Raw genomic sequence first — 72089 nt, forward strand, 5'->3', positions numbered from 1 at the left:
CTTAATTAACTTAACTTTGTGAAGTATAAAGATTTTGTGATTAGTCAAACATTGTAAGATAGTGAATGAGTTAGGTCAAGAGGAATTAAAAATCTTAATCATGTTGAGAAATGAGAGCATAGATCTCACATGAGAAAATGTGAACCTTGCATATAAGTTTATAAGAATTTAAGTTACTCATTCCATTATCAATTGATTTTGGATGTGAACTTTAAATTACTTTATCATTCATGTACACGCATAGATACCTAAAAAATTAATATTTCAACCTCATACTTCAATTTTCCACATTAAACTTCCGATTATGCCTTTTTTAACCTTCTTCTCTTCTTCCACCTCTAAACCACCCACCAGGGGCGGCCCTGAGGTAGGGCAAGTGGTGCGGTCGCACTAGGCCTCCAATTTCGAGAGGCCTCAGATCTCAGAATATGTGTATATAACATATACAAACAATTATATGATTCGTGAAGTAGTCCAGTTGGCTAAGTCACTGTCCATTTTTCACCCATGACCTGTATTCGATCTGTAGTAATCTCTCTTTTATTTATGTTTTTTTCATTTTTTTGCTTTTCTTTTTTACATTCTCATGTCTTTTCATTTCTTTTTCGGCTCATTTTCCTATCTATTATGTTCTTTTATCTATGTTTTTTTCATTTATTTGCTTTTCCTTTTTACATTATCATGTCTTTTCATTTCTTTTTCTGCTCATTTTCCTATCTATTATGTTCAATCTTGATTATTACAGAATCATATTATTTTTCATTCTTATATATTATTTTTATTTGCCTTGTTATATTAATTTGACCAAGTTTTTATAATATATTTTTTTATGTTGGAATTAGTAAGGCCTCAATTAGATTTTTGCTCCAGGCCTCCATAACTTCAGGACCGGCCCTGCCACCCACCACCATATTGTGCAGCAGAGCCAGGCCCAGCCACCGCTAGTGGCGTTATCCACATTATGATGTTACCAACATCACTCTGACATTAATTGCTTTATTCATGCAAACAAGAGAAACTGGGTTGTACGTAATCAGGTAAATAGCAAATCTTGATTCCTAATTCTTGATTGGACAAACACATGCACATTGCCTGTATGAGTTTAAAGTCTGTACGTGACTGTTCCTAATATTCTCAAGATCTCAACTGAGGTCGATTCCAATGGGTGGTTTACCGGTGGTTATAGTGGATTCAATTTCCAAAAGTTTAGATACTGAAACCATTGCGTATGCATGCCCCCTCATAACAATCTTAGAATGTGAAGCCATTTCATAGCAGGTCGAAAGAGGTCTGCATGCACGGTATAACTGCAATTTTTTATTTTTTTTCTTCAATTTTATTGAATGATAAAGTTGGAATTAGAATATTTTAAAAATCATTGGAGGTCTACGTACTAATTTAGGAGATATGGATAGAATTTTCTTAATTAAAAAAAATCTAATTATAAGTGTCTATATAGAGACGTATACGTGCAAGCAATTAAAAACTCGCTACAAGATTCTATGTATAGGATTGAAAATCTCAATTACAGACATATACAGGGGCGTAGCCAAGACAAGGGCTACTTGGGCTACAGCCCAAGGGAAAATTTGGCCCAAAATCGATCAAGTATGGGTATAGCCCAATAAAAAAAAAAATATATATATACTTCTGCGTCGATTCTCAGCTCTCCCCTTTCTCCGGTTTCTCCCCCGTGGGCTGTGTTGCTTCCCCCTTCCAGCCTTCCAGAGTTCCAGAGTTCCAGGTCGATTTGCTAGTTCCGGCAGTCCGCCAAGCCACCTCCACCGCTCCACGCCTGAGCCACCTCCTCCGCCACCGAGCCACCTGCCCACGGCCCACCTCCACGGATCCACTGCGCTTCTGCGGCAGTCGCAGTGCGACTCCTTCAAGGCTTCAATCTGAGATGATGTAGGTCGACTCTCAGTCTCAGCTCTCCCCTTCTCCGGTTCTCCCCCGTGGGCTGTGGCGCAGTGGCGCTGTCCCCGTTTGCTTCCCCCTTCCAGCCTTCAAGAGTTCCAGATCCCAGGTATTGGATTTTTGTTGATTGATTATCATTGCTGATGGGTTGTTGATGATGGGTAATGGGTTGATAATTGGGATTTGGGAATGTTTTGGATTTTTGTTTGATTGATCAGGCTGTGATTGATTGTGTGGGATATTCCCAGATGATGTAGGTCGACTCTCAGGAGTCTCAGCTCTCCCCTTCTTCGGTTCTCCCCCGTGGGCTGTGGTGCAGTGGCGCTGTCCCCATTTGCTTCCCCCTTCCAGCCTTTAAGAGTTCCAAATCCCAGGTATTGGATTTTTGTTGATTGATTATCATTGCTGATGGGTTGTTGTTGATAATTGGGAGTTGAGAATGTTTTGGATTTTTGGTTGATTGATTGTCATTGCTGTAGTGGGAATGGGTTGTTATGTTGTTGAATGTTTGATAATTGATTGTCATTGCTGATGGGTAATGGGTTGTTGATGATGGGTTGATAATTGGTGGGTTGTTGATGATGGGTTGATAATTGGGAATGGATCTCTGTATCGGGTTGTTGCTGATGGGTAATGCATTGTGTTAATTGTTATATTGAAATGTATGTATATATATTATAGGTATTGAATAAAATGACGGATTGCCGAAAACCCAAGCGGTACAAAAATATTCTTTCATGGTTTACAAGTGACACTCCATCAAGTGGTACTGGGAATGAAATTGGGAGTGGGAGTGGGAGTAGAAATGCGACTGAGAATTCTGTGAATGATGTTCCTATAAACACTGCTCCACCTAGTCCACTAGAAGAGTGTCGTGATGAAAGAATTGAGATAGAAGAAAATGTTGATGTTAGTTCTCTTGAGCGTGATCCAGGAATACGACTTCCAATATGCAAGTATCATTTGAATGAGCGTGACAATATTCGAAGAGCTTATGTGGTCTTAGGACCATATCAACCTCAGTTAAGCAAGTATCCACCTTCTTTTGATGGAGGTCAAGGTCGAAAATTTAATGCCAAATGGTTCAAAGATTGGCCTTGGCTTGAGTATTCCGAAGAGTTGGACAAAGCATATTGCTTCCCGTGTTTCCTCTTTGATAGTTATCCATCCCACCATCCAGCATTCACTGAGTGTGGGTTTCAAGGTTGGAAGAATGTTATGTCCAAACAGTCTGGCATTCTTGGTCACGTGGGAGGATTAAATTCCCCACATAATGCTGCCATGCATAAGTGGGAGACACTAAGAAACCCATCTAAGCATATTGAGAGAGTGATTAGCACACAATCATCACAAGAAGTAGCAAATAACCGACTTCGACTTATTACTATTATAGAGAGTGTAAGGTTGTTAGCCCACCAAGGATGTGCTTTTAGAGGGCATGATGAATCCATTGATTCATCCAATAGTGGAAATTTCAATGCAGTAAGGAAGTCTTTTGGAAGAATGAATATAGAAGTTCAAAAAGTCTTAGAAAATGCTCCTGGAAATGCTAAGTATATTTCTCCAGAGATTCAAAGACAAATTGCCAATATTCTTGCCAACAAAGTTAGAACCAAGATTCGTGAGGAAGTGGGAGATGCCAAATTTTGTATCCTAGTTGATGAAGCGGTTGATGCATCTAATAGGGAGCAAATGGCTATCATTCTTCGATTTGTTGATTGTTATGGGTTTATTAGAGAACGGTTTTTCAAAGTTATTAGTGTTGTAGACACTTGTTCTCAAACTCTGAAAAATGAAATATCCAAAGTGCTTGCTCAATATGATCTTCAGGTAGAAAACATGCGTGGCCAAGGATATGATGGTGCTAGCAACATGCGGGGTGAATTTAATGGTTTACAAGCTTTGTTTCGTGAAGAGTGTCCATCTGCATATTATGTGCATTGCTTTGCTCATCGCTTACAATTGACTTTAAATGCTGCAGCTAAAGGAGTGCATGATATTTGGGAATTTTTCTCTACTCTAAACTTCATTGTAAATTTTGTTGATTCTTCTGCAAAACGACATTCAGCACTAAAAGTTATCAGAGAAGAAGAAATTGCAGAGTTAGTGGCTGCTGGTACACTTGGTACAGGAACAGGGGCTAATCAGGCTTGCACTTTGCAACGAGCAGGGGCTACTCGTTGGGGTTCACATCTTCGATCTATATCAAGTTTGATTAAATTATTTGGAGCCACCCGAACAACTCTTGCAGAATTAGTTGCAAACGGACCAAATAAAGTACAAGGAGAAGCAAAGAGTGTAGGTAAGGCTATGGAGCGTTTTGATTTTGTGTTTTGCTTGCTTTTGATGCATGATGTCATGAGGATTACTGACTTTCTTTGTCAGTCATTGCAAAAAAAAGCCATAGACATTTTGAATGCTCTAAACTTTCTTTCAATAACAAAATCAAAACTCCAAGATATGAGGGAAGATGGTTGGGATAATTTGATTATGAGGGTTGCATCATTTTGTTGTGAGTATGATATTATTATGCCGGATATGTCTTCTCCTTACAAGAAAAGTATAAGGGCTTCTGAACAAAATATTACAAATGAGCATTATTATCGGGTCAATATACTTAATGCTGTAATAGATTTTCAGTTGGCAGAGTTGGATAGTAGATTTCAAGATAATTCGTTGGAGCTTCTTGTTCTCAGTGCTACATTTGATCCTCGTGATAATTTTGTTTCATTCAAATCTGAAGATGTTTGCAATCTTGCTTTGAAGTTTTATTCTCAAGATTTTACATCATCTGATATGTATGCTCTAGACATGGAGTGTGGGTATTTTCTAACAGATATTCAAAGGGATGCAAGATTTTCCAACACAAATTCTGTGTCTGATTTGTGTCGGTGGTTAGTTGAATCAAGAAAGTCTGCATTCTTTCCTATGATTTACAGGTTGATTTGCCTTGTTCTGACTCTGCCAGTTTCTACAGCAACAACAGAGAGAGCATTTTCATCTATGAACATCATAAAAAACAGACTTCGAAATAAGATGGAAGATGACTTTCTTGATGATTTGATGGTTCTCTACATTGAAAAAGACTTTGCTGATAGTATTGATAATGATTCAGTGATTACTGAATTTGAAGTTAGTGGGCCTCGGAGGGTACGATTCAGATAGATTTATGTTTGTAATTTTTAATTTACGGGGTTTTGGTTTTATGTCCCCCCCATTGTATGTTTTAAATAATAAAGGCGTGAGGATGAGCCTCCCACTGGGTTCCAAACCTCAAAAAAAAAAAAGAGTTATTCGCAAAATTTTTGTATGTATAAAATTAGCCCAACCCTTCTGTCATTCCTGGCTACGCCCCTGGACATATACACACATACAATTGAAAACTCTAACTTCAAATATCTAGCTGTACGTGGAATTGAAAATCTTAATCACGAATTATACACACCTTAACCATAAAAGTTTCCATGCATGGAATTAAAAACGTTATTAACCAGATTGCTAGATTATAAGATGTCGACGAAGTGCATCCTCCTTTTCGCATGTAGGGCGGTTGGGAATCTTCATTGATCAAGGAACTACCGACAAACTATCGGTGTGATACTGTGACCTAACCATTGAATTAGTACGTTAAGATTAGACTTGTGTATTCTCAAATCAGATGGACAAATTAAAAAGAGCAGTAGAGAAGAAGAATATTTCTGGTCCAACTGAAAGTCCATGTTATACCACAATCAAATGCACGATCAAAATCAATTAAGATACAAGAATAATCCACGATTACCTAACAGAATGCGATCGCCGAATGCAGAACGTTCCGACTTTTGTCAAAATTAATCTGCCCAAAACGAGGTTGCTTGGAAGTGTCATTTAAAAAAAAAGTAAACAAAATTATTGGGTCATTTAAAAATGTTAATAAACAGAACTAATGAGTTATTAAAAACAAAGAAGAAAAGCTAACAATCGGTTGTTTAACATGGGAAGAAAATAAAAATTAATTTAGTCATTTAATAGGTTATTTTAAACAAATTGTAAAAATTCTATATTTACTATTCATATGGCTAAGGATTTTACAGTCATGCTTATTCCCCATATAAACAAGCGCCTTTAGCTTAGGACAAGACTATCTGGACAAAAATTTTGAACCCGCCACTGATCATTGGTCGTATAATTCACACAATGAACTAATGCTCTAACTTCAAAGCTGCATGTAATACTCAAAAATACTATAAAGATTAATTGCAATATGTTATACAAAGTTATTTCTACCCAAAAGAAATCAAAGATGAAGATTAAGTAATATCCGGACGTACACGTTTCAAGAAAATATTGTACAGCTAGCTAGCACTAGGTACTGTTTCGATTTCTTTGACCACTGCCGGAAAACGAGTTATTATGAATGTACTTGTTCTAGAATCAAAAGTAATGACCATTTCCACATTTATCTACTAGAAAAAAAGAAATGAATTCCATCACCAACACAAGAAAAAGTAAATATAAAATCCATAATGGAATATAAAGCAGCTAAGGCTAGCCGACTGAGAAATTCCCGGGCTAGGTACGTAGCATTCCTACTGAGAAATTCGATTTGCATTTACAAAGTACAAACCCTGAACTGAATTATTTTATTAATTTTCAAACCAAAACAAAACAACATATCACAAGCTCACTACTATATAAAGGCGGCGATCTCAGATACACTCACAGCAAATCGCAGCAGCAAGCGATTTCCAGATAGACCAATTATTCTAAGACCAAAACACGAACAAGCCAAGTAGAGAATCAAATCGACATGAAGAAGTGCCCAACTCTACCCCATCTCATTGTTTCATGCCTCTTCATATCCACTTTTCTCTTCTCCCTGACCCACGCCGGCGGCGGCAAATGGGAGCTGCTTCTGAAAAGCGTCGGCATTTCCGCCATGCATATGCAGCTTCTCCACAACGACCGCGTCGTCATGTTCGACCGCACCAACTTCGGAAAATCCAACCTCTCCCTCCCCGACGGCGTCTGCCGCAACAACCCCAACGACACGGCGCTTAAAGTCGACTGCACGGCTCACTCGGCAGAGTACGACGTGGCGTCTAACAAAATTCGTCCCCTGTTCGTGTACTCGGACACGTGGTGCTCCTCGGGATCAGTAAACCCCAGCGGAAGTCTGGTCCAGACGGGAGGTTTCAACGACGGAGAGAGAAGGGTTAGGGTTTTTGATCCGTGTCCTACTTGTGACTGGAAAGAGATCGAGTTCGGGTTAGTCAACCGGAGATGGTACGCCACCAATCATATTCTGCCAGATGGAAAGCAGATAATCATCGGCGGACGGCGGCAGTTCAACTACGAGTTTTACCCCAAAAGTGAAGGCACAATGAACGCTCACAGTTTGCCTTTTCTTGTCGAGACAAGTGACGGCAATGCCATAGAGAACAATCTCTACCCCTTTGTTTTTCTCAACGTTGACGGCAATCTTTTCATCTTCGCCAACAATAGAGCTATATTATTCGATTATGTTGCCGGTAAAATCGTGAAGACGTACCCAACAATACCCGGTGGAGACCCGAGGTCGTATCCGAGCACCGGTTCAGCGGTGATGTTACCTCTCATGAGTTCAAAAGGTCAAGCTGTGGCAGCTGAGGTTTTAGTCTGCGGTGGAGCTCCCAAAGGCTCTTATGTTAGTGCCCAAGGGGGAACCTTCGTGGAAGCATTGAAGACATGCGCTCGGATCAAAATAACCGACCCGAACCCGCAGTGGCTTGTGGAAGACATGCCTCTAGCTAGAGTCATGGGTGACATGACGTTGCTTCCCAACGGTGACGTTTTAATTATCAACGGTGCCGGACTAGGTGCCGCAGGGTGGGAGATCGGGCGGAACCCTGTACTCAACCCGGTTGTTTACAAGCCCGACAATGCGGTGGGGTCACGCTTCGAGCAACAAAACCCTAGTACCATACCACGCATGTACCACTCCACTGCAGTACTGCTACGTGATGGAAGGGTACTTGTTGGAGGCAGTAATCCTCATAATCGTTACGAGTTCTCAAACGTGCTCTTCCCAACTGAACTTGCCTTAGAAGCATTCTCTCCTAATTACTTGGACTCGCAATTCGCAAGTATACGTCCGAGCATCTTATCACCTCGATCACAAGCTAAGGTTGGTTATGGAAAGAAGCTAGCCATTCAATTTTCGATAACGGGGAAAATGGCACTCAACTCGGTGTCTGTTACTATGGTGTCACCTTCATTTACTACGCATTCGTTCTCGATGAACCATAGGCTAGTGGTTCTTGCTTCCGAAAATGTTAGAGCACTGGGGAACTTGAAGTTTGAAGTTCAGGTTACGACTCCGGCTTCCGGTAATCTTGCACCTTCCGGATATTATCTTGTATATGTGATTCATCAGCAGATTCCAAGTGCGGGCATTTGGGTCAAAATTCAGTAATATAGGTATAGGTACAGTTGCTTTCTCAATTTTCGTTTTTGCATCTTTTACATAAATTATTCTTACAGTATTTAGAAGTTGTAATTTACTGTAAACGGGATATGATGAGTAGTCAATATCGCATTACGCCTGGTTATGACAATTGGGCATCCCCATTTTAACCATCTGATGATCCCTACTTTTCAAATAAAAAAAATAAAAAAGTTGTAATTTACTGTATCATGGAAATTGTATACATCACGTGAAGTTGAATAAACTGAATGAAGTCAGTAGGATTAATTCGTTTCCTTCACACTTATCAATAATTTCATGATCGATTTAGATCAAACCTATGTATACACGTCCTAATAACTTGAATGATTACGTGAGGTTTTTACATAATGCATGCGAGTTTTACGAATATCGATTAATACTTTCGATTTTGGCAAGAGCGAAACACACATCAAATTCAAATTTGATTTGGAAAATTCATAATATGAGTATCGAAAATATAAACTAAAAAGCTTACACTCGTAGAACATGTAAGCATAGTAAAAAGAACTACAATATAAGAGGTTGCTACTTTTTTTCTTTTCTTTTTTTTTGGTCGGAACAAAACTTTAATTAAACGCTAGAATTTGTTACATCCATAGCTAAGGCCAGAGCGACCCCATCAGGGGATTATCAAGCCAGCCACATTCCCTATTACAATCAACTGCAAGAGTAGCTAGTAGATGAGCTACTACATTATTTCTACGAGGGATATAAGAGAATCGTACCCCTTCAAACTCAGATGCCAATCACAAAATCAGTATTAGTTATTGTTGTTAGTTTACCTATGCTTCTCTTTTACCATCAATAGTAACTGGTGTTGTCGTTGTTACGTAAGCTTAAAGACGATCAATCAAAATCCTTGACATAAGATTTGTATTCTTTGACCTCATTAATTATAGAACTTAAAAAAGAAAATCTCATGTCCAAGGAAGCTTCGAGGATGGCGATATATATTTTCATTTTGACCAGGTTCATGCATTTTACTTTTACTTTTCGGTAATTCCTTTTTTTTTTCTTTTTCTCATTGAATATTTCATTAGTCATGAATAAGTGGCTCACTGTCAAAACAATGTATTATATTTGTTAGATATTTTTGCCATCTTAGTATATTATATTTGTTAGAAAGATCAAAGATAAGGACTGCAATAGGCCAATAGTAGCCACGTTCTCTCCCAGAGAATGTAATACTGGGTTTTGGGTTTTGTTGATGTGTTGTTGGATATCTGAACTATAAGAGTTCAATGAAAAAGATAAATTGAATGCTGTGATTAATGAATATTTTCAGATATTCTCTCAATCTCTTGTATTATTTACTGTTATGATATTTAATGAATATTGAATTTTTATTTTTTGTTTATTTTTTTTATGTACCCACATTATCCATTACTGTATAGCTTTAACTTTGAAATTTAGATAAAAGCTTCAGATTAGGGGTCAAGCTGTTTGGCTGAATCATGCACTGAAGAAAATGGACCTTTACTTTTGGTATGATCTTGAAACTTTTCTAGTGTGTGTTGTAAACCTTGACTGATTTTGATATTGCTGCATGTGTTGAATTGTAGTAACTCAATAAGTGGACCTTTGCTTTTTGTTATCATATACTGATTCCATACTACATGCCAAATTAGTTAGCTTCACAAAAAATCATTGTCCATACTCAACAGTTATTCACAAGTGCCATCAATCATAATGTGCAAGATTCACATGTAAGGACAGATTATACAATCAACTGGTCCTTTTTTTTTTTCCGGCCATGCCTAACCCTGACCCTAATCTCAACCTTTTTCTAACTAAATTTCAAAACTTTAAGCTAAACCAGATTGATAAAACTCTGTCAATTGATCCCACATGACCCCAAAATTCAACCAATTGTCTAAGCTCAAATTCACAAAGAACCCTGAAATTAAAACTCATCAGAATAAATAATCTATACTTCATCTTCGCAGTCAACAGCTGATGTCAGCGTTGATCCCCAAAGGCGCAACCGGGCATTGTTCGTCGTCATCATCGAGAGAGACTAAAACATTATTTTTGCATCTTGGGTCAGAACTGACAAGAACAAAAACATTAATGTCCTAAATTTTTAACTTTTTCTTTTTTCAAAAAAGCAAAAATTAAAAATAGGAGTCGAAAAGAAATTGAGCCTTTCCTTATCGATTTGCTAGGGAACTTTCACCCAGAAGAAAAAGGAAAGAGGAGAGACGCTTCTACTGACATCATCACCCAACGGTCAAAAAATCGACTTTCCTTATCTGCTAGGAAATTACCCTAATTGCCTTTATGTACCTAGTCCCTCTGTTTTTAGCCTAAAGGATCAAACTCTGTCCACAAGTTAGAAAGAGAAACCCTCAACATTTTCCTATTCTGTCTTTCATCTCATTGATCTATATAAATTCAATTCACCTGCATTGATTATTTCAATAATGTTAGGGAGGTTACTCCAGATGTAGAACGGATGGCAACTAGGATTACAGAGCAGTTTGATCGTGAAAATGGCAAAACAGGAACGACACTGCATATTTGGTGTTTAGTGTCAGAATGCTATACATTTTCGAGAAGGGAACGACGCCCGGAGTCAAACACATCACTTCAACACGACGTATGGGTTTTTTCAGGCTTCTGAGGTCGTTTCGGGCCTCAAAATTGCATTTTACTATTTTTCCAGCAATTTAGGTTTTCTAGTTAGTTTCAGATTTGTTTTGATTTAATCCGTGAGCTTTTAGACTTGATTATTAGTTGCCCTAAGGTTTGTTTTCTAGTATTTAAGTAACCTTAAATGGCTGCAGACTGCTATATATCTTTCATATTAGTATAAGTATAAAACTTGAGAGTTTTTTCATCTCTAGTGGATTCCAGTTCTATCAATTTCTAGGATTTATAGGTTGTAAACCCCGTCACTTCCAACTTCCAACTGCTTGAACTCCTCTCTTTTCACTCATCTTTCAGCCAAATTTTTTTTTTATTTTTATAATGGCTCTCATCTATCAAATCATGACTTTGGAGGAACTTGATGGGGGTGTTGTGAACTCATTCCACCCTACCGATGCTGAGTTGGTGGGTAACTATCTCTACAACAAGCTCTTCATGGCCTCAATAATCAATATATCTCAGACAATCAGACATTCCCTGAGATTGATATATATATATATATATATATATATATATATATATATATATATTGCCGCCTTGGGAGATATGGAGAATTGTCAGCCATTCAAGTTTTCACACCAGGATTTTATCTATTTCTTCTCCCGGGCCACAAAGGTGAACCCCAAAGGTTCACGCAATATTCGTACAGTTGGCTGTGATGGGGCACATGGAGGGAGACCAAAGCTGCGAAGCCACTGTCAGTGGAATGGAAGAGCCTTTTGGGAAAGTAAGAAAGTTTCGATACGAGCGAACAAAGACAAAGGCTTTGAGCACCATGCTGCTTGGTTAATGGATGAGTTTACCATTAATCAAGCACCAGACTTGGCTTTGTGCTTACTCAAAATTAATGATGAAGGAGGAGTAGAAAGAAAAGGGAGGAAATTTTTTGATGACAGTTATGAGAAGAATGACAGAAACAAGTCTTTCAAAAACCAAAAACCTGAACTGAGAAAAGATCAAAACATTTTCATCTGTGAGCAACAGAAAGGCAGTGCCTTCTTTACTAGTACTAGTACACAACAATTGTCCTCTTCCTCTCATTATGAAGATGAAGATCAGGTGGTTCAGGTTCACTATGATGATCAGATGGTTCAGGTTCGTCACGATGATCAGGTGGTTCATCAGTTCATGAGCACCTCCTCCCACAATGTGGTGATTATGACCAAGTGTTTCAGGTTCATCATGATAATGAGGTGGTTCTGGAGAACAATCAGCAGCTCTTCTTTAGGGATGATGATTGTATGGATGAGAATCTGATGTTCTTTCCCACCATCTTGTTTGATGATAACGATCACATGTTCAATGCTGATCAGCTTATGGATTTTGTGGCTCAATGGTTAGCTAGTGATGAGGAACAACAGCAAAATCAACAAGAGCAACAACAACTAGTGCCGCAACAGCAATTGCAACTTAACAAGAGATGTCAAGAGGAGGAGCAACTACAACAACATGAGCAGCAGCAACAGCTTCTCATTGATAATGGTCTGACGATTTATGGTCAACATGACTTTGATATTCCAGTTGATACCCCATACTTACAGTCAAATGAATTTAAAGGACTCTACACTGATGAAGATCAGGCGACCGCACTGCAGTGGTGGGACAGAGTGATGATCAAAATTAGCATTCTGACATCTTGTAGTTTCTTTTTTATTCCTAGCTGTAGATTTTTTTTTTTTTGGTTCTGAAGCTATACATACTGTTATTCAATTTCTTTATCTATCAATGAAATCAAATGGGCACTGGTTTCTCTCTCCTAAGCTTGATCTTATAGTGTAGTGTAGATGTACAGATTTACCGTAGCTCTCTTAAAGGTTTTCAAAGCACTTGCAAAAATTATCATACTCAAATTGATTATAAACTTAAAGAAGGATCTTCTGGCCAGTTCATCTTGCTTTTATTTCCAGACTTCCCTTGGAATCTAATGGGAAAGCTGTTATTAATCAACAAATTGTGAATGGTGGACTGCTAGTTTTAAATCGTTTGATACAGATGACTTTTGAAAATTGTTAGAAGCAGCATAGTAGCTACCAGTCTACCAAGTGCAAAAGCTAAATTCAGTAGTTTTAATGCAAATTCTTATGGCATTGAGAAAATAGTAAAATCCAGCGGGGCTGTTTAGGTGGATTCCATTTCTATGTACAACACTTGGATATACTTTCTACTAATGAGAGGAATGATCTTATTATGCATGGGCATGAACCTGAGAAATGATGAGGGAGTCAAGGGTTGTAAACTCCTAGTTATGATATTATTGGATTGTCGAACCTTAATAACAATAGCCAATTAACACGTGACTGGCTTGCTCACTTCTTTGAGGTAATACCAAGGAGATGTTGCCATGTTACTGCTTTTGCTATGGTTTGTCTGGAGGGAGCCCAACCTGTGCGTTTGGTCTTGCAAAGCAGTCTCCATTCATAAAGAATGTTCAGTGCCACTGGAATGAACCACCACAACCAAATCAAGAAACATACCAATAATGTTAAGAATGAAGCTGGAAGTAGTGATGCTCTCGATATTTTGGAACACATAACAGAAACAATGCTTTCCATTTGTAGGGATATCCTCATTACTGAATTAATTAGGCTGCACTATGTCTATGTATTGTGAATAAATGCAAAAAAAGGATTTAAGATCTTGAATGGATTACTATGGGTATCTTTGGTAAGGAAGGGAAATAATGTGAACTACACAGTACGAAGGGAAATAATGTGAACTACACGGTACAAATTTATGGATCCAGCTGCTCTAAAGTAAGGATGTTGTGAATTTACGTCAATTTCATAAAATCTTGATTTTCTGTCTAATCTAAGGGTCTTGACAATTGACACATCATTATTCCACTAATTTTTAGTTTTTCATCTAAACCTTAGTTAACTTTCCATTAACTCCAAAAAAAAAAAAAGGGATTTATCGTCAAGTTCCTTCTTCATTCTTCCTTTCCTATTTCTCTTTACTTCCATGGCTGCATACTAACCATGGAATGACTTCTTGCACTTGTGTTAATTAATAAATTTTTCAAGAATCAATCCTATGTTATTCATTCTATTTTCATAATTACGAATCAAATTATCAAATTGTTTATGGTTTGGGTACTAGAGAACTCGTATTACTAGATACAATATAATCCTATGCTCATCTTTGATCAACCTAAGAATTAGAAAATTGTTTATCAGCTTGATCATGCATCATCAATATTAATGAACTCATCTTCAGCATCACAATTGAGAATCTGCTATGTGAGTTCAAAAATTTAATCATGGAACTGAGTTCAAGAGTTCTTAAAATTATTCATCAAGATGCAATACTAAATTGGGATATATTAACTCCATTGGGAAAAAAACAAATTTATTTTCCCTTCTCTTCCAACACAAAAAAAAAAAAACAACAAAAGTAAGTTCAGTGTGTATTTTGGTCTCCGATCATGGTTTAGGTATCTTCAGATGTCTGTATTAATGGAAACAGAATAAATAGCATAGGATTATTTATTTATGAATTTATTAATTAACAGAAGTGTAAGAACAGTCATTCCATGGTAGCACAACCATGGTTATTTATTTATTAATTTTATGTTTTGTGATTACACGCATTTTTATGCGCGTAATTACTTTCTAAACACTAGAATTAAGCTAATCTTCAAAGTAATTATTATGTAATTAATCTATTTTTATTTATGTTGTAGTAAATAAGCGGAGTTGTGGATTTCGGAAGAAGTTGTGTGAAATTGGAGCAAAATGAGGTTTTCGACAAAAGGACGAAAAGTTTAGCACACAAGTCAACTGATTGACCATCGGGTCAACCAAGTCAACTTTGCCCAATAGCACACAAGTGAAGAACCAAGCCCATTTGTATTATATCTTTGTATTCAAATTTCAAATTCAAAATTGATGTAATGACAATAATAATTAGTGGACCACACACCTCACACACATCACACATGTGGATGGAAATATTTATTTGTGTTCACACTAAGCACACACTCACTTACACTTTTGTGCTCCTATTTTCTTTATATTTTTCAAAAATTTTTCTACACTTCTAATTCTCTACATTTTTATTAGGTTGTTTTAGTCTTTTCATTTTATCCATTTTCTACTTATTTTTGAGCCATTGGATCTAGGGTACAAGCCCAATCTTGACCCTAGAACCCAAGGGGGTATTTAAACATCTTTGCACACACATTGCACACACATTGTACAAACTTAAGACCCATTTTTCTACACCCTAGGCCTTTTGGTCGAATTTAGAGACTTCTCATCTATTTTCCATCTTCTCTCTCATTCTCTCTCTTCCCAATTTATCATTCTTCACCATTTTTCAAAGAAAATCAAGGGGCTTTAACTACCCACACCTTCAATTGTTCATCAACACAAAGAGATTCTGCTTTTGGTAAAGAGGAGGGTTTAATATCAAGTTGGGTTCATGTTTGCCTATAGCAAATTGTGAGCCTAGCTTGTGTTCCCTCTCTCCTATATCATTTCTCTTAATTTCTTATGTATTTGATGATGTATTTGATAATGGGTTGTGAGTAGTTTAATTTTGGAAGTTAGGGTTGTGAAGCCCTAACTCATCTTGTATAAATATTGATACTTTATTTTTAATAAATGCAATTTCCATTGTGTATGCTTTAAATCCGAATGTATTGGTCCTTAGAAGCATGTTTCTAGGCTTTGTCACCCTTTGAAATTATGTTGTGGGCAATTGTGATGAATAGATTGATAAACTGACAACTTATTAATCTTGTTGCATCTAGGATTTAAGAGTGGTAACCATTAGCTAACTTAATTGTAGCTAAGCTTGCTTGGGTCTCTATTATTTTGCACTCTAGGCCTCTAATTTTAGATATTGCGGCCTTAACCGATGTAATGCCTAAGTTAGAAAGTTGATTGTGGCCCTAACCTGCATAATCGATACACTGTTGAAACCAAAAAAATATATAAATATTATTAATTATATCAGTCCAGTTTAAAGCCCAGCTTACTTGGCTTAGGAGTACTTGGTGAGTAGACTCCCTATCATATGAAGACTCTATGCTGACAAAGCATATGAAGCGGCAAAAGAAAAATGGTGATCATCTATCATACAATTCAAAATGTTGTTATCCAATCAAACTTCAATTATCAATCTTGAAAGATAATGATAGGATGGAAACGTGAAACATGCATGCAGAAATTCAAATTGAAATTGACTGGTCAATATATACACATGCTTTGGAGATTAACGGATCAACATGGTTTACAAACACTCAAATTCAAATATGAGTTCACACCTTATCCGATCAACATCGACTTTGATGTATAAATTAAATAGACCATGACAAGGCAGAGGGGGAGAGAAATACAAAGATACACAGTAGAGGAGGAGGAGAAAACACTATAGAGGGCAGGAAAAAAAAAAAAACAAAGACGAGCATAAGAGAAAGACGCAGCAAAGGGAAAAGAAAACGGATAAAGCAGAAATACAGAGAGGAAAGAAATAGAGAATAATGGTCCAAGTTTCGCTACCAGAGAAGGAAAAGAAAAACTGCAGGTATACGGCTGCATCCAGGGTTATTTTTTTAATGAAATTTCCTAGACAATGCTCATGACAGGAAAAGAAGTCTGCCTCCCTGCGATGCAAGTGTCTTCAATTGATCCAAGAGAGAGTGACCATCTCGTATGGAGTTTACAAACTCTAATAGGCCGTTCATGAACGACCACAACCATTAGGGTTTTTCCAGCCTCTCCAAGATGATATTTAACGCATCGAAACAACACGGTTGTTCACGAACAGTCTCGTTTCAATGCTCAAAGCTCCCGCCGAAATGGTGTTGTTTGCAGCTCTTAGGTGCTCTCCACTGCTTAATGGCATCGAAACAATACGGTTGTTCACGAACAGCCTCGTTTCAATGCTCAAATCTCCCTTGAGATGGTGTTGCTCATGCATGACTCAAGCTCCTCCTAAAATGACATTGCCGTGGTCCTCCTACAAAAATTTGAGGAGAATGAAACAAGCAGAAGAATGAAAGTTCTTGCAACTCTTCATTTGTGAATGAGAGAAAATAATAAAGCCATAGCACTCTTTTCTCTATTCAAAGTAAAAGAGACGGCGTACTTGGCGTTGGTACAAATTTCTCCTACAAGTCTTGAACAGAGCCATCACACCTCCTACAGGGGGAAAATTGAAGCTCTCTAATTCTTGTTGGCATGTGGTACCAACTTGAAAAGTCAAACGGTGGAGAATTAGCCTGCATACAAAAGACAAATGCTTTGAAATCAATATAAAAGCAATTAAAAAAAATTTGTATGGCTGCAAGTTAGTTAGCATAGGCAATGTCCAGATGTTTGCAAGTCTTCATAATTAAGCTTTTTCTTTGTTTCTGGACGTGGTGGCTTAATAATGGAAGAAGACAAAATAGAGGCTGATTTAAGTGGTGGAAGAGAACCCCAAAATGAAGGGAGGTTCTCACCGAATGCTCGAAGAACTCGCCAAAAGATGGATGAGTAAGTGGTTTTCGACAAAAAGCACTGACAAGTGAAAACAAGAAATGTCAATAGTCAAATACGTGCAAGACAGGAAAACCGATCTCTTAATCAAATATGCTCAGAAGCAAATGTCTTTACCCAGTATACAAGAGGTGAAGACTCAAGGGAGTATGCACTCCCATCTGCACAGAGTGGAGCTGTCGTTCACCAGATAAGGCTGAATCAATGCACACGGAGGAAATTTAGTTGGGCTGATTTGAAGCCCGAGATGGGTGTCCAGAGCATTTTATTTGGGCCTGACGTGAAATGAAGCTAAAAGGCCTAGAAAGAAAAGATGGGTGTCCATATCATTTTATTCGGGCCTAACGCAGCATGAAGCTAGAGGCCTAGAAATACAGAAGAAATATAGACCATTACAAAGCCCGCTTTAAGACAGTTTACCTCAAAAGTTCGGGCCCAGCCAAATTTGTAGTTGACAAGTAAAGGAGACAACACAAAAGCCCATTCCACGGCCCATTACAGAATGCAGGCACTCTTTGATTTGAATGTCTGCAAAAGAAATACATTTGACGGATTCAGAAAAATACATACATATGTCGAACACAATAGTTTTTACAAAACCAGAAATACAAATTCTTATGAACTACGGTCGGTTTGATCCCACAATGGGTACGTAAGCAATCTAGAAACACCCACTAGATGCAACCACAAGTCCAAATAGAATCCTTGACTCCACCAGTCAAAATTCAGCTAGTCCTAAATTGAATCATTGACTCCAGTCAAATTCTGCCAACACCAGAAATACAAACTCCTGAACTACAATGGTTTGATCCCTCCTCGAGGGTATGTAGGCAATCTAGCGACCCACTAGATGCAACCGCAAGTCCAAACAAGATCTCTGACTCTCTGGTTTATCCAATCTGAATCCCTGACCTCATCAGTCAAATTCTGCCAAACACCAGGAAACGTCACAGCCTTTCCAAATAAAATCCATGACTCCCTGGTTCATCCAATCCGAATCCCTGACCTCATCAGTCAAATTCTGCCAAACACCAGGAAACATCACAACCTTTCCAAACAAATCGAATCTCTGGTTCACTTACACCAAATTCGTCCAAACACTATTCCTATTCCAAAAAGCCATACCCTCCAATGGGTCATTCACCCATTGGAACTCTTGAACTACGAGTGGCTTGATCCCTCTCCAAGGGTACGTAGGCAACCCATTCAAATATCTGGGTGCAGCCGCAAAAACAAACAAACAAACACACATCCTCAATTGGTTTCTTCATAAATGGAATCAAAGGGTGTTTCCCTGTAACAAGGTATTGTAATTAAGAGACACATTCTGTTTTGAATGGGTCGAACCCGAAATAATTAAAACTTTGTTCTTTTAATGAATACGAGTGAAATTATGTTGGGTGACATTTTCGCTCACTGTGTGCAATTTTCTCTCAACATACACCGAAAGGATAATTGGTTTAGTAGCCGTGACTGGTACTAGATACGGGACTTAACACATATAGGAAATGCATGCATTTGTGAAATTGGCATCGATATTTGCAAGATAGTTAGTGTGAATCACCCGACAGTCCCATGTTCCCATTAATTTGAAAATCCAAATTTAATTTCTTGCTTGATAATTAGTTGTTTGCTTTTATTTTAGTTTGCATTTAATTTAGTTAATTCCCAATTCAAAATTCCAAAACAAAATTCTACCTTCCATTGTGCATAAATCATTTGGGCTACAAGTTAGTGGCTTTGATTAGGCTTAGTGTGAGTTAAGCCAAGCATTGCCGAGGTTTGGTGCTTTGTGAATATTATTTTAATTTATTTTATTTTTATTTTTCATTGTATGCATTTGAGTTGTCTAGCGCCAATTATCTCGGTTAGGTCCAACACCAAATCCCCGAGGTACGATAATCAAGGTTTTAATACTTCCCTTACTTGACAGGATTCGTATGCTTGCGAGAGTATATGCATCAAGTCATTTTGCTACCATGGTTGTGCGTTAACCATGGAATGACTGTTCTTGCACTTCTGTTAATTAATAAATTCATAAATAAATAATCCTATGCTATTTATTCTGTTTTCATAATCACAAATATGATGATGTACACTGTACAGAGGATTAGGGCATTTGAAAATGTTGATTTGAAGTGGAATTCCATTAATACAGACATTTGAAGATACCTAAACCATGATCGGAGACCAAAATACACACTGAACTTACTTTTGTTGTTGTTGTTGTTTTTTTTTTTTTTCGTGTTGGGAGAGAAGGGAAAATAAATATTTTTTTTCCCGATGGAGTTAATATATCCCAATTTAGTATTGCATCTTGATGAATTTTAAGAACTCTTAAACTCAGTTCCATGATTAATTTTTTGAACTCACATAGCAGATTCTCAATTGTGATGCTCAAGATGAGTTCATTAATATTGATGATGCATGATCAAGCTGATAAACAATTTTCTAATTCTCAGGTCCATCAAAGATGAGCATATATAGGATTATATTGAATTTGGTAATAAGAGTTCTCTAGTACCCAAATCATAAACAATCTGATTATTTGATTCATAATTATGAAAATAGAATGAATAATATAGGATTGATTCTTGAAGAATTTATTAATTAACACAAGTGCAAGAAGTCATTCCATGGTTAGTATGCAGCCATGGAAGTAAAGAGAAATAGGAAAGGAAGAACAAAGAAGGAACTTGACGATAAATCCCTTTTTTTTTTTTGGAGTTAATGGAAAGTTAACTAAGGTTTAGATGAAAAACTAAAAATTGGTGGAATAATGATGTGTCAATTGTCAAGACCCTTAGATTAGAAAGAAAATCAAGATTTTAAGAAATTGACGTAAATTCACAACCTCCTCACTTTAGAAGAGCCGGATCCATAAATTTGTACTGTATAGTTCACATTATTTCCCTTCCTTACCAAAGATACCCATAGTAATCCATTCAAGATCTTAAATCCTTTTTTTGCATTTATTCACAATACATACGCGCAGTGCAGCCTAATTAATTTCAGTAATGAGGATATCCCTACAAATGGAAAGCATTGTTTCTGTTATGTGTTCCAAAATATCGAGAGCATCACTACTTCCAGCTTCATTCTTAACATTATTGGTATGTTTCCTGATTTGGCTGTGGTGGTTCATTCCAGTGGCACTGAACATTCTTTATGAATGGAGACTGCTTAGTGCTTTGCAAGACCAAACGCACAGGTTGGGCTCCCTCCAGACAAACCATAGCAAAAGCAGTAACATGGCAACATCTCCTTGGTATTACCTCAAAGAAGTGAGCAAGCCAGTCACGTTTTAACTGGCTATTGTTATCAAGGTTCGACAATCCAATAATATCAGAACTAGGAGTTTGCGACCCTTGACTCCCTCACCATTTATCAGGTTCATTCCCATGCATAATAAGATCATTCCTCTCATTAGTAGAAAGTATATCCAAGTGTTGTACATAGAAATGGAATCCACCTAAATAGCCCTGCTGGATTATACTATTTTCTCAATGCCATAAGAATTTGCATTGAAACTACTGAATTTAGCTTTTACACTTGGTAGACTGGTAGCTACTATGCTGCTTCTAACAATTTTCAAAAGTCAGCTGTATCAAAAGATTTAAAACGAGCAGTCCACCATTCACAATTTGTTGATTAATAACAGCTTTCCCATTAGATTCCAGGTACACGTTGAGGAACAGAGTTAAAAAACTTGCTTTACCACTTCTAGAACGAACATTGTTGGACCTCATTACTAGTGTAAGGTAGCCGCCTGCCAACAATTCCTTGATTGAACACCAGCTTCCACATCCTCATTCTGCAGAATAGTATATTAACTTGTTAAGAATCAGTATGAGAGGAGAGCTTAGCACCTTTAAGAGGTTTTGCACAGCTAAGATCCAGAATTACTGGTTTCCGAATACAAGTATCAGCAACATACGAGTCATCAGTAAACATCAAAGAGTTCTCAATGATAAGACTAGCGTCATGGTCAGAGATACCTTTTGTAGCTGAATACTTGAACGATCGCATTGGGGCATCAACAACCTGAGTATGGCCTTTTCTTTATGAAGGACAGTGATCAATACCATGACCATAGCCCTCACAACCAAAGTTAGACCAAATGGTAGGGATCACTGCCCTTCAAGTCCTGAGTATGGCCTATTGATTGTTCAACTTTCAAGTCTTTGGAATTTAAGATGGTTGGTCATCTTATAATCTTCAACATGGAAAAGAAGAGGCAACTACGAAATCGATCTTTGTCAAATAGAGACTTCCAATATATCATCTGAATAGTTTTTGGAGAAGATTATATGTTTCTCACTTATTTCAAAAGAAATATTCACATATAACATTGGACATAGTATTGATATCATATAAAGATAAACAGTAAGTCTTGCTGTCAAACTATAATTCATAACAATTGAACTCTTTGAAGTAGTGTAGAACTCATTACTGATAAAAGTAAGTAGGGTGCTCAGCGTTTGAGGTGCTTCTATATTCTGAAACATCCTAAAATAGTTGGGTTGAAGTGCTGAATTGAAATAATGACTTCAAAATATAGATTCCCTGCACATCTGATACACTGACCTCCTTCCTTACTCTCCCAACCACGTCTGAATTTCCTTAGCAGCATAGGATACATCCAGCAGATTCAAATTGCTTGATTTGAGACTTAAAGAAACAATAGTAAGGAGTCCAATTTGCTAGAGTACCACTTACAGAAGCTTGGTTGGATGCCTGCAATATTAATTGACATTCCCCAAATTAATGAAGGTTAAAACTGAATCAAAAACCTCTTTGCCCTTCCATTTCAAAATGAACAAAAGAGTTGCAGCAAAAGTAGTCAAATATTTAGGTGTGTGAGTTTCAGCTTCAAGGTTAGAGAACAGCCAATGCTCAAACTGTAAAGAAAGAGAGCAGGTGAAGGTGAAATCATACCAAGTTAAGACTATATCTTTAAAAAGATAGTAAAGTGCCTGAGGAAATTATCCTGATACTCCACATAATTTTTACATCTAGGACACACTGGATCAGCAGTTAACTTCCATCAGCATCTATGGATATTAGATAGAATTTTTCCATCTTTAACAACCCATAAGAGGTGAAAATCTTAGGAGGGAGATTAATTTTTCAAATAACATAGTAGCTAAAATTCCATCACGAGCTCAAAGCTTTCTCTTCATCAACAGAGAATACTCTGATTTCAAGGGGCCTATGACGTCAATTTTCTCTTGTTGTTGTTGTTCTTCTTCTTCTTCTCTTCCCAAACAGTCTTCTTTCTCACAACAATTGAGTTAATTTTCATAAACATCTGGTAAGTACTCTTATCCCTTACTGGTGTTCCACTTTTTCAACAACTTCCCAGAAAACAGTCTTCTTTCTCACAACAATAGACTTAATTTTCATAAACATCCGGTAATTACTCTGATTCCTTACTGGTGTTCCACTTTTTTCAAATACTTCCCAGTGATTCCTCCTTCTGATATTCCTTTAATTTTTTTCAAAAGAAACCTTTGTGACACATTCAATTGAAGCATCCCACCAATCACCAACTTATATATTGTCAAATTTTCTGAGTGTTACTTAAACATTAACAAGCCATAAGGTCCATATGATGAACAGTATATCAAATGTACTGTTTCCTTTTCATTTTGGATAAAGATGAGACCCATGACATGAATGAGCATGTATTAAGTGGTGGCCGATTCTTTTAATAGGTTCCCTGATCTAATCCATTACCCTTAAGACTTTGCATCTTAACAGTTCATAAGAAGACAGAAAAACTTACGTCTGGTTTGACAATTAAGAAGTTGCTTATATCAAATGTATGTACAGACAAAATTACCAACCCATAAATCGAAATTGGTCAATAATCTAAGACAAGTAAATACAACACATGAATCAGTGAGCTAAATCCCAAACAAGATATGTTACTCATATCTATCCACACATGTAAGAAATCATTAATATCACAAGGACCAACTCCTCAGAATGTTAAGATATTATGTCCTGTTAGATAGGATTTTTCTAACTGCTTTATGTTACGAACAATAAATTTTGAAATCAACATGGAGATGAATACATAACATTACTGTGCTCACTTTTTTATTTTCCTCTCTGATTACCCAGAAACCCCTCTTTTGGGTGGGGGTGACCATTGATATGCTCCTCAAAAGTCACACATGATCATCAATAGAATAAGTTAACAACACAAAGAAGCAGTACTTGCTAATAAAGGGTTGCCACTTGACGCCATAACTTCCATTCAAATTTCTTTTCTAATAAAGGGTCATACCATAAATTAGGATAACCAAAGATTTTCAATCCCCAATTTATAATGAGTTTAAGGTTTCTTCTTGATCTCTCATCAATTAGGTTTTGGACAGTGAAAGCATCTCAACCTGCCTATCAAACAAAATTAGCGTTCCAAGTTAATAACTTGCATATGCAGTTCCTTTAAATGTCATTGGCTTTTGTTAAGCTGCCACTATTCCTCACTTTCACAGTTTATCATTGTTGGCAAACAACCTCCTACTGATTAAAAAAGAAAGCCAATACTGAAAGAGTAACTTGCTTCCACACATTAAATGTAACTGGTATGTCTTTCAGCTGTAAAACCCAAAATTCAACAAAAAGCCAATACAATCCAAACTACAACACTAAGATTTAATAAACCTTCACTTACTTGAACAGCTAGCTAATTTGTTTTTGAATCACTACCAAATCACTCAAATGACTATCAACATTTTCTCCTCCAGCTTATTAATTCCTATGGAGAATTAATGCTGGTTTAACCCATGGATCAAGGCCGGAAGTAATTGCAAAGAATGGGGTCTAACAGTTGCTTGTTAAGAACTTACTTGTATGGATGGCGTATTAAGATGACCGGCAGGAAGTGGTCTGCCAGGGTTCTTGGCCAAGCTTCATAGTTAATGGGTTGATAACAAAGAATACATCAATAACCACCGTCCCCTTCACGCTCTGAATTCTATTCACCACCATATTCCAAACTCTACAGAAGATTAAAGATTATAAGAAAATAAATGTATTCTGGTAGGTAGCAGTATGAAAATCATTTTCGACAACTCCTGGCCCCTGCTTTCAGGATACAGAAGCCAACTAACAGCGAAATTTACATTCAATGAAGGTAGAACATTAACCAACTGAGAACAGTCAAAATATACTAGATCTAAGGTAACAAACTAAAGAACTGAAAAATGTTGTACATAAACATACACACCATGTAGGTCAATTATTAGGAATTTATACACATCAAAGGCTGCACAGTTATTGGTGATTGGTATTCCTTCAAAAGTAAAGATTTATAATTCAACCTAGAGAAGTTTGGGTCAAGAAGTTATTTTAATCTTTGGGGGCCAAAGGACAAGTGTAATAGTAGACTGAAGTGAAATGACTACAAACAATTATTTTTTTGATAACAAAGACATGAACATGCACCAACATAAATATATATGACACATACCATCACGAGAAACTAGTACTTCACAACGAGAAAAAGGAAAAAAAAGAAAAATGATGCATTCCGAATGTACTATAGGAAAGAGAGAAATAAACTTCTGTCATGTCAAATGGAACAATGAATGAGTAAGACTACAACCTGCTGTGTATTACAATCCACAACAGATAGCTAACATCCAAATCCAGATGCGAAACCTAACAACCAACAACCCTCTCTGGTCAGTATAACAATAAAAGAGTGAAACAAAAAGAGTGAAAGTAGACAACTATTGGTGATTGTGCTGTGTGCATTCAATAGTAAATTGAAACTTTAAAACCGTCCACAAAAATCTGGCGGTATTCAATGATGATTTTTAGAGAGCTTAAAAAAGTTAGATGGTAATCAAAAAGGATATCACAGATCCATTCTAACACCCAAAGGTTTCCAAGGAAGTCAGATGTGTTTATCTTTATTCAGCTGAGAGACTGACCAGTTTGACAAGCCACATGGTGCATATTATCAAAAGCATTTTGAACCAGTTGAACCCATGGGATAGCCCTCTCCTTTTGATGGGAACCATGACCCCAATTAAAATCCATTAAGTGGTGGCTATTGTTATAATAAATTCTTTTAGCACATGAGTCTCAACATATTGCATCTTGAAAATTCAAAAAAAAGAAGGAAACACTTATGACGGGTACAGTTTTAATCTGACAGTAAAGAAGTTGCGCATATCAAATGTACGTAGTATGTTCCATAAATCACAAGACTCAGGTCCACATACAGAATAATATCTAACCGATATATCAATATTGTCTAATAATAAACATACTACCTAGTGGTGAACTCAATCCAAAACAAAATATATTACTCATTCTTAGCAATCCAAACATCTATTAAAAACTGATTAAAAACCAAGTTTATTCAGAGTGTCACGCTATTGTATAGTGAGCTAGGATTTTGCAGGTGCTAGATGTGCCTAACAACTGATTCTGAAATAATCAAACATGAAAAATGCGAATGGGGAAACATAGAATTATTGTACTCCCTTTCTTTCCTCTTTTTTGAATACCCAGAAATCCCCCAAACCTGCTTTTTGCTTATTTGGGTCAAACTGGGGCCTCCTGCCAAACTCTACAATCTTAACCAGACCCTAATCTTAAGAGACAAGAAACTCTAGCAAATAGCTAGGTAGGTACTGTTAGGGGGCTCAAACCATTAATGTGCTCGTAAGTAGTTGCACATGACCATGAGTAGAATAAGTAACCAACAAAAAGAGGCATTACCTGCTCTTTCCATATCAGCCGTACAGAAAGAAGATAGATTGTCTTCTTATAGTGTTCAAATGGGATGCTTGTTGCCACCGCTTCCATCCCCAACTATGTTCTCATGAAGAAGGGTCATTCAATAGATTAGATCTAAGTATCTAACCAAACATTTTCTCTTTTGTCACCCTCTGGACACTTCCACCCTTGAAGGAACAGTAAGAACATTGGCAATGTGCCAACTGAGGGATAAGAACCTTTGGATCTTTTTTGTTACTATAGCTGTACCAAGATTCATAGGACAATAAGTTAATCAAATCTGTACCAAACTATAAACAGTACAGCTCTAAAAAGAAACAAGAAGTACTAGCCACTATGGAAAGATCCAAAATACTGTATCCTATCTTGCAGTTAAGCATTGCACTTACAACAGAATTTATGTGTCCAATTGTTTCAACTATTAGAGATTTACAACAATTATATGCTAATCCTAAATGCAGAGAAAGTCAGGGAAAATAATGAATTTGATCTTGTCAAGAACATCTGTCTACACTCTACACAGAATCTATGACCTCAATAATGGACAAAGTACATTTTTAACAATTGTGCCAAGAGAAAAGGTCAGTACATAATATCTTAGATAGTGGTGATACCATGATGTTATTTAGAATAGCACCTGCTTTCATAGATAAGCCTTGGGGTGGGTATTTTTTTTTTGGTTTGTGGTGGTGGTGGTGGGGTGTGGGGTGTGTGTAAGTGACATTTACCACTGAAGAATTAATTAGATAATGCTACAAATGCATTTGTGTGCCACTAACCTTTCTTATAGAACTTGAGGATATATGATATTAAACTTTCTATGTGCCTACATCCAGAAAATGAAGGGTGAGGGCTTCAAGTGGAGTTTGGAAAGGTACTATCGAGAAGGGACTCTGTTAATCAAATACACTGCACAGTACAGAGCCTTACCCCAGAGATGTATGGGTACATGCTAATAAATAAATAAAAGCGCGAGTCACTTCCAAAAGGTGATGGTTTTTGCATTCTGCCACACCAATTTGTTGTGGAGAGTGGGAGTGCTAGCATGGAAAATAACAGTACTGTATCCGATTGGGCTCTCCTGAAGCATCTTGAGATGCTAACATTCAAAATATGACCTCAATAGATTCCCCAGATATCTGATATAGCTCTTCAGTCAAGGATGCTAAGGTAAAATATATATTATCTGTTTTTGGGTGACTTTTATCACCAGAAATAAATATATGAACTCCATTATCCACGTATAACCAACTGCAACCAGCAGTCTTCTTGACCTCTTTCCCTTTCATCTTCTTCCTCAATCTCCCAACCTCCTTCCAGTTTCCCTCAGCGGCATAGAAATTAGCCAACTGCACATACCGATCACCGGTACCTCCTCCAAGTTCTAGAAGTCTCTCCTCTGCCTCTCTAGCAAGTATTGTATTTCCATTTACCCGACAAGCATTCAGGAATGCCCCCCATACACTGGTATCCAATTCTATACGGATATTTCTTATCAATGCTTTTGCCTTCTCAAGTTGATCAGCCCTGCCATACAAGTCAATCATACATGCATAGTGATCCAGTTCAGGCAATATGTTATAATCTTTTGTCATGGACCAGAAAAATTGCTCACCCAATTCCACCAAACAAGAGTGACGACAAGCTGAAAGAAGTGCTAAAAATGTGACTGCATCAGGGGTAATACCTCTCTTCAACAGTTCTTTGAAGATTTGGATAGCTTTAGTTTCACAACCATGGTGAGCATAACCAGCTAATATCACATTGTAAATGATTATATCTCTGTCAAAAACACTTTTAAAAATCTTTTCCGCATAAGTAATATTCCCAGATTTTGAGTACATATCAATCAAAGCACTGAACAATTTCTTGTCTCCTTCAATGTTATTCCTGAAGATGTAAGCATGAATCTGCTTCCCAGGGTCCAGGGCAGCTTGAATTGCACAGGCACCAAGCACACTAATGAGAATCAAAGCATCAGGAACAATTACTTCCTTTTCCCTGAACTCGCTCAAAAGCTTAAATACAGCTTCAAATTGTTGTGATTTGAGATATCCAGAAAACAAAGCTGTCCATACAACCATACTCCTTTCAGCCAATGAATCAAAAAGTAACCTTGCTTCTACTAGGTTACCTTGAGAGGTATGACCCGAGATCAATGAAGTGATTGAAAACGAATTTCTAATTCCCATTGCTGCATGAACTGACTTTGCATAACTCATATTTCCACACTTACAATAGACATCAACAATCCCACTACTTATAAACGGATTAGAACTCATCCCATTCTTCAACACAAAACCATGGACTTCCTTTCCTAGTTTGAAGTTCCTCAAACCAGAGCAAGCACTCAAAACACTAGCAAAAGTATGCTCATTCCATCGAAATCCATCTTCCGCCATGTGAACAAACAAATTCAATGCCTCCTCTACAAAACCATTCTGCACATACCCTGAAATCATTGTGTTCCAAGACACAGTATCGTTAATCTCCGGTTCTCTCCAAAAAAGATCAACCGCCATATCCAATTTTCCTTCTCTACAACAAGCTGCCACCATTGCATTCTTCGAAACCGAGTCAACCATCCCTCTATATCCACTAAACACGCGCCAAGCATAACGAAAACACCCGCACTTAGAGTACATATCAATTAAAGAGCTCACCGCAAACCCACTCAGATCATTGGCAGTTCTCACCATACACGAATGCAACTGCTTTCCATAACAAACCACCTCTAACTTGGCACTCAAGTTAAGCATGGTAGTTAGAGTAACCTCATCAACTCTAATCCGATCATCCCGCGACTGCATTTCGGCAAACAACCCAAGCGCACAAGCCTCGTAACCTTCTGTGCTTGTGTAGCCAGAGAGCATAGAGTTGTAAGTGACCAAATCTTTGAAAGAAGCGGTGTCGAATAGCTGCCGGGCTTGTTGCAAGTTGCGTGATCTGATGTGGGTGGAGATTATGGCGTTCCAAGAGTAGACGTTCCGGTGGGGTATTTCGTCGAACAGCTTCTGGGCGTCTTGAATGAGGCCATGTCTGGAGTAACGGTGGATGAGTTGGTTGGAGGTGAAAATGCCCAGTGTTAAACCAGATTTTATGGATTGAACGAGGGAGATGAGAGCCTCTTTCAGAGACTGCATTTACATACAATCGAATTTGGATCAGCCTAATTCGCTGTGCTTTGAGAACGGTATTGAACTTGAAAACGCCGTAAAACAGGGGAAGCAAACTTTAAATATGTAGGTTCGAGGACATGAACAGAACGCCGTCGTATGTAGGGCCTGGCACCATATTTTCCAATTTCGCCACGTCTAGTTTCCCATTACATAACGCGATAGAGCTAGCCTTTCGTGAGTTAAACTCACAACTTTCCACTTACGAAGTAGAGACTATGCCACTAAACCAAATGGTTTTGGGTGTTTCACATTTCAATGATTTCATAATGAAGGACAATTTATAGACAAAAAAAAAAACATATAAGTTATTGAAAAATAAAACAGATATATCCTTTAAAGATTGAATGAAACTTAGTCCATCTTACAAATAAGGATAATCTGCTCTCCACTTGCCACATGTCATGAGTCAATTTACTTTTTTACCCTTAACTAGATTGAATTAAACATATAAATACTAAATCTTACAAATAAGGACAATCTGCTCTCCACTTATCAGTTGTCACATGTCATGACTCATGAGTTAATTAACTTTTGTACCCTTAACTACTTCTTTTGACTTTTAATCCCTCAATGTTATATTTTTTTTTCTTCTAATAATCCCTTTATGTTACTTCTCAAAGGAGAAAAAAATATATATATATTTCTTTTACACGTTGCTAAGAGAGAGAATCTCAGAACTCTTCCTCAAACTTCATTTTCTTCTTTATTGCTAAACGTGTCCTTGGTTCAGTAGCAGCTTCATTTGCAATAGCAAAAGCAGTAGCAGTAGCAGTAGTAGTAGCAAGTAGCAGTAGCATGAGTAGTAGCAGGAGGAGGAGCAGGAGCAGGAGTAGTAGCAGTAGCAATTAGATTTGTCAATTCATGAATGAAATTGAAAACATAGAAAAACACATTATTTCCACAACAAGATTACCAAACCAGTAGCAATTAGTCAAACCAGTAGCAATTACCAAACCCAATCATCATCAAAAACAAAAACCCTAACTCTTTTATCAAAAACTTGTGTGAAGATCAAATCTTGCAATGGCTACTCCAATTCAGATTGTTGGTATACACATACCTCCTAGGCTCAAGTATCAGAAGCACAAGACTCGTATTGCCAATACATAAGCGAGGAAAACTCCCAACGGAGGATCCCGATACTCCTTGGGGCGATATCGGGAATCCCGAGCATCCCACGTACACTGAAAGAAACGGAACAAAGCTCCCGCAAATCTCCTACATTATGGTCATCTCCAATAACTCCAAAGAGGTAACTGTTTACTATCGCTTTCCATTATCATTATCTTATAACGATACTGACTTAGGCATCAGAGCGTTGAAGGCCGGCACACCCAGTCTTCCCTCTGACCATCGTCTGTTTTGCAGATAAGCGAGACCGATAGCGATAGTAGCAGACCGATACTTCCCCTGTTTAGCTGGATCAGACCCCTCTCGATACAGCTGAAACACAAATATTTAGAATGCTTCAAACCTAAAATCGAAGGCAAAGTAAGCAAATTATTCTTGCTTGAACCTAAATTAAAATGGCTCAACTTAAACCAAACAAGAAGGAAAGCACCAAATACATTTACTGATACAATCGACAACGGTACAAGATCAGCATTAAAGCATTTTGAAGCAGGAATAAACATTTAGCAACTGGAAACAAGCATTCAACAAAGATTCACGTCATACTCATCGAGAACTAACAAATCCAATCAAACAAACTAAATGGCAGATCTGAAACGGACCCAACAACGAAATGGGACAAACCCAATTCAGATTCTTATCTAGCAAACAAAACCCACATCAAATTCGATATCCACAAGGCTTTACCTTCATAGTCAAATGCCCTCCTTTGAATCTGAGCAAGAACGCTTATTTACAGAGATCGAAGACTACCCACTTGGAAATCATAGACAAAGGCAGACACAGAGTTAGAGAGAAAATAGATAAGGGTTGAAGGTTGCAACTTATTTCCTCAGTAATTCAAAGTTACTTAATCTACAGTTTTCAGATCTATGAATGGCCTAGCCATCTCCTTTACAAAGTTCAAGGTTGGATGCGTAACTTCTGTTGGTCAGGGGACCCGTTGGTGAAGGGTTCGACCTTGATCTCTTGGTCTTTCTATTGTCATCCTAAATGCGAAGGGGGTTTAGGGCTCAAGAATATTTTGTCTCTAAATCAGTCTTTTCTTCTGAAACGTTGTTGGGAAGTCTTTGAAAACACATCTTTATCAGCGTGCTTCATAAGAAGCAGATTTCGTTCTGAGTCTTTTCTTCCTGTTGCCTATTATAAGAGGTCGTCAATTTGGATTGGTCTGAAAAAGCAATGGCCTCAGATTAATATTAACTTGAGATGGTTGATTGGTAATGGTCTCAGTGCAAATTTTTGGAAAGACAATTGGCTTGGCAGTCCGTTAACCCAACTGTGCAATGTTGATAATTCCCTTCTTCCTTTTCTTAATTTGTAAGTAGAGGATTTTTTGTTTCAGAATCAATGGGCGTTGCCTCACTATTTTTCTCAATGGTTCCCAGATGTAGCTAATCAGATTAATAATGTGATTCTTCCCATTGATGGTGTTGATGATCAAGCGGTTTGGTAAGGTACGACATCTGGCAAACTCACAGCTTCTGATGGCTATGAATTATTGCGCAACAATCACCTAGTTTTGGATTGGGGTAAGCTAATCTGCACAGGGCCATTCAACCTAGAAAAAGTTTGATTTCCCGGAAAGTTCTACTAGGAAGGATTCTAGTTGACTCAAGGCTTCAACGAAGTGGCTTTTCTCTATGTTCTAGGTGTGAGTTTTTTTATTCAAAACAGTCCTTCACTTATTTTTAGATTGCCCTGTGATTTTTGGGATGTGGAACTGGATTCTAGGCCTCTTTCATTTGCATATGCCTTTACATGGGACCCTACGTGATTTAATTGCTGCTCCATTTTGGTCCTAGCTTCATTCTTCAGGTGCATGCGTTACTTTGGAAACTTGCTTTTTGTAACATGGTTTGGTGCATTTGGGTGGTCAGGAATAAACTTAGGTTTGATAATGCTTTATCTAGCATTATTCGATTTAAGCAATTTTTCCTTCATTCTCTCAAAGACTCGGCATTTCTATGCTTCAAATCTTGTGCTACTCCTTCCTCTTCCCTTCCCATTTTTAACCTGCTGGGGTTGTCTTCTCTAAATTATCGAGCCCCAAAGTTCACTCCGGTCAACTGGATTTGTCCCAGTCCCCCATGGATAAAAGTGAATACAGATGGGTCGTTTGTTGATGACCAAAATGCATCATTCGATGGAGTCTTTAGAGACTCTAATGGATTATTTTTGGGGGCTTTTGCATCTAGAGTAGTGGTTCCTAGTGTGATGATCTAGATTTCTGTTATTTAATTTTGGTAATTAATAATGGACCAGTTGTACGAATAATTGTTATTGTGCTTTATTCGAAAGTTGTATGTGAGGTGTAATGGTTTTCGTACGTATAATTATTCGAATTTCACAGTTTAGGGGGTCGTGTGAAGTTTGAATTTTTATACATTAAGATTCTCGGAAAACTTCCTTCACAAAAGTTGTAGAGCGCGTCGATACGAGTTCGTGGACATGTGAAACTCGTCAATCGGAGTTCGTATGAAGAAGTTATTGCCATTGAAAGAAGTTTCCATTTTGGTATAAATAAGGAATTTCTGAAAATATTTTCATAAATTCCATTTCCATTTCCGGAAACCATCTCTCCTCTCTCTCTTCTCTCTCGACTGATACCTTCGGTATCAAAGAAATCAGTCTGACCCGACTCGGAACCGGCCGGCTCGACCCAACTTTTCCGGCGAGCTCCGGCGGCGAAAATCTCCAGATCGGCTGGTCTCCGCCTTCCGCTCCTCCCTGTGGTGTCCTCTAGCGGCGATTCTCGCTAGTGACGGCGCAGCAAAGCGGCGAAGATAGAGGTATTCGGACCCGACCGGAAAACGTAGCTCCGGCGACGGCACGGCTTCAAGTTTCCTTCTTTAGCTTCGTGGGAGCCTTCTGGATCGATCTATGGTGTTTGTTTGGATCGATTTACGTGGAAATCGGTTCAACTCGGATTGAGCAAAAATTCAAAGCTTGTGAGGTAGTTTTCGACCCTTTATGGTTGTTTTCTGACTTCGAGCTAGTTATGAAAATTCACAAGCATGCTTAGATGAACATTTTTTATGTTGGGAGTTTTGGGAAATAATGAGTTTTGGCCGGCGGCTGTGCGCCACCGCCTGTGACGGCGTTCTGGTGGTGTTCCGGCCATATAGGGAACTGTTTTTGGTATTATATATGTTCTACTCGTTGATACGAGCGTTTTGATACATGGTATGCAAATTTTGGAGTTCGTATGGATTTGTTATGATTTTTACCGTTTCATACCGGTGGATTTATTCAATCCGTGAGGATTCGACCTTCCGATTGACTTGTGGTTAGGACATATCGATCATGGAAGTATTCCAGAGACTTTGGGAGGTCTCGGATGTGGTTTCGCCTCAATTGGCGCCACTTTGGGGATTTTATTTCAAAACAGGGGTTTCGGACTTAAATCAAATGTGAATCGTTACTAAGTTGAAACCGTGTGTGATTAGGTACTTGACGAAATATTTTGGACGGTTATTTTGTGGATTGGTTGCTTTGTTCTTTATTGAAGACACAGCGGGAGTTTTGAGGTGAGTAATCTTACAAGGTTCATTACGAACGGAATTACCATTATTGTTTTGGTGTTATTTGTTTAACTGCAAACCATAGTTGGTATTAGTAGGCATTCCTGAGCGAATGACTACGTATATATATATTTACGTGAAATATATATATTCTTGTGGATGATGTGTGATGAATAATATGCATGATGGTGTTCATATTATTGTTAAAGTCGACTTTTCATGGAAACAATATTGTGGAAAAAGATGTTTTCTATTATTCGAAAAGTACTGAGTTTGATGTTACATTTTTGAGTCAAGTGTGACTCACTTTAAATGTATTGGTCCTTGTACCAAGAGCCACAGATAGTGAGCAGGGATGGGGAAAGCCGAAACTAGATGTTTGTAACGTTTTTAGGTCAGGTGCAACTTACTTAACGTTTGATTTTAAGACCAGAAGGGGTCTAAAGATCATATGTCATAGACGGTGACCTTGATGTTTGATTTTATGAGCAGACGGGGTCTGAAATCATATGTCACAGATGGTGACCAAGGCAGGAAATAGGTAATCACGTCCTTGGCCGGACGAGTGGTTACGATTTCAGTCAGAGCTCTAGTCTGTCTGCCATTATAGCTTATGGGGGTAACGGTCGAGGTTGCTGGAGACTCATAAGTATGTAGTTTAAAGAAGAGTTCTAAGAGTATTCTTCTTTTATTGTCTAGATGAGACTTGAATTGCTTCTTGATGGTTAAGTTAGCAAACAGAATATTGTCACAACGGTGACTTATGTTATCCTTTCAGTGGAAAGGATATGGAATGTTGGAAGGAATCATGGTTGCATGGTTTTCTTAAGCTAATTTGTGAGTTGTTGATTGATGTTCATGAGTTACTCATACAAGCTTTCATAAGCTTACCGGGTTTGTTGTGTGGCAACCCGGTGCACCATTCAAACGGTGTAGGGATTAATCCTGCAGGTCAGGGTAATCGTGGCTGAAGCTGAGGTAGCTTGTTGACATCAAAACAGGTAGGAAGCAAATTTTGTTGGCTTTGCCATTGTTATGACTTCCTCTATGTAGTAAGCTCTGATGAGCATTTACGTTTTATCTTGTGATGACAATTTAATTCATAAGTTTGTGTAATATATAACTCTGTGGAGCGAGTATATATTAACTTGGAGGGTTCAGGGCATCAGTATGTACTTGGTTTAAAGGGGAAAAGTTTCCAGGTATTTTGTATTGATGACTGAACGATCACGCATGTATAATTATGAGATTGTATATCGATTTTTTTGTGTGTTAAAAATCAGGGGCATGACACCTAGTGCAGTGGATGCTGAGGTTCTTGCTGTCATTAAGGCCTTACATATTGCTCATGTTCGTCATTGGACGCATATTTAGCTTGAGACTGATTCAAGTCTGGTAGTTCACTATTTTAACAATCATACTCTGATTCCTTGGCGGCTACGGGTTCCTTGGTTGAATTGCGTGCATATTGCTTGTCAGTTAAATGTAAAAGTTTCTCATGTCTATCGAAAAGGAAATACGGTGGCAGATTGTCTTGCAAGATTTGGTGCCGCGAATGATGGCTCCCATTGGTGGGACGAGGTTCCTGATTTCATCTCTGGGCCATTTGGCAGAGACATTATTTCTACAATTTATTATCGGTGTTCCTAGTTTGGTTATAGTTTTTTTTTTTTTTTCTTTCTGTGTTTTTCTTATGTCTTTCTGAGACTTGAGTACTTTTGTTTTGTGTAATCTTCTTTGTACTCTCTAGGCAAGGTTTTGGTCTAGCCCCCCTTGCTTTGTACTTTTTTATTGGTTATTAATAAAATTTCAGGTGAGGGCGCTGAGTTCGCTTCCCAAAAAAAAGAAAAAAAAGAAAAGGGTTGAATCAGGGAAGCACAGTTTGAAAGAGTTGAAGAGTGTGGTGGTATGTGAAAATGGTAGCAATAAATATGGTCTGGGAAAGCTAAGAAGAAGAGAGATTGTGGGGTTATCGATGAATCAGAGAACGTGGGGTTTGCCTAAATTAGAAGAAAGGTTATTCTATCCTACAGAGGCATCATTATAATTTTAACGAAAAATTATTCTAATTTGTAATTACATATGAAACATCAGGGGTTAAGCCTGCTTTATTTTCTTTGGGTCTGGGCTCCTTGTCCTTATTTGATAAAACTTACACAAAGTGGGTTTTCTGTTTTTTAATCTTTGGTCTGTTACTTATATGTAATTTTCTAAAAAAAAAAAAAAAATGGAGGACAACTTTTTTTTTTCCTTGCTTATCAGGTCCTATGACTCCTATCAATCTATAATTCTATATTAACCTTCCTCCATACATGCACTGCATGTGTCAAAATAAACTTTTATTTTTGAAATTTTTTTTTTTTAAATATGTAATAGAAGAAAACAGTTCATTACAGAGATAAGATAATGGGAGAGAACAGTTATTGCAGAAAAATGATAATTGAGATAGAAAAATTGGTTGCGAGTGTTTTAGGAAGAAAGATTTAGGAGAATGATTGTATGTATTTATTGATAGTAGGGGCATCTTTATATAGATGATTACAAGTACGGAATCCGAATCATACAAGGAAAACCTAATCGAACATTGATTAGGATATCTAGAACATTCTAAACAAGTAATAGGAGTTTGGGCCAGACACATATAATTCGTGTATCCTTAAACAATCCACCTTGTGTTGCCCAAGCATCGGTGCTCCTCTCATTGTCTCATCAAAAACCTTGCCAAGTAACAAAAATCCAGTGGGAGAAAAACAACATCGGTCGAAGGAGAAAAAGGGTACAACACACCATTCACATTTCAAGATCAAAACATGTAGACATCTCCTTCTGATATTTGTGTCTCCCCCTGATGGCTAGGATCATGGGAGTTCGGATAATTTTCGTAGACCAATGTTTTTCACATGTTTCTCAAAAGTGGATTTAGGCAAGGACTTAGTGAATAAGTCCGCCACAATATCCTCATATTGAACTTGGTTAACCTTCATCTTAAGGAGAGTTTCTTGTTACTGATTGTAGAAGAACTTGCGTGATACGTGCTTGGTGTTGTCGCATTTGATGTAGCCTTGCTTCATTTGTTCAATGCAAGCAGCATTATCCTCATAAATATCGGTAGGCTCATCTATGGTAAACTTCAAACTACAAGTACTTCAAATATTCGTAATTATGGATCTCAACCATATACATTCACAAACTACTTTGTGAAGAGCAATAATTTGTACATGATTCAAAGATGTAGCAACAAGGGTCTATGTTGTAAACCTCCAAGATATCGCGGTGTTTCCTATGCATGATGAACACATAACCAGTTTGGGAACGACCTTTGTGTAGATAAGAAAGATACTCAGCATCAGCAAACCTTCCAAAACATTATTCATGTTTTGGGGAGGGGACAGAAGGCGTCGGCCAGCTGTAGAAATGGCGGCGGTCCAAATCCATCATGTCATCCTTCATCTTCTCTCTATAAGGTAAAACAAGCTCATATCTATTGTACCCCTTAAGTATCAAAAGATATCTTTTAGGCTAATCCAATGGTGTCACGTTAGTGCAGAGCTATATGTAGCTAACAAGTTCACAGCAAATGAGATATCCGGTATTATGCATTGTGCTAAGTACAATAACGCTCATATTGCACTTAGGTAAGACACTTCTGCTTCTTGCACGTCTTCATCATCATCCTCAGGACATAACAGATTCTTTTTAGGGTTAAGATTATGGACGACCATGGGAGTGCTTGCAGGCTTAGCTTTATCTTCATTAAAGCGCTTAAGCTAGATAGTGAGCCTTTCAATCCATATAGTGAGCGTTTCAACCTTAGGATGCCTTAACGATCATCAATTTGGCTGAAAATTTACAGAAGTGATCTACTCATATATACCTAAAAGCTGAATGGTTAAGATGTGAATGTGTGATCGAAAAGTGGTCAAAATATGGAAATCCGTACCGTAAGCTAAGGATATCCTTAGCAGAGAACGCCTATATATATATATAAGTATCCATATCCCCATAAAGATTCGTTGTGACCCCACATCCATAAGCTGCATGTTCTATTTTGCAAAAACTACACTGACAAGGTAGCGGAACATAATGACGTCCATTATGGTAGAATATGTCTCCTCATAGTCGATTCCAGGGTGTTGTGAGAAATCTTATGCCACAAGGCGAACTTTGTATCTTACAATTTCGTTTCTCTCATTACATTCTTCTAAAGGATCTGCTACGTTCTGAAGCTCGATAATTCTTCACACTTCAAGTTCGGAAAACATGGCAACTCGCTGGAAAACTAAAAAAAACTATCCTATTCGATTCTCCCTCATAACTTGTCATATGGACCAACAAACACCATGGATAAGTCGGCGAGGATGAGAGGAAGCTTCTAACATTGGTGAGACACCACGGTATGGCTGAAATCAGAAAATCCACCTGCGAACCCAGAATACTTTCGGGCTTCGATTCTCAGTCACCAGAGCTCATATGAAGAAATTGAGACCAGAGGGAGGATGATGACGTCAAGACGAAGCCAATGCCACCAGTCCGCTGCCGAGAAGTGGTTGGACTATAGAGAATTGGTCGGGTCATCCGTCGCAACATTTCTGGTCGGGAAGGTCTGGTCTGGGGTTGAGATCTAATGCTTCTCAAGTTGGTCCAACATATATATAATCAAATCCTACGGTCCAGATCTTGCGGTGATTAAAATGGATGCTCCAAATTAAACCGCCTTTAAATTATATTTTTAAATAATTTTTGGATAATACAAACTTCCAAAAATCATTAAAAATAGCTTAGGTGTCCGAAAAATCCTCCGAAAATTCCTACGTACTTGTAACGACGCTAGTTTAATCTTACGGCCTCGAAAGGTAAAATTAAAAAAAAATAAAGTTTTTCAAGTCCATAAAGAGTTTCAAAATAATAGAAATTCAAATTAAAAAAAGCTTGAAATTATTTATTCTTTCGAAAATAGGAAACTCAATTTCCAAGATCTCACAAATACCTCGATATACATGGATCTATGTAATAAAATCAGTTAAGAGTCTTTTTAAGTTTTTTAATTTTCCTTTTGTCAGTCAGAAGGTCTTATTTAATTTGGCACAACACATTGACATATATATACTAACAGGAACTGCATGAGAACTCAAAGTATATTTTCCCTTAATTACCTTTAAAATAGGTTTGAAGAACTGCGATTATGCATTAAACGCAACTTTGATTGTGCGCAATGGCGGATCCAGGATTGGAACCTTGGACGGGCTAGATTTCTTAAACAAAAAAAAAAAATTATATATATATATATATATATATATATATTATGGAGAATCTCGACGGTGCGAGAGAATTTTATAAATTAAAAAAAAAAGTACATCTAGTCAGGGGGGGACGTAGTGAGCCTTACCCCTCAAATGCATATCTATACAAAAATAAAAAACAAAATCAACAACAAAATAAACGTGCAATGCAATACAAGAACCTAAACTAACTAAATCTAACTCTACGAGTTCCACAAGCTTCAAACTCTTTGATCACCGATTCATTGTCAATAGATTCAGCATATTCTTTCTCAATGTGAAGGACCATACAATCACCAAGAAACTCATCCTCCATTTTGTTTCTAAGTTTATTCTTAATGATGTTCATAGCTGAAAATGCCCTTTCAGTGGTCGCCGTAGAAACAGGAATAGTCAAAACTAGACATTTTACTCTAACACCTATAAATTAAGAAATTAACTCTGAATTAACTACTTTTCATAATAACTAATTTAACATAAATAAAAAACCACAATATAAATTATATGAAAGAGAGTTGTTGGTAACGAAAGAAGCTGACAATAGTGATTAGGTCGAGCATGTTGATGGTGCAAAGACAAAGACAAATAAACTAAAACTAGCTGGCCCTGGAGGTTTATATATATGTGAATACAGTGAATTGCGAAAGATGATGAGCTTAAATAGAAAGCTGGAAATTTCTCATTCTCATTCTATATAATTGGTCCCTACTTTCTTGTTTAGTAATCGATCAACTGATCAAGTATATATGTTTCTCTACTCTAACACTAGCTGGTTTATACTTTATATTATTCTTAAATCCCATTCAATCATATCTACTCTAACACTACTTTCTTGGTTTATATCATATCCATCATTCAATCATGAATAAAACCACCTACCCAAAATCCCAAATCCACCTTAATTACTAATGCACAATGAACAGAACACACCAGCCCTACCTAAGAAATTGCAGAACTGCAGAACCCAGAACTGCAGAACCAAGAAGTCGGAGAGAAATCAGAGCTGCATACCAGATTTCCAGAATTCCAGACCAAGAGACAACCTTCATTCTTCAATCCATGAAATCATCAATCCAATACAACCTACGAAATTGAATTTCACATCAATCCTTAACCCTAGAAATTGCCCCAAATTGGATTGATTCAATTAAACAAAATCTTACATTCAATTAAAGGAGGAGGACTGGAGGCGAGTCAGGCGACGAACTGGAGGAGGAGGACTGGAGGCGAGTCAGGCGACGAACTGGAGAAGGAATCGAAGCACTTTGGGGAGGAAGACTGAACTATTGATGTCTTGAACTCTTGATCTCTGAGACTTGAAGTGGAGAAGCCGACTAGCCGAGCTCTGCTAGAGTTTAGAGGAGGAGGACTGGAGGCGACGAACTGGAGATTGGAGAAGGAATCGAATACGAAGACACGAAGTGGAGAGGTCGACTGGAGTAGTGGAGTTTGGAGTGGGTTTAGGACGGGACCATACCTAATAAAAAAAAAAAAACTAAGTATATATCTATTTTTTTTTTCAGACCCAAAATTTTCGGACGGGCTCCAGCCCGCCCAAGGCTGTATGTAGATCCGCCACTGATTGTGCGCTATTAGAAACTGGGAATAAATCCACTGCCATTTGGTTGTTTAAGGGCGTGAGCCGCCTGCCTAGTTTACAAGACCACTGAAGTCGGCCTCAACGGTATCTATCATGGCAAACCCAACCACCCGGAGATGACCCAACTCCAAATTAAAGACCCCAGTCTTCGTCAAAAAGGAAATGTAGTGGAATTTTTTTTCACACAAATTAATTGATGAACCTTTTAAAGTTTCATTCATTCAATGATGCTGTTTTTTCTTTTTCCATGACTTTAATTTTTTTTCTATAGAATTCCATGACTTTAATTACTACATGAAAGAAAGATCGAACTGCCTTAATGCATCTTTCACGCGGCGCACTCATGCCCTTGTTCTTGAACAGTAGTAGATGCAATTAGTTAATTAATTCAATAACTCGTAGCAGGACAGTTCTAATGTTCTATAAATATCTCCTTTCATTTTCTTGAGTGCAAACCAGATTCATCAAACTAAACACAGACTATGGGGTTATCATCATCACTATGTTTGGCATTTGCGTCCATTTTTATTGTCACGCCCAGAATTTTGAATAACAAATTCAAATCCGAAACATGAATTAAACAACTATGTCAAATAACGTTCTGAATTTTTTTCATAAACAACTACACCGCACGCCACTCAAATTCCAAAACTCGAAAACCTCGAGTTAATTATTACAACTCATGCATTCTTATAATTTAAAATTGTAAAGCACTAATTGAACATAACAAACCTCACAATAGAAGGAAATAAAGTAAGTGCTGCAACCCTTAACCAGCTCGGTCTCCTCCCTGATTATCCTGACCTGCAGGATTATCCGCTACACCGTTTGAATAGTGTACCGGGATTGCAACAACACAAAACCCGGTAAGCTTTCTGAAAGCCTGTATGAGTAAACAAGAATGAAAGGTTGATTTATTAAATCACAATTCTTTTAACTCAAGTAAACAACCAACAATCTCTACAATCGATCACCAAAATCATCAACTCCAAATCACCAAGAATTAATACGGGATCAAAACTCACATCTTTCTTCCCAAAACCCCGAAAGCGTATTTATACAAATACGGTGACTGACAGACTAGAGCTCTAACTGTATCGTAGCCCATCACCTGGCCTAGGTTATGGCATCTGACATGATTGTCAATATCGTCGTCCATCATCATAGTTTAGAACATCCGATACGCATACTCAACTTAGCCCGTCACCCGATAAGGGTCATGGCATCTATTATACTCAACCAATCGTAGCCCGTCATCCACCTAGGATTAGAGCATCTGATTCCCTCATACCGGTCACTACGTCGACCCTAAATCCAAAATCGGACATATAGAATAGCTTTCACACCACATGATCCACATTTCATTATTCAACAATTAAATGCGAGAATAATAGCTTGAATAATAACCAATCCATTCCCAATCATTTCATCACACCAATCACACGTCAACCAATATATATATATATATATATATATATATATATATAATCATTCACTCAGGAATGATCTCTAATACCAACTATACACCACACATAGTGAAAACCGAGAAATTCACTTTTATAGTTTAAATACATTTTACTTACCTATGGACCGTAGAAGATCAAGCCCATGTATTTTAAAACAAATATTCATTTCCGTAAAACATTTTCAATCCATTACGATATAAGTAAAGTAATTTTGGTTCGTAATATGAACCATGCATGTGAGGTTTACGCACCTTAATACTCTCGTTGCGTCTTCAAATTAACACGATCACACCAAACTCGCTCGCCCAAGTAAAAACCGTCAATCACCTAATCAAATGTAACTTGAATTTAGCCCACAACTCATAAAATAAAATAAATGACGATCTAACGGTCGGATCGAATTATACGATGATCCAACGGTCGGATCCTCACGGATCGCCCTTTGGATCATCCTCCCGAAATTATCACGAAGATCCAACGGTCGGATCTTCCTGAATCGCCTTTACTATCATCTCCTCAGATTTATATGAAAATCCGACGGTCGGATTCTCATGAATCGCCTTCCAAAACACTAATTCACAATTATACGAAGATCCAACGGTCAGATCTTCGCCCGTGACCACACAAAGTCATTGGGACAGTCATACGATCAACATATCAAAACTACAAGTCCATCGGACGGTCCGATCTTCACAGATCACAAATCGAACGATTGAAATCGATCGAAATCGTAAAATTCATAACTAAATCATAAGATATCCAAAAATCGCGTATAATATATCGAAATGATCGTATTGAAATGTAGAATCTAAAAAAGTAAAGAAATCACATTTTTGACCCCCGGAGGTGGCCGGAAAGGGCCGCCGGAGTTAGGGGCAGAGCCGCCGCCGACCACCGCCAATGGTGTCGGGGCCAGGCTTCTCCTCTTCATCTCATCAAGCCTAACCATTGTCCTAACTAGCATGAAGTCTGAAAATGATCGGAAGTGGTCGAAAATTACCTAGAACAGTTGAACTTGGCGGAAATTTTCCAGAATCCGGTAGGTGCTCCGATCGACGTAAAAACCTCCACCACTCGCTTCAATCCTTTCTGGAGACTTCTTCAGAAACGTAAGGCAAGTTTACAGGTTCAAGAATCAATCAAAACGAAGCTCTACAGCTCTAGATATCCTGATCGAAAGTTTCGGTGGCCGGAAAAATTCCAGAATCCGGCGATCCTGAGTTTCGACGTAAAAACTTCAACAAAACGCTTCGATTCCTTATGAAGATTTGTTCAGAAACTCAAGTCGAGTTCATCAAGCCAAGAATCATAAAGAATAGTGGTCTGTAACTCGAGATATTCTGATCGAAAGGTGGTTTTTCGATCTAAACGGGCTGAGCTCCGGCGAACATGAAATCGATATCCCCAGGTCCGGTCCTTCTTGGTGCTTGTTCAGAAAGTTGATGCGAGTCTAATGAGCCAAGAATCAAGAGGATTGGTGGCTTGTAGCTCGAGATATCGAGATTGACTCGAAATAGGCTCAAACGAAGCCGGGTCCTCCGCCGTCGCTACAGTCCATGTTGCGGCCCAAGGATGCCACCTGCGGCTGTGCAAGGTCTAGGCGAAGCTACTGGAGGTGGTCCGACGTCTTGAGGTGGCCTGAAGAGGGAGAACAAGGCTGGAGAACTAATGCTCTGTTTTTCGGACGTGAAACAGGAGGAGTGAGAGAGATAGTAGTCTGCTTGTTAGCTAATGATCTGTTCCTCAATCATGCACAATCATGAAAGAGATAAAGCGGTGGTCTCTACTGCCTCAAACAAGGAAAGGTGTCTGCCACAATTTCACTTTGATTAAAGAAAACAAAACTCGGTTATTACATTTATGCTTTCAAAACTTGTGTTGTTCCATCTTGCGGTGGCCAACTCTTTGCAGTCATATATTCCTACTTGCCATGATGTCGAGAACTCCGCGCGCCTTGCTGCAATTCAAGCAAAGCTTTGTCATTGACATGTCTGCTTCAGAGTATGAGGGTGCTTATCCAAAGATTTCTTCATGGAAATCTACTGGGGAGCAAAACATCAGTTGTTGCTCATGGGATGGAGTGGAGGGTGATGAGAAGACAGGTCATGTGATTGGTCTTGATCTTAGTAGCAGTTGTCTCTATGGCTCTTTCAGCTCCAACAACACTTTATTCGGTCTTGTTCATCTTCAAAGTCTAAACCTTACTGATAATGACTTCAATTACTCTCAAATTCCTACTAACATTAGGAACTTTTCAAGGCTCAGGTATCTCAATCTTTCTCACGCTTACTTTTCTGGTCGAGTCCCATCTCAAGTTTCACAACTGACCAAGTTGTCATCCCTTGATCTATCTAGCACTTATGAGATGGGACTCGACCAGAAAAGTAAGCGTGAGAAAGATTGAGATACCTGAGCCTTGAAAAGTTATCTCAATCTTTCTCACGCTTACTTTTCTGGTCGAGTACCATCTCAAGTTTCACAACTGACCAAGTTGTCATCCCTTGATCTATCTAGCACTTATGAGATGTCTAGAAATGGTGGGATGTTCTCTAGGAGAAGTCTGGAATACGCAAGCTGTAAGTTACAGTCTCTGACAAGGGCTGACGTGGCGCAAGGGGAGGCATACAATTACTCAAAGCAGGGGCAATTGGTAATTTTGAAATCGACGGTCGTTAGGGATTAAAATTGTGGCCGTTAAGGTAAAAAATGTCTCATAAGACAACAATATAGCATTTGAGAAACCACCAACCCACCACGTCCCTCCATTCATCTTCTATCAAATGAAGCCCCTGTTGATCAACACAGCAGGGAGAGTGAAAGAAAGTGATCGATCAAATATATATCGACAAGGTGTTCGTGAAGATCAGTTTGAACGATGGTGTAGTCGAAGATCAAGAAGGCGATGAGGAAACTTTCAAATCTCACAAAATTATGCTGGAATAGCGAATTTGCGGAAATCTGACTAATTATCTCATCCCAATTTCAAGTTTTATTAGATGTGAGATTACTAGGTACGTAAAAGTGATCCTTGGTAATCAAACCCAGAAACGAGGTTTGTATGAGTGGAGTGTGTGCAAGTATAAATGGTTATGAAATCTATCCCATTTACTCATAGATAACAGGTTGTAACGAAATCTGTCACCTACCTTTGGGTGTTGGATTTGCTCACACGTACAATCATCAATTTTGCTGAAATGGAATTTGGGCATAACAAAACTTGGATATAAGCCTACAGAACAGCTCTGCAACGACCTTGCTTGACTACTTCTGAGAACCCATAGGTAGGTGATTTCTATACCGGAATTATGAGGACAAATTGATCGTGGGTGTAAATCATTCTCGCCCTTTGCTAATTTATATGAATCAAATCAATCTGATACCTTGGAATCAATTTAGAACAACATATGAATTAACTCAATCTCATCTCCATCTTCTTTCTACTAGTTTGGTCCAATTATAGTGAAAATAATGGATCAAATATGGAGATGTGTAGGATATAATCACATCCAAATTGAATTGTATGACGTCGGAGATTGAAATGACATGAGATATTGTTTCTTTGGTTTTGGATGCTCTGCAATTTTATCAGGGATGGGTTGGATTTATATCTCTTCTTTAACCTCCATCTAAATCAAAACCAAACCCAAACTAGTTATGCAGACCCAAACTAGTTATGCAGACAAATGATGTTATAGAAAGGACCTAATTCAAGGAGAAGAAAGAGAAGCCAAAGAAGAAGAAAAGTTGAGAGAAGAGAACTAGAGAAGGGGAAGAAAGGAGAAGCTCATCCGGGAACCAAAAACGCTGGATTTGGTATAGAAAAGAAAGAAGACAAACAGTGAATCACATGAGTAGAACACTAGAACGGTAGAACATGAGGCAATATGAGGAATTAAAAGATAAGGAGAGGATCAGTGTCCCCCTCGATCTGTGAATAGGCTACAAACCCAACGATTTTTTTACCGCAACGCCCGTAATTTTTAGCTCATAACGTCCGTCAGTGGGCAATTACCGATTACCCCAACTTATACCAAATATGTGGATATGCTTGCGCCACCTATTCCCTTGTCAGTGGCTGTAACCTACAGCCTGCGCATTCCAGCCTCCTCCTGTTCTCTAATAGAGAATTGTTGAGAAGCCTAGCTCAAAAGTACTTAACTGTTTTAGAAAAACTTCATCTTTCTTGGATTAATATATCATCCACAGTACCCAACACCGTACCATAGCAAATTTGTCAAATTTGGCCTCCCTCCTCCTTGATGGTTGCGACCTGTTTGGCAAATTCCCAACAAGAATTTTTAAATTACAAAATTTGAAAGTTCTTATTGCAAGCTACAACTCTCTCACAGGTCAATTAGACTTTTCAAATAACAAATTTAATGGCCAAAATCCTGCGTCATTTGCAAATCTTACCAAACTCACATAATTATCACTTGCCGAGAACAAAATTAGTGGCAGTATCCCATGTTCTTTTGGAAATCTTACCCAGCTCACAACACTTCGTCTTCGTTCAAATCATTTATCTGGTCCAATTCCATCTAGTTTGGGTAATCTTGGCAAACTTACTAATCTAGATCTTAGTTTCAATACATTTCAGAAAGAAATTCCTGAGTCATTATCCAGTGTAGCAAGTCTCAAACATTTGGCTTTTTGGTTCCTTGAATATTGCTACTCCTTCTCTTGTTTCTGTTTCAGATCAGCATATCACTGTTCAAATTAGTATGGAGGGGACTCTTACTCAATTTTCTTTTGTTTATGCTGCAACCTCTATGGTTAAGCGTAAGTCTTTATGGTTAGACTTATTGACTCTTCGACAAAATACTTCAATCCTATGGATGGCTATTGGGGATTTTAATGCAGTACTCGGGGCCTATGAAGTTTTGGGTGGGGGTCTCCCACTTCGCTCTTCTTGTGAGGATTTTCGCAGCACTACAGAGCTTTGCAATTTCACCCATTTGGATACAACAGTGGCTTTCTTTACCTGGTCTAAAGGTTGGGGCCAACGCCATTTGGAGCGAAGACTTGATCATTCTCTTTGTGATGATTGTTGGTTTGGTTTTTGGCCTTTTACCAATTGCATTGCTCTTCCTCGAACAGTTTCTGATCATAGCAGTCTTTTATTCTCACCTAGCAAGATTATGTCAAGTGGGCCAAAACCTTTTCGCTTCCAGTCTATGTGGCTACTTCATTCATCTTTTAAGCAGTTGGTGGCGAATTGTTGGTCTACTACCATGCCTGTGGGTTGCCCTATGTATGTCACTTTGCAAAAGTTGAGAGCCCTGAAAACTAGCCTGAAAAATTGGAATAACACTGTCTTTAGAAATGTTCATAGGAATTTGGAGGTTGCACGTGCCAATTTGGCAACCATTCAACAAAATATATATAGCTTCTGATGGGTCTTGTGAAAGTAATTTTGAGGCAGAATTAAGTGCTAAGACTGCAGTTCTTGAGGCTATTCGCCAACAGGAGGCATTCTGGAGAGATAAGACACGGGTTAAATGGTTTAGAGAAGGTGATAAATGCTCTTCTTTTTTTCATGCTTACGCTCGGAATAAATATGCAAGAGCAACAATTAATTGTCTACAAGATGGGGAGGCTGTCCTCTCTGAGCCACAAAGTATTGCTGCTCATGTGGTTGATTTTTACAAGACTTTGTATGGTCCCGGGGCTGCTCCACAAGATGTTGATGAATTTTGTCAGGTTATTCCTAGCTTAGTCTCTGCCGATGAAAACTCTACTCTGGTTTCGGTTCCTTCCATGGATGAGATTCGGAGTGCAGTTTTCTCTATGGATCCTTCTAGCGCTCTTGGTCCGGGGCTTTCCAAGTTCTTTTTATCGAACTTGCTGGGATATTGTGGGTCAAGATGTGATTGCTTTTGTTCTGTTCTTTTTCCAACAAAACTGGTTATACCCCAATGCAAACTTTAATTTCATTGTGCTGGTGCCGAAAGTTGCGGGGGCAAGTGCTATCTCACAGTTTCGTCCCATTGCACTTGCTAATTTTCTGTTTAAAATTATTCCAAAGATCATAGCCAGCAGATTGGGCCCTATTGCGTCTCGGATTATCTCTCCTCAGCAAATAGCTTTTCTAAAAGGCCGGAGGATTTCTGATTGTATTTCACTTGTTTCGGAAGGATTTAATTTATTGGATCGGAAAATCTCAGGAGGTAATGTGGGAATTAAGGTTGATATTGCTAAAGCTTTTGATACCTTAAATTGGCAATTTATCTTTTAGGTTTTGACACAATTTGGATTTTCTACTGGATTCATAGACTTGGTTGCTACCATCGTAAAGTCAACAAAGCTTTCTATTTTAATAAATGGTTCTCCTCATGGTTTCTTCAGTTGTGCATGGGGGGTAAGACAAGGGGATCCTCTCTCCCCTCTCTTATTTTGCCTTGCAAAAGAAGCACTAAGTCGGGGACTCTCTTTGCTTTTTTCTTCTCGACGTGTTAAGCCTATTTCGCAGCCAAGAGGTTGTGCTCTCACACATGTGCTCTATGCTGATGATCTGTTTATTTATTGTCATGGGGATGCCAATTCTCTCAAACGATTACAGAAATTTCTAGTAAATTATGGTGCTGCTTCGGGGCAAATGGTGAATCAGGATAAAAGTACTTTCTATATGGGGGAGTCTTATTCCCATAGACGTCAATGTGTGAAACGAATTCTTGGTTTTAAATTAGGAGCTACCCCTTTCACTTATTTGGGTGTACCCATATTTAAGGGCAAGTCACGTTGAATTCATCTTCAAGGTATTGCGGATAAAGCAAAGGCTCATCTTTTGGGCTGGCAAGGAAAACTTTTATCCATGGCGGGCCGGGTGCAATTGGTACATGATGTTTTTCAGAGTTTACTTCTTCATAGCTTCTATGTCTACCTTTGGCCCTCATCTCTCTTGAAACACTTGTCTGCTTGTGCTCGTAATTATATTTGGTCTGGGAACTTGGCTATTAAAAAGATTGTCACCGTTTCTTGGCGGCAAGTCTGTGCTCCTAAGGAAGAAGCTAGTCTTGGTTTACTTGATCTTAAATCCAATAACACTGCTGCTCTTCTAAGTTTAGGCTGGAATGTTCTCACATCTGTATCCTTATGGAGCTCTTTTGCATGCACTCGTTTCTCTATTTGTCGTCAAATGAAGTATAGATATTTTGGTTATTCAATTTGGCATGGTTTAAAGGCTATTCTTCCACTAATTTTCCAGAATTCCAGATGGCTTGTAGGGAATGGTAAACCTGTCATGTTTTGGTCAGATCGTTGGCTTGCATGATACTCCTCTGCTTGACAAGCTTCAAGCTCAACACTTTCCTGCACCGTTAATGACTAAAGTGGAGTCTTTTGTATCTGGTCAGCAATGGGTCTTACCAAATAACTTTATTACTTATTTTCCTACTTTGGCTGTTGAAATTCTTCATACACCTCTTCCCATTGACTCAACACCTGATCTCTTAACTTGGGAAACTTCTAGCTCTGGGCATTTTTCATTTTCAGAGGGTTATGAGCTTGTTCGCCAGCGCCTAGCATCGGCTGATTGGGCAACAAAGATATGGCGGCATTTCATTCCTCCACGTTACTCTATGCTAGCTTGGCGTCTCTTGCATAATAAGTTGCCCACTGATGATCAACTTCAACGAAGTGGCATTCCTATGGTCTCTGTTTGTCAGCTCTGTTATTTTGGCTATTTGGAGGACTCAGATCACTTATTTGTCTCATGCACCTTTGCTCAACATGTTTAGCAATGGTTGGCATGTTGCTTTGGGACTTCATTGCCTTCTAATGGTTCTATTGGTGATTTTCCAAACACAATCACATGTAAGCCTTTTTCTCCTCAACTGAAAAATCTTTGGATTGGTGGCTGTCTTTATGTATTAATGGCTATATGGAAGACACGCAATAGGCTACGCTTTGATGATAAACCTCCTTCTCTTATGAGAGTTTTCCGGTCCACTAAAGCTTGGCTTCGTTTCGCTGCTCCCCACATGCCCGGTCACTCAAGTGGTATTTTAGATAATAATTTATTAATTGGGTTGGGTATTCAGCCTACCTCAAGGTCTCACACTGCTTCAAGATTGGTTCTATGGCATCCCCCAGTCTCTCCATGGGTTAAACTTAATACTGATGGCTTGGTTAAGGGTAACCCTGGGCCTGCAGCTTGTGGTGGTGTGTTTAGAGATAGTACTGGTCATTACATTGGTGGTTTTTGTCATGGACTAGGTAACCAAACTGCATTCTTTGCCGAATTAATGGGAGTTATTCTTGGGATTGACTATGCTTTTCAGTTTGGTTGGCGCTATATTTGGCTTAAGAGTGATTCTATTAGTGTTCTTGCATGCCTTACCTCATCTTCCTTCTCTCCACCATGGCCTCTTCGTATTGCATGGTTAAATTGCTTATCACGCATCCGATTGATGTCCTTTTATTGCTGTCATGTTCTTCGTGAAGGGAATACTGTTGCAGACAGAATGGCGAACTTGGGTTTGGCTTCTTCTTCGTTGGTATGGCATGAGGTTCCACCGTCTGCTCTCTCTCTTTTTCATCGAATGGATGACTTGGGTTTTCCCTATCAGCATGATTCCTAAAAGTTGGTGGACTCATGGTTCCATTGAAGTAAGGATTTACTGCAGCACCACATGTTTATGGTTATGTTGTAACCTTTTTACAGTAGCAAATGGAATTCAGTTTTTCCATCTTTTATTTTTCTGCATTGTACTTGGGGGTACTTTTTTGTCCCATGTTTTTATAGTTTTACCTTTTTCATTAATAAAATTTTACGATAAGGGGACGAGCGGTGGGTTCCTCGAGTGTGGTAGGCCCCTCTCCTTTGGGATTGAGGGTGGGACTTGTTCTCTACATTGTCTACCTCCGAGGAACTAATATCGCCTAATCCCTTATAGGTTTTGTTTTTTTTGTTTTTTTTTTTTTTCTGGCTGGTAATAATTTGAGCGGTACAGTGGAGTTCCTTAAATTTCTTAAGCTACCAAATCTAAAATGGGTAGATCTATCTGATAACAACTTGGATTTGATCACGGAAACTAGAACTATGAATGTATCTAGCATTTCAAGGTTAGAGTATCTAGAGTTGAGTTTGTGTAACATAAGAGAGTTCCCAAATTTTCTAAGATATCAAGATACATTATTTTACTTGAACCTTTCTGGGAACGGAATGCATGGCCAAGTACCAAAATGGATGTGGAACACAAGCCGAGTCTTATTTGGAGTTCATGGACATTTCTCATAACCTCCTTTCAGGATTTGACCAGCCTCCGGCTGTCCTTCCCTGGGTTGAACTACAAGGGCTAGAGCTTTCGTTCAACAGGCTTAGTGGGCCGTTGTTTGCACCTTCACAATACATGGAATTCTATCACATTTCAAACAATAATTTAACTGGAGAAATTTCACCTTTGATTTGTAATGCGAGTTATCTTGGTTCCCTTGATTTCTCAAATAACAGGTTGAGTGGTATGATTCCTCAGTGTCCTGTAAACTTCATAGGTAACCTTGAAGTTTTAAGTCTTGGAATCAACTTATTCCATGGCACTCTTCCTGAAATATGCACTAATAGAAGCCTTTTGACAATGATGGATGTCAGTCGTAACCAACTGTAGGGGAAACTACCGAGGTCATTGGCGAATTGTTTTACACTCGAGTATCTTGTTCTGTCAAGCAACAAGTTTGATGATGTTTTCCGCACATGGTTGGGAATTCTACCAGAGCTAAAAGTTTTGGCAATGAGGAATAGTGGGTTCCAACTTCCATGGTGCTATTCAGAGACCTCAAAGCAATCATTCTTTCCCCAATTTGCGCATCCTTGATCTGTCTCAAAATAATTTTACCGGTCAGTTTCCATCTGAATTCATTTTATCTGGAATTTCTATGAGACTAGGTATTAATCTAAGCGAGTCGGTGTATATGGAGGTATTTACGTATGCGGTGATTAGTTCACCAGGAAATGAATATGGTGAAAGGTATGACATGACTTCTTACAAATTTGTGTACTCAATCACGTTGATAAATAAAGGTTTAGAGAGATACTTCCCAAAGATTCATGAAGACTTTATGGCCATTGATCTATTGAGCAACAGATTTGAAGGCAAGATTCCAGAATTTATTGGGAACCTAAAGGGGCTACGCTCGCTTAATGTTTCCAATAACATTCTAACTAGTCGCATCCCCCCATCCTTGGGAAACTTAAAATATCTTGAAGTTTTGGACCTTTCACATAACAAGTTGTCGGGTGAGATCCCTCAAGTACTGTCACAGCTTTCATTCCTTGAACACTTCAGTGTCTCGTACAACAATCTTACAGGTCGTATACCCCTTGGAAACCAGTTTGCGACCTTTGAAAACACTTTATATGAGGGAAACCCAGGTTTGTGTGGGGATCCATTGCTAAAGAAATGTGCAAGTCCTGAAGGGACTGAACTTCCACCTTCAACAGCAGAAGAAAATGGCTCAAGCACTGGAGTAGTTGAATTGGATTTGAAATTTGTTGCGGCAGGGTTAGTAAGTGGCTTGGTGGTGGGAGTGGTTCTTGCAGACTTTGTGATCACGAGGTGGAGTGATCGGTTCATTGAGATAGTTGCATTACTGATCAGACTATTGAAAAGGATGAGAAAGCCAAGAAGGTGATCAAGTGATCGATCAGACTATATAGGTTGCTCTTTGTTATTTGTAATGTGTATTATTAGATTTACGCATGTGCTATGGGAGGATTTGTAATAGGGGTGTGCAAAACATGGTACAAACCGGCCAAACCAGCCGATAAATGTGGTTTGGTTAAAGTTTTTTAACATTAAAAATTGAAAATCGGTTCAATACCGAACCAAACCATTTATAAACTGAGTTGGTTTGGTTTCTCTTGTGCTTAAACTGCGGAACCCGAACCGACCGGTATGTTTGAAATATAAGAGAAAAAGTTTTTTTATATATACACATTTTGTCTGATTTGTTCTGAGTAAGTTCTAAATCTTCAGTTATAACTTTATTCTCAAATGATATACTACCATAATCAATTCAAGGCCTAAAACCTTAGCATATAATTGCTAAATTTTTTTGATCCTCTCACATCACATCTCTGATCTCTCAATCTCTCATTCTTTGACCTTTAATACAATCATATTAAGCTAGTAATGATGGCTAAGTCATTAAATAAGTGAATCACTTTGAATCTAATTTAGATTTTAGTTTTTGATTATATGTTTTGGATTTTAATTATTGAATTTTAAAGTTAGATAATTTAACAAAATTTCAATTATTGAGATTGAATTTTACTATGAATTTTTTCATAAATAGCATGTTAATATTGTATAGGTGAAAACCGCCTAAAAGGTTTAACAAAAAATGATTAACAACTGAGAATATAGTCAAAATTAAAGAACAAAGAAAAAAGAAGAAGAAGAAACAAGAACAGCATAACACGATCTCAAAAACTTGTTAAGTGGAAAATTGATAGACCAACTGTTCAGTACATCAAAAGAAAATAAAGAATTACCCATAAACATTCATGGAGGAATCTCGCATTGAACATAAAGCCAAGAAAACCACAATAAGTAGAGAGGGAGAAAGAAGATGATTGATCACCACAATTTTGATTCTCAGCTACAGGTTAGAGAACAATTAGAAAACCATATCCATCAAAATTATGGTTGTAGGTTTCTCTTTATTGCATGATTCAGGTTCTGAGATTGGGGTTAATTGTTCTTAGGCTTTGTGAATAGTAAATAGTTAGAGAACACATACACATAGATATAAACACACATCTGGGAGAAGATCAACAAACCAATTTTGTAATGAAACGATTAAAATTTCCTGTACCAAAATATGGATTGTCAAAAGAATTCTTATAAAAAAGAAAAAATTGTGAAGAACTTGTGTTCGCAATATTTTGGAAATTCCCATTTGTTTCATCTTTATTACTTTGCCAAAGAATGAATGGAAGAGTGGAAAATGGCGTTCTTGTTCAGAAAATGAGTTCTTGCTCTTTTGATCTTTTTTTTTTTTTTTTTCTTTTTGAACTTGTTTTTCAGTTTTCTAATATCTTGTTACACTTATTATTTTATTTTAGAAATGTTTAAGGATATCTCTATTTGTGTTTGGCCCAAACTCTAGGTTACTTGACCTAGTGGTAATAGGGTTTAATTAGAAGAATCTAGAGATTATCTTTCCTTGTATGATTCTAACTCTATGCATTGTAATCCTCTATATAAAGAGGCCCCTATTATCAATGAGAATACACAACGATTATCTCTCAATTTCTGATTTCCTAAAACACGTTATCAGCACGAAGCCCTAACCCTGAAACAAATAGCCAAACCCTGATTCAAGAAGCTAAAAACCTTAAATCTGAATACAAAACCTTGAAGCCTTTTCTGCCTCCACCTCACACCTTGAAGAACTCGATCCCAGGAGTCCAGAACCGGCAGCCCCACCTCAAGAACCGGCCACCGGAAGCTCTATACAACTAGTAGCAAATATTCCACCGGTTCACCATCTTCCGGACCTCCAATTTCCACCAAATTATGGTAGTAGAAGCCTCTCAAGTCAAAGATTCTGGAACCGGAAGAAAAAGTGAGAAAACCTGCCTAAAAGTGTGTGAACCGGCCGACTAAATCTCCTACAGAAAACCGGCAGAAAAGAGAAGAAAAGAAAAGAAAAGAAAAAAAAAGGGGAAAGGAAGCCCAGAAGCCCAAGAAGCAGAACCCCAAGCCCATTGACGCAGACCCCACCGCCACGTCAGCACCCAGACCCACTGCCACGTCAGCACCCTGGCCCACTGCCACGTCAGCAAATAGGGACCCACTGCCACATCAGCAAACAGGGACCCACTGCCACGTCAACAAGTCAACTGTCAACGGTCAATGGTCAACTCCGGTCAACTATTTTCAGGCCATTTTCCAGCGACTTTTCGGGGCATTTTCCGGCAACCTTTCCGACCACTTTTTCCTGTCAAATTTTTCGGCGACCTATTTCTAGGTATTTTTTATTAAACGTTCCCGTTTTTAGAGTTTTTAAATTCAATTTCTCTTCTTTTTTGGGGACTTGCAACCTCCCTTCTTCTACCCCCCTTTCTTCTTCATAGGGGAGACCTAATTAAGCCGAACTGTGGGGGTTCGTGCTCACTCCAAGCTTGGAGCTTGTTGAGATCTCCAAAGTTAGAGTTTGTAGAGAATTTATGATCGACCACTTGCATCATTGTTTCGATCTAATCCAATCCCTCTTGGAATCGAATTTTTTGGAAGCGACTACGCTCGGAAATTCCTAATTTTTTAGAAGCAACTACGCTCAGAAATTTTATATGTTTTCGTGGTAGCTTTTTCCGCTCAGAAACTAACCCTTTTCTTGTTCTCTTTCAGGATGAGTAACCTGAACAAATTGGACTTTGCTCCATTGGGAACAACTGGCTCTGAATATCACAGGTGGGTTCGTGATATTCGCCAGCATCTCAAGGCCGATGGAATCTTGAATACGATTCTCGAGCCTAGCCAGGACGTGCTAACTGTTGAGCAAGCTCAAGCTTTGGAAGCAAATAGAGCAGCCTTGAGGCAAATAAGGCGAAAACCATCATCCTAATGACTCGTCATATGGATGATTCGCTCAAGTACGAGTTTATGAACGAAGAAGACCCCAGAAGGCTGTGGGTCTCACTCGAAGAAAGATTTGGCAACGTCCGTCACTCCTTGCTTCCTGACCTAGAAGTGAGATGGCATAGCCTCCGCTTATGTGATTTCAAGTCAGTTCTTGACTATAACTCGGAAGCACTTCGCATTAAATCCTTAATGGAATTCTGTGGTAAAGAGATCACAGATGCGATGTTGATTGAGAAGTCTCTCCCTACCTTCCCCGTCTCTGCATTTATGGTTACTAAGAACTATCGAATCAATGTTAATGCAAGACGGATCACAAGGTTTCATGAGCTCATTGGAGCTATGAATGTCGCTGAAAATCATGACAACATCCTTGTGAAGAACTATAATTAGAGATCCGTGGGAACAGAGCATATTCCGGAATCCAATTATAGTCGCGCCCCAAAAAGAGGGCGCCAAGAGCGAAACCCTAATCTTAGGGATACTTCTGGACATTCTGGTCCATATAATCGCTCTACTTGGGAAGGTAATCGCCCAAATAGGAGAACACGGAACCAAAGAGGTCAACGTGGAAAGAGAGAGGGAGGCAACGCCTCTGGCCATGTTAGTGGCGCCACCAACACTAAGAGCCATCCAAATGACGCTTTTAAAGCGCCTCAATCAATGGAGTTTGAGCAAAGAGATGTATGTTCTCGATGTGGAGTGTCTGATCATTGGGCACACATTTGTAGAGCTCGTGAAGAAATTGTCACCGCCTACAAAGTATATTGTGAAGCAAGAGAAGCTCACTATGTGTAACAAGAAGATCAAGAAGATGATCTAGAGTGAAGGGTTGAAGACTACAAATCTGGCTGGGATCAATAGATCGCCAATTCTGTTTAAGTCTTTATTTTTCCAAGAGATGTAATAGGCAATTGCCATATACTATGTAGTAAATGCCATTGGATTAGATTCTCCTAATGGTTAAGAGACAATGATGTACTTTGTTGGCTTATGAATAAAATTTCGAGTTCTTTTCTTTTCTTTATGACTCAATTTTGATTCTGAGCATATGACTTTGTGACTACGATGGCTGGGCCATCAGTATTAATTCAAGGACATGGAATAGCCCAAGTTCCACTTGCCAAATGGCACCTTGATTACAGCTGTCACAGAAACTCTCTACGCTCTTAGGGCAAATCGTATCCTATGAATAGCCAACGAATTCCATGCGAAAATGCATGTAGAGAACTGAAATGAGTTCCTTTGCAATACCTTTAATGATTGCGAACAAAGACGCATCTTAGAGAAGTTTATGTGTCTCTCTAGTGGACTCTATGTCACTATTCGAGCTATTAATCCAATAAAAGTTATGAGAGAAGATCTCTTGGATTTAGACACACATTGGCTTTATCATGACAGGATAGATCATCCTAGTCATGACATGATGATCCGTCTACTAAAGACTTCACACGGACATCCATCCTTTTGAGCAAAGCAAAGCAAGAATCTGATGACGCCATAAAAGGCGCCAACCATGAGCATAACGCCATGGTTGTTCCTCCTAGTGGCCATGACGCCATGGCTCCAACGCCATGATGGGAGATGTAGTCACACATTTTGCTTCTAATGACACTCAGGCCCAACCAAAATACTCATCGGTTGCGTCTAAGGCCTCTCGCTCATTTTGCAAAGCCAGTTCCTTCAGAAAATTAGGACTGAGACCGTCCTACGCAAAGGATATGAAAATATTCATTCTGTTCTTACATAGAATCCATGGGGATTTTGTGGATTGATTCAACCAACTTGCGGACGTTTAAATATCTCATGATGTTGGTTGACACGCAAACACGCTGGTCATGTGTTGTGCCATTGTCCACTTGTAATGCTGCTTATGCTACACTCCTAGCACATATCATATGACAACTGGCTCACTCCCCGAATCATCATATTCAGTCAATTGGATTTGACTATGCTAGTGAGTTTACATCGAAAGACTTTCGATGGATATTGCAATAGGACTGATGTTGGACATCACATTCTCATGTACACACCCAAATGGTCTTGCGAAAATGACTACGATGATAGTCCGGACATTGGTAATGCGCGCCAATCTCCTTATATCCGCTTGGGGTGATGTAATATCGCATGCAGCTATGCTAATTCGTCTACGACCCACCGCCACTCAATGTACCTCTGCGTTACAGCTCGTGACTGGGTACAAGTATCGTACTTACGCATATTTGAGTGAGCCATTTATGTGCCAATTGCGCCTCCACAGCGCTCTATGATGGGTCCTTCCAGACGAATGGGCAACTACGTTGGTTTTGAGACTCCAACAATCGTCCGCCACTTAATGCCCTTGCAAGGCGATCTCATTACCGCTAGATTTGCGGGTTGTCACTTTGATGAGACAGTCTTCCCGTCGTTAGGGGGAGATAAGAACACGGATGTTCAGCAGGAACGACAGGGATTGTCGTGGCCTCTCCCCACTATGTCTCATCTCGATCCCTGTTAAAGTGACGAGATCACACAAATATGCTGCAAACAAGCCTGCAAGGAAGGACGTCCCTACGTGAGGATGTAGCGCCACCCTACACGGAGGTAGGCATGCGTCAACGCCAAAGAGAGTGGCACTCTGGCGTTACAGGCCATGGCCCCAGCTAGGATGCGTGGGAGGCCCATGAGTTCGAAGGATACTTTGGCACATTTCAATCCTTTGATCATCAAGATCCGTCTCATGAGAATCTTTCAGGTTATGGTTATCGTTGAGGGACGCCTCAACGTCAAAACCTATTCCTGAGAATATAGAGCTCTATAAAACTTACACTAGTGTACATGAGACGGGGGATAGAAACTCCATCATAATTGATGATGTAGTCAAGCACTTCGTTGCACATGAGTTTGTTGAATCAGATGATATCGAACCACGCTCCGTTGATGAATGAATGCCAACGTAGAGAGATTTGGCCTAAATGGAAAGATGCGATCCAGGTTAAGATGGATTCTCTAACGAAGAGGAAGGTTTTCGAGCTAGAGATGCTAACACCTCCTGACATAAAACCTATTGACTAATGGGTCTTCGTTAGAAAGTGTAGTGAGAAAAAGAGATGGTAATCTCGCCTTATGGTGCAAGGCTTCTCACAAAACGCTCTGGAATCGACTACGATGAGACATATTCTCTCGTAATGGATGTCATTGCACTCCACTACCCTGTCAGTTTGGTAGTTTCCGAACAACTGAACATGCAGCTTACAAATGTGGTCACTACATATCTCTATAGGGATCTAGATACAGAATATATATGAAGGTTCATGGTGAACTTCATTTACCCAAGTCAAGTGGCTTTAGACCATGGAGCGCGTTTACAAAGAGGTTGAAACGCTCACTAAAGTGACTACTTAATTGGGAAGGGATATGCCCACGCATTTCTATGACAAGTTTCGGATTCTATCGCGATTCATGTTGGACATGATCTTTATTAGAAGCCCTTAAAGAGTTAAGGGAAACCGCTAAACACTTGAAATCCGTAGTTTGAGATGAAGGATTTTGGGAGAACACGATTATATCTCGGTTTAGAACTTGAGCATCGTGTTGATAGATGCTTAGGCAATTGACAAGGTCAAACCTTCAAGCACCCCCATGATCGTCCGTAGTCTTGATCCTGAAAATGATCCTCTTCGTCGAAAGGATAATGACGAAGATGTGCTAGAGGCAGAAGTGCTTTAATTAGTACAATAGGCGCATTATTGTACTTATCCCAATGCACAAGACCGGACATCTCATATGTTGTGAACTTGTTAGCTAGATATAGCTATGCACCAACGCGACGCCATTGGATTGGTGTAAAAGATATCTTTCGATACTTGAGATGTATGATTGATATGGGCTTATTCTATCCCTACAATGAGATGATGGATTCGGACCCATCACACACCAGGTACGCCGCCAACACTGGCCTGCGTCCACTATCCCCATCCCAAAACGACATGTGTTTTGGAAGGTTTTGCTAATGTTGGGTATCTCTCTGACCCACACAAAGGTCACTCCCAAACTGATTAAGTGTTCACCATGGGAAAAGACCATGATATCTTGGAGGTCTACAGAATAGACCGTCGCTATATCTTCGAACAATGCAGAGATCATTGCTCTTCATGAAGTGGTTCGTGAATGAATATGGATTGGATTCATAATTACGGATGTTCGAACAATTGTGGTTTGAAGTCTACCACAGATGAGCCTACGAGCATTTAGGATAATGCTGCTTGTTTTGAACAAATGAGGCAAGGCTACATCAAAAGCGATAACACCAAGCATAATCAGCAACAACAGACTCTCCTCAAGATCAAAGTGAACTAGGTTCGATCTGAGGACAGTGAGGCAGACTTGTTTACTAAGTCATTGCCCAAATCCACGTTCGAGAAACATGTGGCAAGAATTGACTTGCGGAAATTATCTGAACTCCCATGATCGTAGTCATCAGGGGGAGGCGCAGACATCAGGGGGAGATGTCTACATGTTCACCTCGAATCATGAAGGGTGTGTTGTGCTCTTTTTCCCCTTCGACCGAGGTTATTTTTGTCCCACTGGGTTTTTGTTACTCGGCAAGGTTTTTAATGAGGCAACGAGAGAAGCACCGCGTTTGGACAACACAAGGGGGAGTGTTTAAGGATATCCCTATTTGTGTTTGGCCCAAACTCTAGGTTACTTGACCTAGTGGTAATAGGGTTTAATTAGAAGAATCTAGAGATTATCTTTCCTTGTATGATTCTAACTCTATGCATTGTAATCCTCTATATAAAGAGACCCCTATTATCAATGAGAATACACAACGATTATCTCTCTATTTCTGATTTCCTAAAACAAGAAAAGAATTTTTAACAAATTTTATATTTTTGTTGGGAGGAAATTTAATACCATGTCATTTTCCATAACTAATCTTGACCACTGAATGTGTTAATATCTAAGGGTTAACATAACGTGTAAAAAAATTGTGTCAAATAGTGTTCATTGATCCTGACCCTATATATAACATACATCTAATGCTATAAATTTTCCCAAATGTTCAAATAGCGAGTCGGCGTATTATCAGCTTATTATTTGAACATTTGGGAAAATTGATAGCGTTTGATATTATGATGTTGGATACTATAAATAAAGTTAAAAAGATGAATGGCAAGCCTCCAAGAAAACTTCCAAAGTTATTCATACGTGCTTAATATTACAACTCCTCCCGTAGCATGCATAAAGTAATTTTTTTTTTTCTTCTTTGGAACGGGAATAGGACTAGATCAACGTCTTACCCTAAAATTTTATTGAATGTAAAACAAAATACACCAGGAATGCACAAGTCTAATACACGTAAATAACGAACAACAAAGAGCAACATATAGTCTGATCGATCACTCAACTTCTGGGCCCTCTCATCCTTCTCAATAGTCTGATCAGTAACGCAACTATCTCAATGAACCGGTCACTCCACCTGGTGATCACAAAATCTGCAAGAACCACTCCCACCACCAAGCCACTGACTAACCCCGCCGCAGCAAATTTCCACTCTAATTCAACTCCAGTGCTCGAGCCATTTTCTTCGGCTGTTGAAGGTGGAAGTTTATTCCCTTCAGGACGTGCACATTTCTTTGGCAATGGATCTCCACACAGACCAGGGTTTCCCTCATATGAAGTGTTTTCAAAGGTACTAAACTGGTTTCCATGGAGTATACGACCTGTGAGATTGTTGTGCGAGACATTGAATTGTTCGAGGAATGAAAGCTGCAACAGTACTTGAGGGATCTCACCTGACAACTTGTTCTGTGAAAGGTCCAAAGCTTCAAGATTTTTTAAGTTTCCCAAGGATGGTGGGATGCGACCAGTTAGCATGTTATTGGAAACATTAAGCGAGCGTAGTCCCTTTAGGTTCCCAATAAGTTCTGGAATCCTGCCTTCAAATCTGTTGCTCGATAGATCAATGGCCATAAAGTCTTCATAAATCTTTGGGAAGTATCTCTCTAAACCTTTATTTATCAACGTGACTGAGTACACAAATTTGTGGAAAGTCATGTCATACCTTTCACCATATTCATTTGCTCGTGAACTAATCACATAAAAATTATTTGCACTCATATACGCCGACTTGCTATTAATACCTCGTCCCATAGAAATTCCAGAGAAAATGAATTCAGAAGGAAACTGACCGGTAAAATTATTCTGAGACAGATCAAGGATGCGCAAATCGGGGAAACCATGATTGCTCGGAGGTCTCCGAATAGCACCGTGGAACCCACTATTCTTCATTGCCAAAACTTTTAGCTCTGGTAGAATTCCCAACCAAGTGGGGAAAACATCATCGAACTTGTTGCTTGATAGAACAAGAGACTCGAGTGTCAAACAATTCGCCAATGACCTCGGTAGTTTCCCCAGTAATTGGTTACGACTAGCATCCATCATTTTCAAACTGCTTCGGTTGGTGGTGCATACTTGAGGAAGAGTTCCATGAAAAAGGTTGTTTCCAACGCTTAAACCTTCAAGATAAGTGAAGTTGTTGAAACAATGCGGAAGCATGCCACTCAACCTATTATTTGACAAATCAAGGGAACGAAGAAAATTCATATTGCAAATCAATGGCGAAATTTCTCCAGTTAGATTGTTGTTTGAAATGTCATAGAATAATGTGTGTTGTGAAGCTACCAACAATGGCCCATTAAGGTTGTTGAACGAAAGATCTAGCCCCAGCAATAAAACCCAGGGAAGGACAGCCGGAGGTTGGTCGAAGCCTGAAAGGAGGTTATGAGAAATGTCCATGTACTCCAAAGACTCTCTGCTTATGTTCCACATCCATTTCGGTACTGGGCCATGGATTCCGTTCCAAGAAAGGTTTAAGTAGATTAATGTATCTTGATATCTCAGGAAATTTGGGAACTCTCTTATGTTGCATGAACCCAATCGTAAATACTCTAACCTTGAAATGCTGGATGCATTCATAGTTCTGGTTTCAGTGATCAAATCCAAGTTGTTATCGGATAGATCTACCAATTTTAGATTTGGTAGTTTAAGAAATTTGAGGAACTCCACTGTACCGCTCAGATTATTACCAGCTAGATTAAGTCTCTTGAGACTTGCTACACTGGATAATGACTCAGGAATTTCTCTCCGAAATTTATTGAAACTAAGATCTAGATCAGTAAGTTTGCCAAGATTACCCAGACTAGATGGGATTGGACCAGACAAGTGATTTGAACGAAGATGGAGTGTTGTGAGCTGGGTAAGATTTCCAAAAGAACATGGGATTGTGCCACTAATATTATTATCTGAAAGTGACAAATATGTGAGTTTGGTAAGATTTGCAAATGAAGCAGGAATTTGGCCTATAAATTTGTTATTTGGAAAGTCTAATTGACCCGCGAGAGAGTTGGAGCTTGCAATAAGAACTTTCAAATTTTGTAATTTAAAAATTCCTGTTGGGAATTTGCCAAACAGGTCACAACCATTAAGGAGGAGGGAGGCCAAATTTGACAAATTTGCCAAGGTGTTGGGTACTGTGGATGATATTCTAATCCAAGAAAGATGAAGTTTTTCTAAGCCGGTTAAGTTTTGAGCTAGGTTTCCCAACAATTCATTGTTGGAGAACATCCCACCATTTTCAAACATCCCACCATTTCCAGACATATCACCATCAGTGCTAGATAGATCAAGGTATGACAACTTGGTCAATTGTGAAACTTGAGATGGGACTCGACCAGAAAAGTAAGCGCGAGAGAGATTGAGATACCTGAGCTTTGGAAAGTTCCTAATGCTGATAGGAATTTGAGAGTAAATGAAGTTATTATCAGCAAGGTTCAGACTCTGAAGATGAACAAGACTGAATAAGGTGTTGTTGGAGCTGAAAGAGCCATAGAGACGACTGCTACTAAGATCAAGACCAATCACATGACCTGTATTCTCATCACACTCGACTCCATCCCATGAGCAACAACTGTTGTTTTGATTCCCTGCTGATTTCCATGAAGAAGTTTTTGGATAAGCACCATGATACTGTGAAGCAGAAATGTTAATGACAAAGCTTTGCTTGAATTGTAGCAAGGCAGCGTTCTCGGCATCATGGCAAGTAGGAATATATGACTGCAAAGAATCGGCTGCCGCAAGATAGATCAACACAAGTTTTGAAAGGATAAAAATGGACGCAAATGCTAAACATAGAGATGATAACCCCATAGTCTATGTTTAGTTTGATGATTTATCTGGTTTGCATTCGGAGAAAATGAAAGGAGCTATTTATAGAACTGTCCTGCTGCAAATTATTGATTTAAACTAGTTGCATCTACTACTGTTTAAGAACAAGTACGTGCATAAGTCCGCCGTGTGAAAAATGCCTTAACGTTTTTTTCTTCTATGTAGTAATTGAAGTCATGGAAAGAGGAAAGACGGCATCATTGACTGGGAAAATTCTGATAGATTGAATGAAACTTTAACCTTTTTGACGAAGACTGGGGTCTTTTGGAGTTGAGTCGCCTCCGGGTGCATGGTTGGGTTTGCCGAATTGCCGTGATAGATACCCTCGAAGACGACTTCAATGGTCTTGTAAACTAGGCAAGCGTTGCACGCCCTTGAACAAACAAATGGCAGTGGATTTACCCAGCTACAACCCACTTAACGGTGAGTCCCCATGGAAGCAAGAGCATAGAAGTAACTTGCTGCAGCTGGTAGCTAGGAGATGAGTTTTTGTGCAAGTTGTGAATAACGGGCGGTTACAATTGCTAATAAGGCACAATCACAGTTGATTATAGTTGCTAATACTGTGCAGTTTTTGGTTATTTACCTCCTCCAAAAGTAAAGATCTATAATTCAACCTAGAGAAGTTTGGGTCAAGAGGTTATTTCAATGTTTGGGGGCCAACGGAGAAGTGTGATAATAGACCGAAGTGAAATGACCATAAGGGCCAAATATCTAGTAGGTACTGTTAGGGGGCTCAAACCATTGACGTGCTTTGTAAGGAGTTGCACATGACCATGAATTGAAATTATTGAATGACCAACAAAAACAGGCATTACCGGCTCTTTCCAGTTTCCATATCAGCTACATGTCCCCAGCTTTACAGAAAGAAGATAGTCTTATAGTGATCAATGCGATGCTTCTTGCCATCGCTTCCATCCAACTATCTTCTGGTGACGAATTAAGGGCCATTCAATAGATTAGATATGACCAAACATTTTCTCTCTTGTCACTCTTTGGACGCTACAACCCTTGAAGAAGGTTCATCAATTACTTATACTAAGATATTTCCGCTACATTTTCTTTTTGACGAAGAAAATAACAATTAGCACGCCTAACTTCTCTCATTGGACTGATTCTACTTTAAATCGTGGGTGCAATTGGGAATCTATATAGGATATCAGCTAAGATTATATGTACAACCTTATTCATAATCTAATGCAAGAATTGAGCACTGAACTTTTTCTTTTTTCTTTTTTTTTTAACAGAAGAACCCTAAAGTTAAGATATCGATGATCTTAAAAAAATGAAGAGCAGTGAAATTGAAAAACCACCCCACCCACATTTGCAAATCACCTAAATTTGTTTAGAGAATAAAATTTACTCTATATTTTCCAATCCACACAATGTTTTTTTTTTGGTTGAAATTCTTATGAAAAGATAAAATTAAAGTTGCTAAAAAACAAAATTACAAAATATATAGTGAAATTGAAAAGCCACCCCATTTGCAAATCACCTAAACTTTTTTGGATAAAGAAATTTATACTCTATTTTCTAATTCACACTTTTTTTTTTCTCTTTTTGTTGAAATTCTTACAAAAATATAATAAAATTAAAGTTACTGAAAAACGAAAGATAGAGTGTAGATTGTAAAATGACGAGTATTATTCACTCCATTTTTTTTTTTTATACATATATGTCCATTGCAGGCGTGGACTTCACCCCTTAAATAAACAACGTATAACGCATGTCAAGTGAAACAACAAACGAGTAAGACTACAACCTGCTTTGTATTACTGTCAACACCAGAGGATTCTCTTTTGTCATTTAAAAAAAAAAAAAGATTCTCTTTTTTCACCCTTTGGATACTTCCAGCTTTGAAGAAACAACAATAAGAACATTGGCAATTTGCCAACTGGCATACGAACCATTGGATCCTTTTTGTTATTGTAGCTGTGCCAAGACTCATAGGACAATAAGTTAATGAAATCTGTATCTATCTGCAGGTACAAGGTTTGTACATGTTGTGTTGGCATTCTCATACAAAGCATTGAAGAAGCCTACAAATTGGTCTCGGAGAAACCCTAAAGGTAATTGCATCTCTTGAGTCAGCATATGCACTGGGATTGCAACCTGTATTGCAATCCCCGAGTCAGTCCTACGTTTTAGGGAGTTTGTTTTCGGAAATTATCTTTTGGTTTTTAAATATTATTTTACAAAGGTATTTTTCAACTGTTAAAATCATACCATTGAAGTCCTAATTGATTTAAGATATGTTTATTTTAATAAAAAACCATTCCTATTAGGAGTCTAATTAGGGTAAAGTCTTGATTGTTGAGGATTTGTTTTCTCCTCCATATATTCAGAAAAGGAGCATTCATTTGGACACGACTTTGACGCAAGAATTATTGTGCATCTTGCTTGCTTAGAAAGAGTCTCATACGAGTTCATGAAACATTTGTTCCGTGTCCAAGTGTCTAATTGTTCATTCACTCATATGCATTGGTTCTCTCGAGATCAGTTGAAAAGTCGTTGATGCAAGAAGAGCCATTGGTGAAGATCGTTCGAGTGATCAAGAACGTAGTCAAGGTTCAAGACAAACACCTCACCAGTTAGTCTAGTGATTGTAGCCTAGAGTAGTGCTATGTGTGTTTGTAAAGAAACTTATTCTTCATCATTAGTGTATTGATTTCTTCTTTTGGGTTCTCAAAAGTAAGAGCCCTGCAGTGTTTTTAATCTCAAATTGAGGTTTTCACTGCGTAACCAAATTTTTGTTTTCTGTGTGAATTTCGGTTATCTGCCCAGTAGAGATTGCAACGTATCTATCAATCCCTGATACCCAAAAACACGTTCATCCTACTATTTTCACTGACAATAAACAGTACAGCTCTAAAAAGAAACAAGAAGTACTAGCCACTATGAAGAGATTACAACGGAATTTATGTGTCCAATTGTTTCAATTATTTGCGATTTACAATAATTATATGCTAATCCTAGGGAAAATAATGAATTTGATCTTTGTCAAACATGTCTTCACTGAATGGATGATCTCAATAATGGAAAAAAAAAAAAAAATTTTATCAATTGTGCCAAAAGAAAAGGTTAGTACATTATATTTTAGATAGTGCCATAGTGGTGATACCATGATAGCGAGTGCTAGCATCAAACGTTATTTTCATGGATGTTTTTTTTTTTTTTTTGGGCCACGTGCCTAGTTTACAAGACCATTGAAGTCGGCTTCGACCGTATCTATACGGCAAACCCAACCACCGGAGGTCAACTCCAAAAGACCACCGTCTTCGTCAAAAAGGTTAAAGCAGTTTCATTCATTCAATAATGCTGCCTTTTCTTTTTCTATGACTTCGGCTTAGTTTGAGATTGGTGTGATGTGAGAAGAAACACTTTTGGTTTTGCTGTGAGAGGAAGCACTTTTGAAATTTTTATGAGAATAAGTAGTTGAGTGTTTGGTAAACTGTTTTCATAAATGTTGTGAGAATGAAAAGCAATTTTTAGGTATTTGTAAACAGTATCTGACCCAGTGACCTAGATGGTGGAAATGAAAGTCAAAAAACAATGAATAGTATTGACCTAGTGACCTCAACTGGTGAATTTGCTCTAGGGAATGTGATATATTGGAAAGGCTAACCCATAAGAAGGATGGCAGGGCAGATGTCAAAATAATGGGTAGAACTATAAAAGACTTAGAATCCCTTTCAAAAAAATAAAAGACTTAGAATTATAACAACTAACTTTCCATCAATCGAACTCACGGCTTTTCACTTCTGAATAAAAAACTTATGCCACTAGACCATAGGTACTAGAATTACGATTCTTGAGTTTCAAAACTGTTTTCCCCAGATCCGGCTCCTCTAAAGTGAGAAGCCTGTGAATTTACTTCAATTTCATAAAATCTGGACTCTTTGTCTAATCTAAGAGTCATGAAAATTGACACATCACTCTTTCATTAATTTTTTTATTTTAGTTTAAACGACGGTTAACTTGCCGTTAACTAAAAAAAATAAGTCTGGGATTTCTCGTCAATATTTCTACCCTGCATCAAGTTTCTTTAACGTGCAAGGATACCTTCTTCATTTTATAGTTTAAAGAGTGAATTTGATCAATCCTAAATTAAGAATCGAGTTTGGTAAAAATTTATTAGTCATATAGGGAATAACTTATCCTTATTGTCAACGATTCCTTCATGAATCAACTCTGGGATACACAATTTCAACACAAAAGCCAATTAACCACCATTGCAATCTTCATTTTTCTTGCCACTTCCAGTGCCCACCTACAACTCTCATCAACAATTAGCCAACTGATTTTTTCTCCTTCCCCGGCCTTTGTTGATTCTCTCAATGAGCTCCTCCAACTTTTGGACATAAATTCTTGTATTACTTCAACTAACAAACGTATCAAATTCTTATCCTCCCCGGGTTCTAGCCCATCTAAAATTGAAACTAGATATATATGATCATCCCCATGTAACTTTCATTAGCCATGGAATTAATGAGAAGAGAACCTGATTGTATCTATGCCTTCTTGTAATCATGGGCAAGTTTTCGTGGAAACACAGAGAAACATCAATACAGCAAGAAGTGAATTTGGGGTTGGGACTACGCATGGAAGAAAGACAGTATGTGAAGGAGTATAACCCTTTTTTTTTTTTTTTTTTTTGCTGGAGTTAATGATAGTTAACAATAGAGTTAACCGTGGTTTAGACTAAAAATAAAAAATTGATGAAAGAGTGATGTGTTAATTTTCACAAATTAAGGAAGTAAACCAAAATAACACTCCTACTCAACTTCAGTCCTAAAGACTTGGACTCCTAAAGACTTGGTAAACAAAATGACTTCCTAGGAATTAGGATACCCCACGTACCCAACTATCTTATTCAAAAACATAAAGTTTAATACCCTCCCTTAAACTGAATGTCCCTAAGACATCAGTTTATAGCACAGAAAACTCCAGCAGCTGAGTTCTTTTCCATCAAAATCAACATCCTTCCTTGAGCATACTCCAAGTAACTCTCGTAGCTTCACATAGACAACAGGCTTAAGTGGCTTTGTAAAAATGTCTGCAAGTTGGACTTCACTACTACAAAAAGTCATATCAACAATACCATCCTTACACAAATCACGCAAAAAGTGAAATCTGACATCTATATGTTTGCTCCTCCCATGTAAAACAGGATTCTTTGACAACTTAATTGCAGAAACGTCGTCACAGAACACTGAAGTTGGTTCCTCTTGAACAAAACCAAACTTGATAATCAACCTTTGCAGCCAAATAGCATATAGCTTGGCAAGCACAACCTGCTGCAGCAACAAATTCAGCTTCAGTACTTGACAAAGTCACTATCTGTTGCTTCTTTGAAGACCATGAAACAGCCCCATCACTCAACATGAACACATAGCCAGAAGTGCTTCTTCGGTCATCCAAATCTCCAGCATAGTCACTATCAGTAAACCCAACAAGTTCTGACATTTCTCCCTTCTTATAAAAGATACCAAAATCAATTGTACCTTTCAAGTAGCGTAACACTCTTTTTGCAGCAGAAAGATGATGCTCAGTTGGATGCTCCATATACCTGCTAATAAGACTTACTGCATACATAATATATGTCCTTGTTGCTGTAAGATACATCAAGCTTCCAACAATCTGTTTAAACAAAGTGATGTCAACCTTTTTACCCTTAGGATCCTTAGTCAGCTTCAATCCTGGTTCAATTGGTGTTCCAACTGAATTGCAAGTCTTCATCTCAAATCTGTCTAAAATCTCCACAGCATATTTCTTTTGCATAATGAAAATACCTGTTGCAGATTGCACCACTTCAATGCCAAGAAAATAATGCAAGAGTCCCAGGTCAGTCATTTCAAACTCAGCCATCATTGAATGCTTGAAGCTCTTAAATAAATATTCATCATTCCCTGTGTAGATGAGATCATCTACACACAACCAGACAATTAGGAACTTCCCAGCAGCTTCAGACTTTATAAAAAGAGTATGCTCATACGAACACTTTCCGAAGCCTTCTCTTGTAAAATAAGACTCTATACGACTATACCAAGCTCAGGGTGCTTGTTTTAGTCCATATAGTGCCTTCTTCAACTTGTACACCTTCTCTTCATTCCCTTGCTGCACATATCCCAAAGGCTGCTCAACATAAACATCTTCTTGCAACTCACCATGTAAAAATGCTGACTTGACATCAAGTTGATAAATAGGCCACGAATTCTGAGCTGCAACTGAGATAACCAATCTGATTGTGTCAAGCCACGCAACTGGAGCTGTTTGGACCCAAAATGAGCATTTTTGCCTGACAAGGCACGTCTTGGAGAAATTGAGCCAATGTCAGTGGCTCAAGCTATATATTGTCGACAAGTTCGAAATATATATTTAGAGGCTAGGTAAAGCCTACTATGGAACTATGGAAGCATGGAAGCATGAAAAGTCAACTTTAGCACATTTTCCTACTTCGGCTAGGAGAAACCAAGCTAAACAAGGAAGGAGGGGCGCAGACTAACCAAAAGAAATCCAAATGAGCTCAAACTTTCTAGATTAAATTTAGAAAGCCCAAGGATCATTTCTTATGAAGAGTGCCAGAGCTATTTTTGAGTGGAAGGCCTTCAAACAATCAGTCCAATTTTCTGCAGAAGAAAAACTGGAAAACTGGACCTGTAAGAGGTCCAGCAACGTTTCCGGCCCAACCACTATACCAAAAGCTCTGAAATTTTACTAGGATGATTTACACTCATAGTGGAACATTTGTTATGAAGAAGTCACGGTTAAAATATGAATTCTTGATGGAGATATAATTGAAGGAATAAAGGAGTCGAAAGTGCTTCCTTATCTCCAAAATTCATCATTCCTTATCTCCAATTGTGCTTCCTTATCTCCTTATCTCCGAAATTCATCATTCTTTATCTCCAATTATGCTTCCTTATCTCCAAAACTCATCATTCCTTATCTCTACTATCATTTGTTTAAGAATAAACACTTTGGCATGGTAGCCTATAAATAGAGGTTACAATGAAACACTTCAACACACAATTCACAACAACAATCTCTAAGATTATCCAAGCCTCTCTAGAGCAACCTTCTCCTTCTCTTACCGATAGTCACACTCCAGTCCTAGTCTCCTCAAGAACCGACTATTAGTGCCACCAAACCTTCCATCCAAGCTAAAGTCACGCTTTAGCAAGTTCTCCTCACTTCCTAGTAGTTCTCGCTCTGCTCGATCTACAATATCGAGTATCGATTGTGATTTTGAAGAAGCTCAGCAACAGTCCTCGCCATGAGGCACAAAGAATCCCACGATGAGGTTGGTGCTCTCCTCATCCACAATCGCTTGAAAGAAGTCAGGTCAAGGGACACCCCCGACGACCGCACCCGAACGGTGCTGGCACCCCCGCGCAAGAAAAGAGACTGTTGACCAGCTCAAGGAAAACTAGAGCCAAACATTTTGGCACGCCCAGTGGGACATACTGTGAGCTGTAAATTACACCACTATTAAGAAGTTGAGGTTAGTAAGGGGTTGTGAATCATAACGGAATAGGTGATGTCTCTTTTGTTAATATTGACCTAAACTCCTTATTGGTGCCTAGTTCAGGTCCCTTAAGGTTAAGGGCGGTTTTTATTAACACTTGTTGAACTGTCTTCACACTTATGATCTTTCTCATCTTAGTAAGTATAGCCTATGTGAAATGGTGTCTAGAAAGGGGACAACGTTCATAACAGGTTATTGAATCCAGAAGTGCGTACAAATGGGCCTAAACCACTATGTGGGAGTAGTTCATGCCAAAATGGATTCTGCCTCTTTTGTTCGCCCTCCCCCACCTGGCCATTTCAGTAAGGTTG

The 72089-nt window shown here is 38.5% G+C and overlaps 5 protein-coding genes and 2 long non-coding RNA genes across 9 annotated transcripts; 2 read left to right on the forward strand and 5 right to left on the reverse strand.

Moving 5' to 3' along the window:
- Positions 1-2610: 2610 nt before the first annotated feature.
- Positions 2611-5082, forward strand: LOC112170965 (zinc finger MYM-type protein 1-like). The gene has a single exon (XM_024308227.1). It carries the CDS (start codon positions 2611-2613, stop codon positions 5080-5082), a length of 2472 nt encoding a protein of 823 aa, XP_024163995.1.
- Positions 5083-6634: 1552 nt separating this feature from the next.
- Positions 6635-8591, forward strand: LOC112174871 (aldehyde oxidase GLOX). Its single transcript, XM_024312702.2, has one exon. It carries the CDS (start codon positions 6707-6709, stop codon positions 8348-8350), a length of 1644 nt encoding a protein of 547 aa, XP_024168470.1. The 5' UTR covers positions 6635-6706; the 3' UTR covers positions 8351-8591.
- Positions 8592-20928: 12337 nt separating this feature from the next.
- LOC112174535 (putative pentatricopeptide repeat-containing protein At3g18840) lies at positions 20929-29602 on the reverse strand. Of its 2 annotated transcripts, XM_024312323.2 has the most exons (7): positions 27211-29602; positions 27060-27106; positions 26263-26523; positions 25136-25191; positions 24378-24529; positions 21516-22254; positions 20929-21331 (listed from the first exon to the last, which is right to left on the reverse strand). In XM_024312323.2, exon 1 carries the CDS (start codon positions 29421-29423, stop codon positions 27387-27389), a length of 2037 nt encoding a protein of 678 aa, XP_024168091.1. In that variant the 5' UTR covers positions 29424-29602; the 3' UTR covers positions 20929-21331; positions 21516-22254; positions 24378-24529; positions 25136-25191; positions 26263-26523; positions 27060-27106; positions 27211-27386. The 2 variants fall into 2 exon arrangements, with proteins under 2 accessions (XP_024168091.1, XP_040363703.1); XM_040507769.1 differs by lacking the exon at positions 27060-27106.
- A 9815-nt stretch (positions 29603-39417) lies between these two features.
- LOC112174538 lies at positions 39418-40941 on the reverse strand. Its single transcript, XR_002926048.2, has 3 exons — positions 40557-40941; positions 40333-40476; positions 39418-39813 (listed from the first exon to the last, which is right to left on the reverse strand). It is a non-coding gene; the product is annotated as an uncharacterized LOC112174538 (long non-coding RNA).
- Positions 40942-41625: 684 nt separating this feature from the next.
- On the reverse strand, positions 41626-44655 carry LOC121049737. Its single transcript, XR_005801193.1, has 3 exons — positions 43460-44655; positions 42711-42786; positions 41626-41876 (listed from the first exon to the last, which is right to left on the reverse strand). It is a non-coding gene; the product is annotated as an uncharacterized LOC121049737 (long non-coding RNA).
- A 16457-nt stretch (positions 44656-61112) lies between these two features.
- On the reverse strand, positions 61113-64273 carry LOC112170966 (receptor-like protein 7). Of its 2 annotated transcripts, none has more exons than XM_040507767.1 (2): positions 63790-64273; positions 61113-62592 (listed from the first exon to the last, which is right to left on the reverse strand). In XM_040507767.1, exons 1-2 carry the CDS (start codon positions 64230-64232, stop codon positions 61428-61430), a joined length of 1608 nt encoding a protein of 535 aa, XP_040363701.1. In that variant the 5' UTR covers positions 64233-64273; the 3' UTR covers positions 61113-61427. The 2 variants fall into 2 exon arrangements, with proteins under 2 accessions (XP_040363701.1, XP_040363700.1); XM_040507766.1 differs by having other exon boundaries at positions 61113-62053; positions 62216-64273.
- Positions 64274-69166: 4893 nt separating this feature from the next.
- LOC112170968 (uncharacterized mitochondrial protein AtMg00810-like) lies at positions 69167-70118 on the reverse strand. The gene is made up of 2 exons (XM_024308229.1): positions 69495-70118; positions 69167-69355 (listed from the first exon to the last, which is right to left on the reverse strand). The coding sequence occupies exons 1-2, from the start codon at positions 70116-70118 to the stop codon at positions 69167-69169; spliced, it is 813 nt and encodes a 270-aa protein (XP_024163997.1).
- Positions 70119-72089: the final 1971 nt, after the last annotated feature.

Source organism: Rosa chinensis, chromosome 6 (assembly GCF_002994745.2).
Source record: "Rosa chinensis cultivar Old Blush chromosome 6, RchiOBHm-V2, whole genome shotgun sequence".
Classification (NCBI taxonomy): Eukaryota; Viridiplantae; Streptophyta; class Magnoliopsida; order Rosales; family Rosaceae; genus Rosa; species Rosa chinensis.

Bases quoted from the DNA above. Each gene is read 5' to 3' on its own strand.
- LOC112170965 (XM_024308227.1), top strand. From the start codon at position 2,611: ATGACGGATTGCCGAAAACCCAAGCGGTACAAAAATATTCTTTCATGG.
- LOC112174871 (XM_024312702.2), top strand. From the start codon at position 6,707: ATGAAGAAGTGCCCAACTCTACCCCATCTCATTGTTTCATGCCTCTTC.
- LOC112174535 (XM_040507769.1), bottom strand. From the start codon at position 29,423: ATGCAGTCTCTGAAAGAGGCTCTCATCTCCCTCGTTCAATCCATAAAA.
- LOC112170966 (XM_040507766.1), bottom strand. From the start codon at position 64,232: ATGGGGTTATCATCTCTATGTTTAGCATTTGCGTCCATTTTTATCCTT. The intron at 62,054-62,215 runs GTCAGTTTCCTT...TTGTGTACTCAG, and splicing joins GTCTCAGAATAATTTTACCG to TCACGTTGATAAATAAAGGT.
- LOC112170968 (XM_024308229.1), bottom strand. From the start codon at position 70,118: ATGGCTGAGTTTGAAATGACTGACCTGGGACTCTTGCATTATTTTCTT. The intron at 69,356-69,494 runs GTTTGGTTTTGT...GATTTGTGTAAG, and splicing joins CTGCAAAGGTTGATTATCAA to GATGGTATTGTTGATATGAC.